This window comes from Lissotriton helveticus, chromosome 9, assembly GCF_964261635.1.
Source record: "Lissotriton helveticus chromosome 9, aLisHel1.1, whole genome shotgun sequence".
Taxonomy (NCBI): domain Eukaryota; kingdom Metazoa; phylum Chordata; class Amphibia; order Caudata; family Salamandridae; genus Lissotriton; species Lissotriton helveticus.
The window spans coordinates 682,333,530-682,394,477 of record NC_136070.1 but is presented as its reverse complement, the minus strand read 5'-3'; the positions used below and the strand labels follow the sequence as shown (position 1 = coordinate 682,394,477).

Below are 60,948 nucleotides of genomic sequence, written 5' to 3'. Positions count from 1 at the left end.
TTTTGTGATGCCAGGGTTAAGGAAAGCTAGTGCCGGGTAGCCCGGTGCCCCACACTAGTGGTTCTACCATGGAGAAATCATACCTCCCACACCAGTTACTGGTGTGGAGGTATGATTCCAAGGTGTTTTTTACCCCAAAAACCACATGGACCTGTGAAGCCACAAGGTTATACCGCACTTAAGAGTATATGGTCTAGGCTGCATCACTAGCAACCCCGGAAGATAGATTCCGAAGGCTGCAGAGGGGCTCTGCTCATGCATGGGCACCCTCTCACACCAATCCCAGCACCCTGCCTTCAGGATTGATAAGGCCTGCCATAGGGGTGACTGATAGGTACATATGTGTAGTGATAAGATAGATACAGGAAACCTATATATGAGTAAGGGGTGCCTATACCACCTTACACAGGCTGGTGTAGCAGGCCATTATGTCATTTTGGAAGGCTTCCCAGGGGTGGTATAATACATGCTGCAGCCCCTGGGAGGCCTCTGGGGTACCTATGCCCTGGGTACATAGTATACCATATACTAGGGATTTATGAGGGTACCCTAGAATCCAATCTGGAATGTATCTAAAGTACATGGAATCAATTCATAAGAGAAAGCAGACAGGCTGGGGACCTGGTTAGCAGGTTCCCAGCCAAACTAGGTCAAAAACCATCAAAACACAAGGAAAAAAGTGGGGGCAACCATGTAGTCAGATTCCACCTTCCTACAAGGAACACAATAATAGCACAGTGGAGTGTGATGACCTCGTCAAAATACAGTTAATGTGACTGTCTGGGAATTAAAAAGAAACCAAGTAGTAGTGGGCTGACCAAGGGATGAATAGAGAAAGCTATTATATGGCCATCACAAGGTTGAACTGGAACAGTGACAGAGTGGTAATTCAGACGAAGATAGGGAGCACTGCTCATGTGCCAAGCCGACTGCATAATATGAACATACTGATACTTTAAAAAGCAGTGGGTAGAGCAGGAAGAGAAATATTGTGACAATCCATGGAAAAAAAGAACTTTGTGCTACTCTGACTATTCTGGGGACAAAAATAGGGGAAACATCCTTAACCACGATGTTTAAACAACTACTTACCGGAACAACGAAGAGTGAACAACGAAGAAGGCTGAACCACGAAGGTAACATCCACGAACGACGGAACATCGAAGGATGGAACCACAACTTTTAGAACACCGGAGCATGCTAGGAAAACAATTGAAAGGGTAGAAGGGGGGTGTCGGGGGACTCCCCCCACAAAAAAAAAAATATATATATAGTAAAAAATATACGTGGAAGATTAAAATCGTAATAGATTAAAATCAAATACAGCAAAGGTTGTTGAAGAAATTAGTTTACAAAAAAATTACCGGTTTATGTCAGGAGATGGCAGTGTTGCTTTCATTTTAAAAATTGTAAAAGCATAAGATTCACGAACAGAATATGGAATTAAAACTAAAAATGTCGTTGTTTAGGGAGAAGTGGTTTAAAATGTAGTGGTTAAGAAAAAGTTGTGGTTTAGCCTTCGTTGTAAAAGAAGTCGTGGTTTAGGCAGTAGTTGTTAAGTCATACAATCCAAAAATAGACATAGTTCCCGATTACCAATTTGCGGCTACATTTTTAGCCCTGTGCAACAGCAGTCAAATATATGAGTAATGGATTAATCACAGCAGAGCCTGTAATTTACCTGAGTAAAACATGGGGATACACTCTGATACATACAAGGACTAGGTGCAGTAAGTACGTAATTTTAAATTTTCTGAGTGTCAACTTGGGCCAAAGAGGTTATTAATGCTGCTGATAGATATTACATCCTAAGAAAATGTTGTGTACCCAGTACGGCGTCTCCCCCTCTGTGCCCAATCATAATCAAGGTCATAGAAAGGATCATAATCCAGAGAAACAATAGAAATATGGTGAAAATATTGCAACCATGTAGCAGAACAGCACTATGAAGGGGTGAATTAAATATCTGCATATATTCACTCTGAATGACTGGTTATGGAAGAAAACAATGAGTCAAGAGTCATGTGCGACATTCATTAGCAAATAATCCTTACTGAAACAAGGATGCATTTCCACTGTGCCAAGTCAAAGGTTCTTTCCGTTGAAGCTGAAATAGCAGTTGGAAAAAAAGATATATAGGTAAGTAAAGGTAAACGTCAAGACGCATTTTAAAGGCCATGGGCTTACATACCAAGCACTGGCAGAAGTAGAATCACACAATTCAAAGTGTGAAAAATGTGTCTGTTGGTTCAGCCTCACCTAGTAATTGATTGCAAGGCCCTCACTTATTCATGTGCACTTGATGTTACTCTTAACTCCTTAAATCAGTGTATTACAGAGCTTCTGCCCTTAAACATTTCGGCTGTCAGGTGCAACCGTGATCACAAAGGGGATCACCATCATAGTTCAGAGTTAAAAAGTGAATACTTGCTCTAAAATTACATACACATAGACAAATACTCTTTTGCTATATCCAAGACCAAAATGATTTTAACACTTCATAATTCAACTTCATAATTCACTTAAATGAAATTATAATAAGTAATATCTACCTAAAACACATTAAAAACACTTCGGCATGATAACTGGTATACACAGGCTGAAATATGTCTTGTGTTTCAGAAAACAAGGGTGTGCAACCTAACAGTAATACATATCAATTCATTACTACCAACGTAATATAACCAACTCTTCTTAATGTCCCTCACTTTGAAATTTTCACATAGTAGAATTCAGTTATGCAACATTTAAAACATTTCTTTTAACTGCAAATAATGGTTGAACCAGTGTCCTAACATTTTCCTACATATTACTTGCGGTGAAATACCCTGTTCAGCCTTACTCTTCATGCAAACAATGTTATGTCTAAGTAGACTAATCTACCCTCCCATGTACCCTGACTAATACCTGCTTCTAATATAAAAGTAGAGACAACGTTTGGTGTTAATAAATGTGTTTTGTATTGAAGCCACCTGTGGTCTTTTTTCAAGCTCAATAATTTCAAAGAAGTGGTGATATTACATTGTTAAAATAAGTCACAAATGAAATATAAGACCTGTTGCGTATCTGAGAAGTGTAATAATCATGATGGCCTTGGATATATTGAAGAATTATTTTTTCTATGTTCATGGAATCTTTGAGCAAATGTGCACTTTAAAACATGGATTCAAGATACCGCTTCATTATGTGATCAAGCTTGCGTCTGACAGCTGAAGCACTTCATTGCAGAAGCTTTGTCACTAACTGATTTTCAGCAAACGAATGCTGTCAACATGAGGAAGGAACACAGAACTTGCATGAAGCTTCTGTCTATGCGGTTTGGAGTATGGCAGCAGCTGGCTACAAAAAATGACTGTGTGTATTTCTTCCTTTTTTTTTTGTTGCTTACTTATACAGACCTCCTCATTTACGGATCTATTGTGTCATATCAAACACATTCTCTTCTGTGCTCCACAGCATTCACAATGGGCCAATCAGCCCTAGGCTAACTTCACTGAGTGATGACATTCTACTTTTACACAAAGAGTATATTCACACCCAAAGTATTTTTCTTTAGTTCCTGGGACTACTATGGGAATGTGGACTTTTCAAGACCAAAACAATATTTTATGCTTTAGACAATATGTTTTTTATCTTGGTTAGTACAAAAACCGTTAAAAAATACAAGCGTGACAAAGCCTAAAAGCTAGCAGCAAACACCAGAATTATTAGCTTTGTCAATGCTTGTTTAAATGCCATTAGTGCTTGTTTAATTTGTGTGCTCACTGGCTCATGCGTTGGTGTCTTACCTTCTAAATATGCTATCAGGGGGGGAATCTTCATTTTTGCGAGTCCCACTAGAAATGGGTAGTTTGCAGGAATCAGGTGCTCGAGAAGAGCCAACACCGAGGTTCCCCTTTCGACATCCCAGTGGGGATTAGAGGAAATTACCTGAAAATCCACAAAAAAAGTATTCAAAACGTGATCATTTCATCAGGTCTTATTCTCTAGGCTTTAGAGTATCTGTAAATGCTATCTTGTTTTATATACAATTCACATTTTGGCTGTTTCGGTACAATGTAAGCAGTATGTTGTACTGATAAGCAATTGACTGGAAATAAAACCATCAAATTCATATGGATAAAAGCTGAGTTGAATTCAAGATCTTAATGGGCAAATTGTATAGAAATGCCAGCAAATAACTTGGGAAAAGGGATCTGGTGGAATATGGTGGGGGTGGTATGTGATACTCACTAGTAATCTGATGAACAGGCTGCGCATTGGAAGGCCTTTAGCTGTTTAGATACAAAAGAAAGAAGCTGTGTCATACTCCTGTCATATAATACTGAGTAACACTTGCTAAAGAAAGATATATGGCTGATACACACACTTATGACACATAGTTGTACCTACAAAGAAGAGGGTGGGGTGATGGGTGACATTTCATTGATGCTCTAGAGGTCATGAGGATACTTTGAGATCACTGCAGATACTGGCAAAGGTCCCCTACCACTAAGGTTGCTGCTAGAGTTGTAAGGTACCTCTGTGTCCTCTGTTACAATGCTCCCCCTCCCACCCCCAGCAGTTGCTGTCAAGGAATGACCTAAGCTGTCATGCACAGATCCCCCCTGCAGCTGTCATTGCGGGGCAAAAGTCTTCATTGGGATAAGAGAGGATGCCGCAGTAGCTGTGGACCTGCTTTGCATCCTGAATGGACCATGTCATTCTGTGACAGCGGATACCCGTAAGAAAATAGGACTCCAGAACATGTTCTTGCATATCCATTTTCTAATAATGTTAATGACCTGTGAGGCAGGCAATATAGGGGCACATATTGCCTGTTCTCTACTGCTTACGACCCCGTAACACAGGTGACAAAGAAATAGACTATGATATCATCTGTCCAGGTCACTTGCACTTTAGCAATACAGCCAATGGAAAACTGAGTGAGGAGAGCTAATTGGAACCCTGGAAATGCAGCATGCAATTACAGGTACTCACCCACAGATGCAAATCTTCCTCCTAACCTTGGAGTCAGTCTAAATAATTTTTTTCACTTACCCTCATTGAGCAGGCATCCTTGTGTACCAGGTCCATAAGTCAAGTGGGGGCCAATTACTTGTATTCTAGTCTGGATATGAGGTCCAAAATGTTGAACCAGAAATATTGCAGAGAAAAATATAATAACTAAAAGTAACTCCATGGAGGAATAAAATACACCCCTGTTGCTGTCAACAAAATTAAACGCGTATAAATAGGTAGCATACCCAGAAGGGTCTGATCAGCATACCAGACAGAAGTAATTCCAAAGAGAGCAAAAACACTCCAAGGTATGCAGAGGAGCATGACAGGGGTTGAGAGCATTAACCAGATGAAGAGATGAAACCAACAGGAAAGTAGCTTTATGGCTGGCTAACTGCAAAAAGTATGTAGAGAGCAGCAACATTGGCACAGATACGTATAACTCTAAAAGGAGAGCAAAAACTGTTATTTGAAAGAAGGACACCCACATGCTATAATAAATCAACCACAACTCCTGAGCTAATGGACTGATTTTTTACCTCATGCCATATCATGACTATGTAAGATGTGATCTGGGGAGCTGAGGAGGAAGCATTAACCACCTTCAATGATCAATCCCACAGTATCAATGAGTGGGATGCATAAGACTCACCACATTTCTGAAAGTTGATGCTTGCTCGTTTATCCACAACAAGTATCATCTGGCACAGAGCTGGCACAGATGAAATATAGTCCTCTTCCAGCATGTAGCTCACAATCTCTTTCCAAAATTCCTGTAAGAAAGACCGGCAAATGTGTTATTTGTATCATTAGCATTTAATAAGGCTTTATTTCCACAGATAAAAAGTCATTCCCGGTGGGAGGGTTTTTGGCACCTAAGGTCATGTGTCATTTTCTAGATCCACCTCTCCTGGAGATGGGGTTACATTTAATTCTTACCCTTCCTTATACCATTCCTTGCTGATGGTGTCCAAGGCAGATTCCTAGTATTACACTCATGTAGCACCAACCCTGTTTAATGCTACAATCTGTGGCTCTGCATCCAAGGAGAATGAAGACATTATTTGCAGAAAATGTGTGCAACATTTACTCTCCAAAAACCCTGCAAGTGAGCTGAACTTTGCAAATGATCTCATTATCTGCTGTTATCTTCATATAATTATCTTTATCAATGTGCCAGAGTATGCAAAGCCATTGTTGGGAATGCAAGACCCCGTTGATGTGAAATATTGGTGACTGATGGAGCAGATAGCAAATATTAGATGCAAATTGAGTAGCAATGTTTTGCAATATCACTCATGTACCATTCAGTCTCATTTCAAACTGGTTATTTAGAAGAATGCAAAACCTCCTGCCTCATTAAAATGAATGAGGTAGTATTTGATTAGCAATCTTCCCCGAATGCTGCAAACACTGGGAATGAGCATGGGACAGCAGACCTCCATCCCAGCAGCAGAGTAAACAGCCTTATCATCGCATCTCGAACCATGCCGTGCTTAAAAACGTGGTCCAAACCACGAATGCATCTTTACAACGCTTCCTTTTAAAAATGCAAGTCATTACAACAAGTGTTGGACTTTAAATCTAACACTTTCCCTACTTTTGCACAGACTGGAGTTGGAATAGTAAATTGTACTATTCCAAAGTCCAGCGCTTTCCCTAAGGCAAGTCATCGTAACAACTTGTGTGGCAAAGGAATGCATTTTAAACACGCATTTGTGGTTCAGACCACGTTGTTAAGGCAGGCGTGATGAATGCCTGCATGGTTCCCACATACAACCCTGTAGCAGAGGGAGCTTTACTAAAACATGCTTGTATGTGAGGTGGAGGATAATTAAGATCACCTGGGAAATCAGGACTCTCTGGATATTCTGCAATTTATATTTTCTACACTCCTAGTTAAATGTCCCACCTTGTTTCATATCCTTCTCACTTACCTCATCAGTATTTCTATGGCGTAATGCAATTTTATTGAGGAACTGAGAGATTTGAATGCAGATGGTCTCTTCCTCAACATCAGACTCATGATCCATGTGACTAGTACACTGTGAAAATATGGAAAGCAAAAGAAGTAAAGTAACATGTATTTTCACATGATTTTCACTATATTTTCTATCCTTACGGAGGGACAAGAGATGTGAGAGTCAAAACATTACAATTTACTAATCCAAGTTGCAAGCCAAAGAGAATCTCTTGGCTTAAATTCAAATGTGAAAACAAAAACAATCACCTCAAACATGTAAATAAAAATGTATAAATGAGGTTATGCTCTCATGCTCTGCTCTGTATTATTATTCAGTAATTTGGCAGGGAATGGTATAGCATTCATATACAGCAGATATATTGGTGGACTCACTTATAATATGTAAGTGTCTGATACATGGGACACTACACCTGAGACATTGCACCTCAGGCACCTCAAGGTAGTCTCTCATCCTTACCACAGAGATTGGGCTGCTAATGCACCCTCCCCCCACCGCTTGATGGGAAGTATGTGCTATATTATGGGACTTTTTACTCTTAATAAGGACAAAAGAATACCAGGAACTACATTTTTGGGAGACATTGTTGATATGAAACATTGATTTGAAGTATATTTGTGCTACTTTCTGCAGGATTTGGTAGTTTGCCCCGTCGGGCATTTGAACAGTAAAGAAGGGTATGTAACAGGATAATACACTGTCAGTGACATCATTTAACTGCAGTAGCGGAATGCCCTTGTGCCTTGCCCAATCACCCTAGAAGCTCTGGTAAAGTCTAATGGTCAGTTGCCTTTCATAGGCTGGATTGTGTGGTAGGCCTCTGCACTGCCTGTGAGCACTGCTGTGGATCCTCTGCCATTCCCACGGTGTCTGAGCATTTTTATTTCAGGTGCAAATGTAAGCAGATAGATGGAGCAAGGGAGACCTTTAAAGCGAGGGAGGGTGAAAGACATACTGGGGTGGTAGTGGGGAAACATTAGGCTCAAATGGAGAACATGGAATGTCAAGGCGGGCCTATGGGAACTAAATAGAGGGACACAAGGTCTATATTCCACCACCCGGGGCAAATATGGAACACTGCAGATCTATATTATATGACATAGGAGCTTCATCGGGGCACAAGGGGGCTAAAAGGTTCCCTTATTTATTTTTGACTGACTACGATTGCTGTTCCCTAACACATTCACTTAAACAAATATGTACATCTACCACTTACTTTCTCTTTGGTGAGGAGGTTGTACTTTTTGAGCACATATTCAATCACAGCTCTTCCGTTCATATCATAATAACCTTTGGATGTTAAACTGGATATTAAACCTAAAGTTGCAAGAATAACCTATAATAAAAAAAATGGTAAGCATGTTTAGTGAGAAACCCTTTTGGCATATAAATAGGATCAAATCCCACATTCTGGTGAGGGAGCAGCAAGGGAGTGTGAGGAAACCATGCAATCTCTCCTTCCCTTTTGTTCACAGAGGATAGAAAATATTGGAAAAGGGTTATTAAGACACTCTGAGAATGAAACTGGAGTCAATTTAATTTAACTGTTTTTACAGAGTGTCTGACCGAAGTGCAATTGAGGAAATATTCAAACATGCCAGGTAGACTATACCTTCAATAGGTGCCTGGGACTTGGTGAAATATTGCAAAATATGTCCAGGTAGGTTACAATCAACAAAGAACCTCTCAGTACCTGGTATTGATTACAAAAAATGAGACTGAAAAATAGGCTGTGGATTTCACTACTGTGGGAATTAAAACAACCAATAGTAGTCTGTGGGAAGAATGATGGCCTCTTTCTAACTCCACCCGCAGGATATAGCAAACCTACACCATCCCCACTCTGCCATCAGTTAACAAATGGGTTAAAGTACTGAAAGTCCATTATCCCACACCTTGATGTTTGGTTGGTCCATATCACTTTCAAGAAGTCATTTGGTCCCAAGACCGTAAATAGTCATGGTCTCCTATATCCACGTATCAGGGTTAAAATTCACGTCCCTAATATGGCTCTGTATGGTGCATATTTGCACAAGCTGGCCCCAATGGCTTCAACCACCAAAGAATACATCCATGTTTGATTTCTGTGATAGACTGTCAAGTATCTAAAGTCAACTGGATTTATATCATGAGGTTAAAAATGACAAACCCATTACACCCCCCAAAGAGAATACATTAGAGACCCAGTAATGGAAATACAGGTTTTGTTGATTATCAAAATAAAATTACTTTTGCGATTTTCTCTTATGCCTATGTCCTGTACTTTCTTACATGCTGACCATGGTGATGCTGTTATTGAAGTTACCTGCTTTCTCAATGTCACTGAAGTTGGGCACATTGTGGACATATATGGCGTCAAGAAAGTTACATATATTCCAATCTCTGCAGACAATACATCTTTTATATCACAATTTGACTTTTCACATGTGCACACTGAATATTATTCTGCACTATTGATCTACGTTTGGTGGGATTTTGCTGAGACAGAGCCCAAATAACATTCTTGGAAGAGACCTTTGACTCATCAACAAAATATCCTACTCCCCGGTTGTTAAAGGTTTGAGCAGATATTATTATTCTAAACTTCAAACCCCCTGATTTGATTATCAACACTCTCCTCTTCAGTGAAGGGTGTCACAGACCAACTCAATGTGAAATACAGACCAAACACGTGGACAGCACAAAAGACTTGTTTCTTAACACACATTTATTTAACAATTAGGGACCAGTGCGTAGGACAGGAAAACTGGGATATGTCCACTTGGACAGGGAAACAATGGAACACAGGATGCACTGAACAGACACACATAAATGGAGGTTCCATGACCCAACCACTCCAGGAAGAGTTGCCTTGGAGGAAATCAACAGACTGTGGTATGCATACCACTGCTATGGGTCCTTGTAAGTAGAGAATACTGCACTATCCAAAAAGTGCAAAACTTTAATTAGATTGAGGTGTTGGGTATGAAACTGCTTTAACACAGATTGGTTCACACATAATAGCTTGATGGTACCTTGCGATTGTCATCCTCAAGCACGTGACAGACAGCATCCAGATAAGAGGCACCTTCTGAATCTATGAAATAAAGCCATACACCAAATGTTCATAACACACAGATATTGTCTTTGTCTAGTAAGATCAAGATTAATAGATAAGTAGATGAAGTTTCCACTATCAACTGTGCTGACCACCCTGAGGGTCCTGTCTTTTACTATTGGTTTGCGAGTCTGTGACAGTGAGTCCCATGGGCCTATCAATGCTTTCCTGTTCCACTGTACATGTCTTTATCATCATGTCCATCTGAGCGTGTCTTTGTCTTCCTGCTCCACATTTTATGTCCCTTTTTATTCCTGTCCAGTATCTATGTCAGGATCTCTGTTCACAGTGTCCATGTCCCATTAATGGCTCACAATGGGAACAATTAACGGAAAAGACAGAGGTGGCATTGTTTGACCACTACTTTATTTTTTCACCACAATTCATGTTATTGAAGATGATGGAAGGGAGGCTTGATCTTAAATTACAGTGCTCTACCAGAAACTATTCGCAGTTAATATAGCTGAGGAATATGAAATTGAACTGATTTGCTCAGAGCTGCACCATATTGGTTAAGTAAGGGAGTACGTTGGGACTATAATTTAGGGCTCCAGATTCCATGACACAAATTTTAGTCCTTTAACTATTCTCCATGTCTACCTAAATCACACACTGCCACCTACTCACTGACAGTCTTACCAGTTTCAGCAAGAAGCTTGCAGAGCAGCTGTATTGTTACTGCACGAGACTCTGCACCCATCTGGATCAAGCTACTTTCAAAATATTGAAGGACCTCACTAGAGTGAGAATGGGCTGCAAGATTAAAGTGAAGAGAAAAATAGACATAATGAAAAAAAACACAACATAAAATCATGCAAGGAGAAACTCAATGCAGGGGAGCAGGTCATCAAGGCCAAATATACGGATAATCTTCAACTCATATCCAGGAGGTACGATATCAATGGTCTACAACATTTAATGATGATCTTAGGAGCACATAGTACTCATGTGATTACTATAGCTGTATATAGTAAAGTGGACTCCATTCTCCAGTAAAAGTCAACAAATGCACTGGGAAGGGAGATAAAAACTCAAGCAATATTAGGTTTTAGGAAGATCAAGTTATATGCAGGGCAGGGAACAGAAACTAATGTTTCTGAGAACCTGATCCCTAGTAAAGATCATAATATACTTGCAGTATCACAAATAAAAACATACATGCAATTTTTGACCAACTTACCCAGTGATAGGATAATGGCTGTGGACACCTTGAGTGGCTCTTCCCTTTCATCGGAAACTCCCCTTGAGGGTGTGCAGATCTGTCAATAACAAAGCAATAATAAACAATAATTGAAGCTAGGCTATCTGAAAGCCAATCCCGTACATCTAGACAGCAAATAACTTTCAGTCGTAGAATGACAGCATAAGAGTTTGTGAGGCCTTGTGGGGCCATGATCCATACAGCGCTACAGCAAATTCAATTGCGTGGAAAACAGCATTATCTGGGAGTCCAATATTGGTGGAATGAGTAATGAATTTCCTTCAATTGATGTTATTAATCAGATGTATATGATATATACTGTTTATTATTAAACCTAGAGATTTATGACATGTGATGTTTTTAAACCTCTTTGTATCAACCGTTTAAGCATTGGGTTTCCTGTTGTTGGGAATGTCACAGAGAGTCCAGTAAATGTTATATAGAAAAGTCTGGATGGACAATTGATCCTCCGAGATAAGCTTTGTTAGCGATTATGTCTCTGTTGTAAACCATTGTTATTTGGTAAGACGTTTCTCTTTCAGGTCGGTATCCTTCTCTGTTACCTATTGTGAGAGTCATAGTTGCAGAGAGGTGGGTTTATGGGTGGCTCCTGCCTAGTACCTCACTACGCTGACAGTTCTGACATGGTTTTTGCAATAATCTTCTTTCTTTGCATTCTTGATGACAATTGGTTCATATTGATGAGACTCTGTGTGTTGGTCTGGCATGAATCACACTGAAATTTGTCATGTGTCGGGAAAATGTTTAAAAATGATATAGTGGGAAGGAAAAGTACAAGGCCATTAGAACTTTCACCATCTCTGACTACAGGATGACCCAAAGCAATATAATATGGAAGCTCACATCTGGGTTGCACGCATGAGCAGATTTTCATGTTTCGTTTTGTTCATTTGCTACCATTTGGTGATCCTGGGTCTACATGCGGGGATCTAGTTCACAGTAGGGAATACCTGGGGGTGAATAAGTGAAGATCCCACACTACCAAGTAGCGGTCTGAATAAATACCTGCTCTGATTGCTTTCGAGAGGCATGACCCCTGGTTACATCGAAAAATGCAAATGGCATATGCTCTTTTTTCAGTTGCTGAGATTGCACAAGGCTTTTTATGGATTATAATTTAATATTTTTTCCCAAATGTTCTCCTTTAAAAACACTCTTGCTATAAATGGGAACAATGTGGTTCTTTTATTTGTTACAATATGTTACATAGGAAATGACTGTTGTTTCCCACTGCGATACTTTGTATATCCTCATGTATATACTTACCAGGTGATGCAGGGCTGCAAGAACATTTGGCACAGTTCCATTCAGGCCTCTGCAATTCTTAGTAACAGCTGCGTGCATGCATAACTCAAGGGTCTGTAAGGAGATAAGAAAACTGGGGTGAGGCCAAAGGGCAATTTTAGGAAATGGTGATGGTCAGTGGTGAGTTACAAACTTTAAAGTGTAAATTCTGTATGAATGCCAGAGTGAGTTTGTGTCTGAATGAGCTCTCATGTGTTCTAATTCTTAATAGACATTACCACGAGTACATGTTGACAGATGACCATTCATAGGTTTAATTATTTCTTCTCTGGTTTGTCTGTTTTCTTGACTTGCTGTGCTTCACATAGTAGTGTTCTCTGTTGGCATCAGATGTTGGATTGTGGTCTATCAAGGAACCACAACCAAACATATGCAGCATTTAACTGGGGCATGCCCTAACACATAGCTCAGAATCACTACTTGTCATTGTAGGCCCTGTATTCCTAGCCACTCTTGCTGATGGCCCTTGTCTCGGTTGTCCTAATTCTCTTGGTGGTTCGAATTCTCTTGGTTGTCTGCTGCTCCTGCTTCTTATGGTACTGTTGTCTAGATCCACTTAACCATCTTAGTCCCTTCCTCCCTGGTCTTGGTCTTCCTGTTCCTGGTCCTCATGCTGGTATTGCTCTTGATGGCACTAATCAGTTTTGTTGCTCTCCCTTTCCTTTTTTCAAATCCTCATTCTGCCTTTGCTACTCCTGTACCTAGTCCAAATGATGTTTCTTCTTGTGAATCTCTTGATGGTTGTGTCCTGATCCTCCTGGTCATGGTCCACCAATTCTCTTGGTGAACCTGGTAATCCTAGTGCTCCTGGTATTCTTAGTTGCCTTTGTCCCTCTACTCCTGGTCATTCTCCTCTTCCTGGTCTCCCACCTGTAGACTTTCATCTTCATGCTCCTGGTTTACCAAGTCTTCCTTTTTCTAGTTCTTCTAATCTTTGTGTTGATTTTCATGCTCTTCTTTTTTCTAGATCCCTTACTCCGGAACTTCCTCTTACTCTTCTTTCCCCTCTGCCACCTCGTAGTTTTCCTCAAACTCATCCTCCTGGTCTTCATCTACATATTCTTGGTCCTAGCCTCCTGGGTATTGTTCATTGTTCATAAGTGGCCCTCATCCTCCTGAGACCATCCGTCTGTTGGTAAACATTATCTTCACCATGGTGCTTCTTGCTGTGCCTGTCCTAGTTGTTCTTCCTTTTGGTCTGAGTTCTATTGGTCCTCATGATCTTCCTTGTCCTTATGTTTGTGGTCCTGCTAGTCCTGGTCATCCTCATCCTGGTACTCTGAATCTTCTGGTGCTATTCCTCCTAGCGGTCTTGGTGTTGGCCTTCAGGATGGTCATGGTGGGGACTGTTGTTCTGGACCTCCTGACCTCCTATTTCTCTTCTTGGTCCTCCTCCTCTTTCTGGTCTTCCTCCTCCTGGTTTTCTTCTTTTTTCTCCTACCTCTTGGAAGTCCTTTTCTTTGTCCTCCTGGTCTTGATCATTTTGGTTTTCTTAGTTCTGGGGCATGGTATTGGTCCCCTGTTGGTTCTAGTGTTCCAAATCCTTCTGGTGGCCTTGAAGTCCCAAAACTTCATGGGCATCTTTGTAAAGAAAATGTATGGAGTTTTATACAGCGTGAACTTGACCCGGTATCGGGTGTCAGAGCGCTTTACATAGCACCAGTTGCATTACATGAGGACACATTCCTTTTTTTAGGCATGGGAGATTAAGTTATTTGCCCAGAATCACAGGATGTTCAGCGTCATTGCCGAAACTCGAACCCGGTTCCCCAGATTCAAGGTTAACTGCCCTAGTCATTGGGCCAACTCCTCTCCCCACTTGACCCCCTACTAGTCATACTCATGGTCATCTTCCTTCTCCTCATCCTGTGTGCGGTATTTGTAGTGGTCTAGGTTCTCCTTGTGGGTATGGTCATCTTTTTCTTCTTCTGGTGGTCTTCGTCCTCCTGATAGTCTTCTTTTTCTACTTGGCCATCCTTCTCCCCTTTTTTCGCCTTCTGGTTCTGGTCCTTCTGGGCTTCCTCATTCTACTTCTCATCCTAGTTTTACTGAGCCTCCTCTTTTTCTTGGGCTCACTGATCCTCATGTCCTGGTGGTCCCAGTCATTCCTGGTCTTTGGCTGGGTGATCCTCCAGGTCTTTCTCATGGTCCTCCTGCTATAGCTTTCTCTTTATTTTCCTGGACATCCAGTCTCTTGTGTTCTTAATCCTGCTGGTGGACCTGGTCCTCCTCCTCCATTAATTCCTCCTCATCTCTGTGACCTCCTATTCATTCCCCTGGTTCTCCCTCTTCATCCCGGAGGACCTTTTAGGGATCTGCCTGCTTCTCCAAGTGCTCCATCTCCCCAATATATCCTCATACAAAGTCAACCAGATAAACCTCCAGCTAGAGGGCACACTGAGATGTAGCACGGGTAGATGGGCACTACTGAAAGGAAATCAGCTCCTTGTTTTCTGTTAGATAGTACAATACAGTATTAATTTGGGTGCTCTTCTAAGCCCTGGATCCCAGTGCCACTGCACCTGTTTCACTTTTAACATTTGTGGACCAACGTTCCTCAATGTCCCCCTTGCAGCCATGCAGACTGTGTACTAAGGGAGTACAGAGGTGCCTCATTGTGGGAGCATTTGCTTATGAGAATCTCAGGTAACTTGGAGGCATGAGCTTCAGGACAAAAGATGTGTGCCTAAAAACTGTTTTAGGAACACATTTAGATTCACCAATGCTAATGAGGAGAATTCTCACCTACAGGGAAGACTCAGAAGAATCATCGGAAAAATGGCTCAAATTAAGTGCATGGTCAGTATGTCTTACACAAAATTTTGTGATTTGTTTTTGGTTTTTAGCTGGCTTTCAAATGTTTATTCCAAGTGGAGTCTGTCAAAAGAAGGCCTGGTAAGGAAATTTGAACATTTTGTCCTTTGAACTGTAAGTGATCAGACCCTGCAGAAACTGGCCCACTTAGAGCCTCGGCACTAATCTTTTATTCTAAAGCCTCTCCAAACAATATTTCTGTGGAAATGAAAATTGGAAGATTCAAGAAGTAATGATCCCAATAGTGTTTTTACCAAGCTCTACGTCTCTCTTGCTTTTTTAGCAAATACAGTATGAACCCCAGTATATGTGGACTATTTCCTTTGCTAATGTTTTTTTTACATTTCACATAGCAACCAAAAGTAGTATTCAATAATGCCAACAAATTATTGATTACCAACATGATACAATTCTAGGGCCCCTCTTAAAATTCACTTGTTTTACCTGTATGTTTGGTCACCAGGAGTGTAATGCAAAGTCGTTGTGCTCTTTAGTGAAAGTCCTTTAAACATTTACTTGTGGTATCCAACTTGTATTTCAAAGGGTATAAGCAGCCCCTCAGACTAGAGAAGATACAATGTCCCTCTGTATGTTCTAAGCGGTCACTGAGGCTTCAGGATGCCTCATAGCTGCTCAGGACGTATCGCTGGGTTCTAGTGACTGAAGATTTGCTGTTCTGTTGTGATTAATGCACCAATATGGGACGTCAGTATGCTTGATTTCACTTAAATAACCAAATTTGACTTACCCAGTATCACAACAAGTGGAAAAATTGCAGCAAGGTTGATGTTCTTTTTTAATTCTAGCACAATTGTTTGGGTTCACATATTTCCTTTATTTATCCCGATTTCATATGTAACAAATAAAAATACAAGTTTTGCTTCTCAAGCTGTCTTCACAAATTGTGTACAAATCAGAATTTAGCTGGTTCAGTATTTAGAATGATTGCTTGAAAAACGATATTCACCGTAATCCCTTCATCTCTCCACTCAATACACCAGCTCAGAGCCGAAGAAATTATCAGAGGTGAGTGTGTCAAATAGTGGGGAATTACAGTCTGAATTGATGTGGTATTTCCATTTCTCATGGTTACCTTAGGGGCAAACTTGGAATCATGCATTTTTCCTGTAACTCAAAATTACTGATACTCAGAACATTGGTAGTGTCAGGTGTGGAATACCAATATGTTGGCCCAAAGTGCACATGATGGAGGCCTGAACCATTGCACAACTCCACCTGGGGTGTAAGTGACTCACCAATGGAATTCTTTAGTTCTGTATTTGGTCCTCATTTCTCAATAATGTATTATTTCATTGAAGCTAATTTCTAACTATGGGATAGGGTGTTCATTATGAGTGGATCACTTGGGAATGGTTGCAGTGGCAGGCATGGACAGCAAATCGAGGTCACACTCACCTTGAGCAAACGAAATGCCATATCAGCAGGCAGCTGGGGTTGGAGGCTTTCAACCTCTTTAACCAACCATGGAAGCTCTTTATCTAGTTGCTCCTCTGGCAGGACGGAGGCCAAATGTCCCAGAGTGGTGATAACCTGTCCCCAGACCTGTTGAGATAAATGTATTTATGTATTTATTTAGAAAGGTTTAGTATTTCGCTGGCTACATCCATGGGTATCAGAGCGCTTTACATAAGTATGAAGATAATACAGTCGGAAAGTATCTGAAGAAATACACATCATAAAGTAAAAAATACAGTAATAAAGTGCGGTGTTAAGTTAAAATCAGTATAGGGAACAAAGTAAACATAACATTTTGCGTTGGTAAATAAGCGACAGAGGGAACTGCTTGAAGGAAAAGATATAGTGCGTACAAACAATTATTTACAGCAACAAGAGGATTAACTACTTAGTTAGTGTATATAGGAAGCAGGTTTGATGTGCGCGGAGGGGTGAAGGAGTGGAAGGAAGGGGTCACGGAGATGGGGAGGGGGCGAAAGGGTAGGGGAGGGGGGAAGATAAGTCAGGGGGGAGGACGAGGGGTGGATAGTTGGAAGAGAGGGAGGAGTAGGTGAGAAGCAGGTAGAGTTTGAGGTCTTTTTTGAAGCTGAAGTAAGAGGGGTTCCTGCATAAATCAATAGGGAGGGTGTTCGATATGTTGGGAGCCTTACCTGAGAAGGAACGAGATTGAGAGGCTTTCTTTTTTTGAAGAGGGGGACGAGGAGGAGTGTGTTGGTGCTTCTCAACTGATGGGAGCAGCCTGCTATTTTGAGTTTGCTTGAGAGGTAGATCGGGGACTTAAGGTGAAGGGCTTTGAGTGTAATGCAGGCAGTTTTGTAGGCAGATCTGCCTTCGAGAGGATGCCATTTAAGGACTTTAAGGGAAGGAGAGATGTGGTTGAAACGTCTAGTGTCCGTTATAAGTCTGGCCACCAGGTTGATTATGGTTTTGAGGGGGGCAAGGTGGACTTTGGGGGTTCGGGAAAGGATATTGTTGCAGTAGTCAATTTTCGAGAGGACTAGGGATTGGAGTATGGATTTGAAATCTTCATCTGGGATGAATGGTTTAATTTTGTTTGAGCTGGCGGAGAGTGCAGTGTGCTCCTTTAGCCTAGTTTTTTTTATATGGGTATTGAGAGTAAGCTTATTGTCAAAGGTAATGCCCTGAGTTTTAACTGTTTTGGATAAGGAGAGTGGGCAGTTGAGGGCATTGAGATCGAAGATCCATGATTGGATAGGGAGTGAGTTGTTTTCAGGGGGGAAAAGAATAATTTCAGTTTTATTAGGGTTGAGTTTGAGATGATTGGAGTGGAACCAGGATTGGATCGAAATCAAGGTGTTATTTAGGTGCAGGACATCAGAATGGGATTTAATTTTACAGTATAGTTGAGTGTCATCGGCGAATAGGTGGTAGTTAATTCTGGCTTGTTTTAGTATGGCAGTGAGTGGTTCCATAAAGAGGTTGAAAAGTGCTGGAGAGAGAATAGAACCTTGGGGAACACCACGAGAGACTTGAGAAGGGTTTCAGAGACAATTTTTGATTATGACTTGTTGAGTTCTATGTTGAAAATAGGAAGTGAACCAGTTAAGGACAGGGCCATTAAGGCCAAACCGACATTTGAGTGTGTAAAATAGGGTTGTGTGGTTGACAGTGTCAAATGCAGCAGAGAGGTCGAGGAGAATGAGTAGGGAGGACACACCCGTATCCAGTGCGTGGTGGATATCACCAACGATTTTTAGCAATGCGGTTTCAGTGCTACAGCCTTTATGAAAGCCGGATTGTAGAGGGTCAAGAAGGTTGAAAGTGTCAATGTGTTTGTCCAGTTGGAGTAGGGCATATTTATCAAGGGCTTTGGAGAAGAGGGGGAGGTTGGAGATAGGGCCGAGGGTGTTAGGATCATCAGGATCAGCTTTAGGGTTTTTGAGAATGGGGTTGATTTGACCAAGTTGGGGGGAGACTATGGCACACCCTGAGGTAAGGGAGGAGTTGATGATATTGGTCTAGTATGGGACAATGACATGTTTAAGATCTTGGAGAAGGTCAGAAGGGAAAGGGTCTTTTGTGTGAGAAGACAGTTTTAGTTTAGACAAGATATTAGAGGCTTCAAGAGAGAGGGAAGAAATTATGCCACGAGGCTTTGTTTTTAAGTTGCTGGTGGGCGGGGTTGGTTTCATGTATTATTGCAGCAGGAAGGAGTGGGGATGAAACAGGGGGCAGTGTGGCTAAGGCGGCGAGTACAGGGGCGGCTTCCGGGGTACTCTGTCAGTTGGGAGGGGTCTGAATTTGTGCAAAGATTGATCAATCTTGCCAATTTTTTCAGAGAAGTAGTTGGCAATTTCTTCACATTTGGTAGTGGAGGCTGTAAGCTTAAGGGGGGTAGCGAAGGTGTGTTTTCTAACAATGTTGAACAGTTCTCTGGGTCTATATTTGGCACTTGAGAGTTGCGAACAGAAAAAAGATGCCTTTTCATTAAAGATGTGTTTCTTGTAGGAGGATTGGGCAGCTCTGAGGAGGGCAAGATGGGAGGGAGAAGGGTCTAGTTTCCAGGTTCTGTCAGTCATTCTGAGAGCACGTCTTTCTATGTTGACGTCTGAGTTAAACCAAGATTTAGAGGGGATTTTTTTAGTTTTAAGTTTAGATGGAGCTATTTGGTCTAGAACCTCAGAGACCGATTTATTGAAATGCTCGGTGAGCTCATTGGTGATAAGAAAAAGAGGGGTGAGGCGAAGTTGAGCTTGGAGTTTAGACTCTAATACTCCTGGTGGGATGAGATCAAAGTTTCAAATTAATTTCACAGTTATGGTGTTTTTCGGTGGGGGGAGCGGGGCCGCGGGGAGATTGTGAAACGAATGAAGTGGTGGTCTGACCAGTCAATAGGGATGATGTTGGAAAGGGAGGCCAGGTCATTGTTAGAGATGATGACATCAAGAATGGCACCTTTAGAGTGAGTTGGGGAGAGGCAGAGTTGTTTGAGGTTGTTAATCTCTAGGAGATCGGAAAGAAGTGCAACTGAGGGGTTATCTTGTTCGTTCCAGTGGAGATTGAGATCTCCAAGGAAGAGATTTTTGGAGTTAGAGAGAGAGGATTGAGTAAGAAGGTTGGATAATTTGTCTACAAAGTGAGGAGTGTCACCAAGAGGTTGGTAGATATTGTGTAGGTGAATCGGGGGAGCACCTTGGACTTTGAGTTCAGCACCTAGATATTCGAAAGTTGAGTAGTCAGTATTCTTGGCAAGAGAGAGTTGGAGTTGGTTTTTAAAGATTATAGCTATTCCCCTTCCTTTCCCCACTGGTCTGTCCTTTCTGATGATAGAGTAGCCAGGGGGGCAGAGTAGGTCAAGGATGGGTGATGAGTGATCATTCAGCCATGTTTCAGTGAGGAAGGCGATATCAATAGCTTCACTCAAGATATTTTCAGAGATTTCGGATGCATGGCAACCGGCCGAGCGGCAGTTGACAAGCATACAGGTTAGGGGATAAGGGTTAGTTTTGAGGGGGTGGGAGTAGAAGATGGTATGTTGCCGGGTAGTCTGGGGGAGCTAGGAGAGAGGGGGATTTCTCTAGCCCCCAGTATAACTAGAATGAGAGAGTGAGGGGGCAGAGATCTTTAGGTGGTGTTGAAGGAAGGTGAGAGATTTCAGCTGTATGGCAAATGGTCGAGTGGCCATTAGCAGGCATACAGGTGAGGGTGTTAGGGTAAGTTTTGGGGGGAGAGCGGGAGTGGATGGTGGTACGTTGAGGGGGGAGTCTGGGGGAGCAGGGAGAGGGGGGATTACACTAGTCCCCAGGATACCTGGGATGAAAGAGTGAGGGGGTAGAGATCCTTAGGCGGTGTTGAAGGAAGGTAAGATTTGCAAAGGGCAGAGAGGTCGGAGTTCGAGAGACCGTTCAATGTGCGATGAGGCCTATGAGTACGGCAGCGGAGGGGAGTAGTTCTCCAGTGTTTGGGAATAGTGACCTTTTGAAAGCCAGAGTAGGGAGAAGTAGAAGTAAAGTAGGGGGCTCTGGGGTTGAGGGATATAAGTTGTTTATAATCCTCTTCAAGCAGAGAGAGTTTGGTCACTAAGGTAGTAATATTTCGGTCAATTTTGATGAGTGTTTGGGTAAGGAGGGTGAGCGGGGGAACAGAAGGGGCAGGGGTGGGGAAGGGTGTATTTTCAGTATTGGTTGGTAGGAGGGAGTTAATGTTCTGGGAGGGAAGGGTGTCGGGAGTAGGTGAGGGACGAAAAATCATGTTGAGGGATGGAGAGGGGTGTGGAGGAGGGCGGGGCACTGAGAGAGGAAGGAGAAAGTTTTGAGTAAGAGGTTGAGATGAGTGTGGGGAGAAATAACATCAATGTTGGGAGAAGGAGTGTGGTTAAGAAAAGGGAGGGTCGGAGAAGGGTGTGTAATAGAGTGAGGGGCAATGAGGGGTATTTTAGTAGTATAGCTGGGGCAGGAGGTGGGGTTGGGAGTTGGAGAGGTGAGAATGGGAGTTGGTGGGAGTGTTAATAGAGGGCGTGGGATTTGGTTTGTTCGTGTGCAGGAGATTTGGGGAGATGCAGAGTGAGTTTGGGATGTCAAGGGGGGATTCAGCAGAGAGCGATTGATTAGAAGTAGAGGCTTGAGAAGGGGAAGAGAATGAGAGGATAGGACGAGAGGGGTGTGAGGAGGGGTACCATCAGAGTTTGGGGGAGAAGTGTGTTAAGAGGATGAAGAGTAGGGGAAAATGGGCAAATAGAGGAAAGAGCAATATGGAGGACACAGGTGGTTTGGGTGTTAGAAATGGGGTTATGAGTTTGGGGGCATTGGTTATTAGCATAAGTGAGGGTAGAATTATTGGCAAGCGTTACACCTAAATTACACCTGGTTTTCAGTACCCCACACTAGACATTAACTACTAAAAAACATGAGCCACATGTGGAAGTAGGTGGTTCCCTGTAGAGGCAGCTGCACCGGACACCTGTTCTCCAGGAAGTGGTGTTGCCATACAAAGGCAGAGGCTTGTTTTTACTGGCAGTATAAAAAACTAGACAAGACTGATTCTGGAAAACAGAAATCTTATCCATGATGTGTTTCCACAAATACTTCAAATATATTATAATCCCAAGTTGATTAATGAATTTAATATCGGAGTAATTACCTCCAATTCCATTTTTAAAATTGCATAGACCCTTGGGTTCACCGCCATACCCTTCCTATTCCGTATTCCTCACAACCCTCTCTTGCGTTATTTGGATGAGAGTTCTACATCCACTCTCTCTGTTTACTCCCCCCTCCACTTTTGTATTGTATATGTTTTCCCTGCCACCCACCACGTCTCTCACCTGTTTTCAACAATTCCTACTCCCCTACTTAAGTCATCTCTTCCCTGAAGCCCCTCACTACCGCTCCTGCCATTAATCCTCAATACCATTTTGAATCTGTACCATCATTTTATCCCAATACCCATTGTTCTCCTTGCCTCCACTACCTGTTAAGATTGTGGTAGACGTAAAACAGAGACTCCTGCAACTCCGATTTTATTAAATTACCCTAGAATCTCACTCTGTCCCTTTCTTTTTCAAAAATACTTATTACACTTACTGTTCCTTAGTACTTTAGTATTATAACATGGTTTAGCTTTAATTTTGTTTCATATAGCTGCCTGATATGCATTGGATACTTGGTATGGTACAATACAGGTTTTTACACATTTTAGTAATCTACAAGAATAGAGATTGCAAGTCTGGATCAAGAGAAGGAATTACATTTTGTTTGTGTTTCATCAAATGAAGTGCATATGCAAAGGCAGAGGGAGTCTTGTGTATGAATCAGTCTTCTCACAAAACGGTACAGCTCTAATAAATCATCCTCTGCGCTCTGTTATTTACCCACTTTTCCAACTCACCTCCTGCAGACTGGGGATGGTTTCAAGGAGAAAGACCTTGCAGGCTGAGTAGGCTTCAAAGAAAAGTGTGACTAGGGGAGCATCTACAGAGGCAGCAAACTGGCCTGCTAACATCTCAATGACTGCAGAAACATTAAAGAAAATCACAGTTAAAGATCAAAGGCTTAAGTGTTGTATTTTTCTGCACATTCACCACCTTGCCTGGTAGGACATACTGAACAAAAAACAGTGCAATGTGTTTGCTGACAGCAAATTATTTTTTGCATGAATTAGACTCAATAGGTTTTCTCTGACTCTCATGGGTCATGTAATGGTATCCATTTCAATCCTACATCCTATAGTACTTTTGTAGCATTCTAGATTCTAGACATTAGATGGAAATAATTCCACATTACTGCAACTCACTGTATTGAACTCAAAAGAATGAAAGGACAAATATGTATCACCAGGGTGCTTTCTACTTAACATTTTATGTGGTTAACAAAAAAGTGTTGGTTCGGGTATCACCAGAGTAAAAAAAGTGGTGTAATGATTTTGCACTTGCTCCTCAGGAAGGAAGAAACTGAACCAATTTAATCTCATGCATCTGAAAAAACACTAATTCACTCAATTTTCTGTTTGAAACATAACAAAAAGTGTGGACTCAAATTTCCCCTTTTCCTGTCCTGTTATTGTAAATGTTTAGTTGGGAGCAAAACTTGCTTCCTGCATTCTCTAATTTGTAAGTGGTAAAAAGGGTTAAAATATATTAACTCCATGATTTGCATCATTCAAAACTTTTACTTAATATGGTGCTTAGTTTGCAATTGTGTGAGCTGTAGGTTGCAGCGAGATGCCTGTGCCAATGAAATGAACAATTACCTCTTGAAAATGATGCAGTTTGCAATGGAGCAATTTGTCCACCAAACTCTAAATCAGGCCCTTATATTTTTGTTACTAAAAATAATAGGTTTTTCCTGGAGGTGTGCTCTTCAGACATGAGATGTGTTCCCCTTCTGACATGGCAAACTTGACACAGCAGCTCAGCATGCAAGTTCAATTGGCAGATGTACTAGAAAGTCGTGGAGTTACACTTTATGCAGACCAATGTTGCAGTTGAATTCTGATTTGGGCCACAAATGTGACTTCAATGCAGATAAGTTATCAGTTGTTGAAAACTATGGGATGAATATGGACTATTATTCTCTGCACCAATCAGACATAAGAAATTGCATCTCTTTGCATGAAGGGTGCTCTCTGCAAATGTTACAAAAGGGAACTCAATAAAGGTGTCCTTTCCCCACACTCCCCCAACCATCATACAGAACCCCACCCTTCCACCAGCACAGGTACACACCAAGGCTAAACCAATATTTCTGGTTGACTGTAGAAGCAGTCTTCATTACAGGATAGAAGGTTCTGAGAACCAGACCCAGGTGTGATTCAATTTCTGGTCCTGCAAGAGAAAATAAAAAAAAACATTATTAATGAAAAGAAAGACGAATACCAACTTCAAATGATGAGTGTGCTACAAAGCTCATGTGTTTGTTATGATACATATTGAAAAATAACTTGATGCATGGCTTTCTAAATTTTGCACTCAGCAGCAAATGAAACTTCAAACCTCCGAGGTAAAGGGGAACCAAATTTCACCAGATTTGATATAGGAAAATTGGCGCCTTTCTTTTTTGACAAAATGACTGCAACTCCTTTTTAACATGGCTCCCACAAGTAAGACCTAACTACAATTTTTACATCTTGGTGCAGTTGATGAATTTCTGCATCTACAGCAAAGTTTATACTAACTTTACAGGAGAAAGCAAGTAGGGCGTTTAGCCAAAACATGCTCCAGGCAAAGCAACTTTTTACAGCTCATAGAAGGCAATCAGCCTCCATCAGTAAGCAGAAAAGAAAGTTTCACATTGTCTTTACCCTGGATTCCCTGGATTCACTTGCACCTTTTTATAATGGTGATGAAGGAGAGCGGAATTATTGCAGGGTTGCTGCATTTTTACAGAAATCCAAAATCCTTGTACGAAGAAAGGCTTCATAGTTAAATAGTTAGTTGGTGTAGAGCTGTTTAGTTTTTAACTGTTTTTTAGCAAGAGACATAATGAAACAACACCTGTAAGGAACATCTGGTGCTGGTATATGGTGCTAAAATGTGAAACTGCAAAGTGAAAGGACTACGAACGACAACAAATCTAAAACAATATGTATCATTTTAACATAATAGCAGCAATACATGTTTGTCCTACAAGAATTGCTGTCTGTGGACCCATATTTAAGATGCAACCATTCACTTCAAAGGCCTATTGCTGGAGCTCCATATTTGAAGCCTCCTGGTAGAATTAGCACTGAGATGTTTGTTTCTTTAATGAGCACTGTCTATAAAGTAATCATCTTAGAGTTGATTTGATTAGCCATTATGACATGGGGTCGCAACATATAGTGTTGCTGTTATATTTCTTTCCTGTTCATTGTCAATTTCCTCACAAATTAAGTGTTTCAACTATGTGGGTTGAAAAGACAAAGTCATGGGCTTCTATTCTCAAAGCTACTATTTGTTTGAAACATATGTAGAAAATAACTTAAATATACCCTGCGTGGCTTCTTCCCACTTTCAATTTGCATAGAAATGCAATGCTAGTGATTGACCCACTTTCAAACACCACTGTAAAATGTATTAATCCACCATGGGCTAATACAAAATGTGAAACAATTTGGGACTAGAAAGAAGAAGCCAACATCTGTCAGGGCATGCTTCAAAGCCAACTATCTGTGTATTTGAGTGGTGTGATGACATGAGCCAAAGTCAGATAATACTATCTGCATCCAGACCTAAAAGCAATGTAGAATCTGTTAGATTGCCACAGATCACAGTGTTCCACAACAACATAGCATTTTTGAAATTACCGTATTGAATTGTCATTTGATGGATGGCCCAAAACACAATCTCTTCTTGAATAGATGGCACCATAAATAGATTCACAATCCTAGAAGATATTGACATTGGTATCCCCTTGGTAAGAGCAATTTGGCACATTAAAGCCATCCTTTCCAGTTCAGCAGAATTCTCCTAAATATGTAGAAATATAAAACATTGGTCATTTAAATGATTTATGACAAACAAGACGAGATAAACAAATCCAAAACAAGAATTAAGTACAAAGTATCAGGTATGCAGACACTATTGTGAAACAGGAGATGCCTAAACACATCATTAAGGGCCTGATTATGAGTTTGGCGGATGGGATACTCCGTCATAAATGTGATGGATATACCGTCCACCATATTACAAGTTCCATAGGATATAATGGAATTGTAATATGGAAGACAAGATGTCCCTCACGTTTGTAACAGAATATCGCTGACTACCAAACACTTAGGGCTCGATTCACAGAACTAACTTAAGACAAAATCCTAAACTTACTACCATTTTGGTCCTCACAGAAGGCACTTACTCATTTTGGTTCGCCAGGATGTCAGTGGACGTTACTTGAGTTGTTACATTTATTTTGGTACCTAGAGTTTCCTTCTAGGTACAAAATGGTTGGTTGATGGCCATCCTCGGTTTGACAGCCGTTTACCAAATTTTGTGAGACATATGATTTGGAGGGTGGTGAGAATGACTGTGGTGGTGCAACGGTTGTTAGTCAGTATGTGGGGTATAGGTAATATTGTGAGTTTGAAATGTTGGTGGCATTGGTTGATAAGGAGAAAATAGTGTAAGATTTATAGGATATCTGGTGTAGGTGTTAGTGTAAGGCATAAAAGGAGAAGAATTGTAGGTGATGGAATGTAGGCTACTTAAAAGTTTACAAAGGCATGTTTCTTATTAGTGGATTAAAAACAGGGGTCTCCAACGGGTTAGTCGCAAGTTACTAGTAGCTCGAAGGCTGCTACTGAGTAGCTCACATATGATAATTGCCTGTCAACAAGCTTGAGGATATGCAGGTGCCATACAGATGACAAAACTATTTAAAACACTGTACCCGTATCTATGATTTACTCAAAAGCTGAGAGGGCTGGATGATGCAGAATACCCTTTTCTGAAAAATAATTTCTTCTTTTTCTACTTTCTTTCTAGCCTTTCTTTCCTTTTCATTCTTTTTTCCTTGCTTTCATGTCTCTTGTTCCTGTCTTAATGTATTTTATTCCCTCTTTCTTGCTTCTCTTAATTTCTCCTTCTTTCTCACTTTCTTACTATTTGTTTACATTATTTCTTCCTTTCCCTCTTTTGTTGTGCATTCTTTTTCAGTTCTCTTTCTTTTTGGCAAAAGTTTCAGATTGCCATATTTCTTTCTTTTTTTATATTTCTACCTCTAGTTTCTCCTTTTCTTCCATTTCCCCATTCTTTGTTTCATTCATATTTGTTCTTTCTTCTCCTATTTCAATCTCTTAATAGTTTCCCTATTTTTCTCTGCTTATTTCTTTTCCAGGCTAATTCTTTCTTCTTCATTTTTCTTTCTCTCCTTGTTTCTCTTAGTAATTATTTTCTTTATTCTTTCATTCTTCCTTTTTTCTCCCATGTCTGTTTTTCTCTGTTTATTTTTCTATCTTCCACTCTTACTTGCTTTCGCTCTTTCTTTTCATTTGTCCTAACTCTGTCTTTTTCAATGTCTTTCTTTCTCCTCTTTTTTCTCTTATTGTTTCTTTTTCTCCCTCCTTTCGTTCAATCTTATCTTTTTTCTCTGCCTTCATCTTTCCTCGTCTGTTATTCTTTTTCTGTCTTTTTCCTTTCGTTGTATTTACTTATTGTTCTTTTTTCTTTCCTATCTTCTTTTCTTTTATTCGTCAACTACTGGCCTTTTCTTCATCTACTACTGACCTTATCTCTTTCTTTCTGTTTTCTTCTAATTTCTTTCTCTATTTTTTTTTTTTAATTCCTTTCCATAGTTTTCTTGTTGTCTTTTTTCTCTTTCCTTCTTGGTTTTTGCTTTCTCTATTGTGCTCTTCATTCTTTCTACTTCTGCTTCCTCCTTTGCCATACCTTCTTTCTTCCCTTCTTTTCAATCATTTCTTTCAAGGTTGGTTTCTTTATCTTTCATTTATTTTCTTCCTTAATTTCCTGTCTTGTGCTCTTTACTCTGATTATCTTCTCCTCATTAGTTTTCTCCTTAATTTTGTTCCTTTTTCATTTCTTATATTTCGCTGCCTCTTTCTTCTTTCTTTCTTTCTTTCTTTCTTTCTTTCTTTCTTTCTTTCTTTCTTTCTTTCTTTCATTCTTTCTTTCTTTCTTTCTTCTTTCCTTTCTTTTCCCCTCATTCTATCATTCTTTCCTTTTGTTTTTCTTTCTTTTCTCTTCCCTGTAATGTTATGGTATGTTAATGAATTTGTACAGCACTTTGCTGCCCCGGGCATCCCAGCGTTAGTTCCAGGTCATATCGTGGTAGGAGAGAAGGGGTTGAGAAATAGGCCAGAAATTCCCAAGTCTTCACTGCCTTCATGAAAGCCCAATGATTCTGGATACTCCTGATGGTCGCCGGGAGCATGTTTGAGAAGGCCGGTGCCTTATCTCGGAACGAGCGCCCTCCTGCTCTTGCTCTTCTGACTCGGGGGGAACAGATGCCAAGTTTAGCTCTGCAGAACACAGCTCACAACTTGGGGCTTACGGAAATAATACATTGATAGGATAGGGGAAGTAAGGATTCTGTGTGCAAAGCACAGTGTCTTGAAGTGGATTCTCTTATCCACTGGGAGCCAGTGCAATATGGGAATAAATGTAGCAACTGAGCAGAATCTAGGGAGTGCGAATAGAGTTCGCACTACGGCATTTTGAGCCCTCTGAAGTTGTTTGATACCTGTTTTATTAGAGCCCAGATAGAGAGAGTTGCATTAGTCCAGTCTAGAGAGTAAAGTAGACTAGATAATGATCTGGCATGTCTGTGAGTCAAAGAACCCAGGCAAAGGCTTAAGTCCTCTTAAAAGTCCAAAGCAGACAGCTGCCACTGATTTCATCTTTGCTTCGAAGGACAATGCACCATCTACCCAGACACTCAGATTGTTTTACAGCCTCCTTGGGTAAGGGGGGACCCTAGCGAGGTGCGCCACCAATGATCGCCCCCATATGTGGGTATCTCTTCCTAAAAGAAGAATCTCTGATTCGTTAGCATTCAGCTGCAGAGAGTTGGCTGACATCCAATCCGCAACGACCAGCATATCATCATGGAATTTGATCAGACTCTAATTAGAGTTGTTGGAGAAGGAGATCACGAGCTGAGTAACATCAGCATAGGATACTAATGAGAGCCCCTTGTATTTTGCTACCACCACATGAGGCTGTTTATAAATGTTAAATAGCCTGGGGCTCAGAGCTGTCCCGGGGGGATACTCCATGACATACAGTGTGCACCTGAAAGCAATAAGGGGAAGAAACAACCTGAAATGCTCTCTCTGAATGAAATGACGTAAGCAAGGTTAGGGTCGTACCTCCAAAACCTATCTCTTGTAAGCACCGCAAAAGGATCTCAAGTAATACTGTGTCAAACGTGGCACTTAGATCAAGAAGGAACAGAGTAGAAGTGTTGCCTTCATCTAGGGAGTCCCGCAGATTTTCAGTACCCCCCAACAGGGCATATTCGGTATTGTGATGGGATCTAAAACCATTGGGAGTCCAAGATTTTGATGGACCACAAATTTGGTTAAAATAGAATTGATGTAAAATTCAATAGTTTTAGCCAGGAAGGGAAGAAGGGACATGGGATGAATGTTTTCTGGTTTAGATACATCCAGAGTAGTTCTTCTCTTTTTTCCCTCTCCATTTCACACTTTTGCTGTTTCAAGAGCAAAGGGACACAACTTACCCACAGGGACCCCAAATATAAACCTTTGTGATACATCTCCTATTCTATTAACACTTTAGGGTCCCTGTATCTGGAATGAGTTACTCTAGGGTATCTAGGTGCAGTGTTTACGTTATTTGGCCTCTGTGTGCCTTTATCACTCCTATATTAGACAGAAGCTCAGAAAAGGGTGAAGTCACCTGAATTAACGAGTGTTGATGGCAGTGTAGACTGCATGTGGTGGTGAAGGAACTATATGCTAGCTAGTCGTACCTGATGTAGTTTGTGTTGCAGGTGTGTAGAACAGCAAACATTGGGATGTAGGTTTCATGTATGTTGTAGGTATTGAAGGTGCGGTATGTAAGTGCAGTGTTGGTGCAGGTTAGAGTTTACCTGGTGGTGCCAAATGTCCCTAAAATGTATCAGAGTGGCATGCTTACACTAATTTGCATTGCATCATGGTGGTCAGTACACTCATTTTATAGAGGCAGACCATTCTCCATGGTTCCTTCCTAGAGACACTCTTTAATATCAATAAAATAATTCATCCTTTTGAACTCTAAAATGCCACTACACCAAACTAAATGGCCCGGAATGATTAAACAAATACAGCAAAAAAAAACAAGATGATGGACAGGGTCAAGACTGATTTGCATATGGCCATGTCTGAACTGGGGTGGCTTGGTGAGCAAAATAACGATGGATTAAACCCAGATCTGTGACTGGGGGTGAATGTTTTGCCATTGTGCAACATTCCGTCCATCATCTTGTGTGTTTTGCTGTTCACCCTATGTGAGAAGGGTATGCCCAGACGTGGGTCCCGTGCTCACTAAGCCACTGGAGTCAAGCTATCCTAGCTGAAGACCGCTGATAGCCTGAAACCAGTCCTAGGATGCTTGATTCCGGTCCAGGGAAGACATGGCTTGACAGTTCGGGCTGGACTGTTCCCATGAGGCACAGGGTCAAGACTGATTTGCATATGGCCATGTCTGAACTGGGGTGGCTTGGTGAGCAAAATAACGATGGATTAAACTCAGATCTGTGACTGGGGTGAATGTTTTGCCATTGTGCAACATTCCGTCCATCATCTTGTGTGTTTTGCTGTTCACCCTATGTGGGAAGGGTATGCCCAGACGTGGGTCCCGTGCTCACTAAGCCACTGGAGTCAAGCTATACAGGCTGAAGACGTCTGATAGCCAGAAACCGGTCCTGGGATGCTTGATTCCGGTCCAGGGAAGACATGGCTTGGCAGTTCGGGCTAGACTGTTCCCATGAGGCACAGGGTTCAAGACTGATTTGCATATGGCCATGTCTGACCTGGGGTGGCTTGGTGAGCAAAATAACGATCGATTAAACCCAGATCTGTGACTGGGGGTGAATGTTTTGCCATTGTGCAACATTCCATCCACCTTCTTGTTTGTTTTACTAGAATATCTTTGTCAGTATATTGTCTGGCATACATATTCTGTACTAAATATTGTTGATAGAAGTTATCACCACATTTCGGTCAGGATATTGATGTCAAATGATATTCTATATGTAATATTCCAATATATAATCCTATTAATTATTACATTCCCACCCACTGTAAAACTCAGTTGGTTCTCTCTTTTCAAGAGCTGTTTCTTGCAGCTCCCACGATATTACCAATCCTGTGGTACATCCTACAAAATCCCTTCTATTGCCACTGGGTAATTAATTAAACTTTTTCATGTCAGGAATATCTTGCTATTTGTTAGTGCCCCATTGGATCTCCCATGCATTTCTTCAGCTGGGCTCTCTACTCACATCCATTGTGGCATCAAGATAATCATCCTGTGTAAAATATTTCAGAATCTCTGGGAGAGCCATCTGTATAATCCTGTTAACAATACAATGGCACATCTGCTGGTTTCCATACTGACTACAGATAACAACAGAACTATTTGGGATACTAAAGGTCTGACTGGATGATCAGTAGTAATTCTGCTTTGCCACACCAGTAAAGATGCAGTGTCTTGCAGCTCCTGCCCTGAAGCTCCTGAGGTTTACCAAGATTGAGTGAATAATTACCATCTGTCGGTGACAACCTGTTGCTTACCGAGTACTTCAGGATGCTGTCCAGAGTGTCAGAAGTCACCAACATGTTGCTCTCTGTCAAATCCCTTTGAGTGATGGTAGTGTACATACAATGTACAATAGCTAGTTCCTGCAGGGGTGTTAACTGGGTAAAAAGCACATTTTATGCATCTGAACAACAGGGTCAATCAGGAACTTATTCACAAACTGTAACATACTATAAAATGCTTTCCACAAAACCTATATCTGAAGACTTCTGCCTCCAACTCTTTTACCTATTCTACAAGGAGATCTATGCCCTTCATGTATACCTACCATTTTTTTCTATCTGTAGGAAGGATAGGGGTGATTGGCTGGGAAATGGGGAACATTTATTATAAAATGGGAGCGATTTTTGAAAAGGTAAGTGGGTAAAGGAAGGATTAAAGAGGTGTTTAGGGAGGGACAAACACCTACCCACAAAAAGGTAAGCTTGTTGATATTCACAAACTGTACTTACTTTATTACTTAAGCCATAAAGGTCATAAAACAGATACAAATGTTTTTCAGCCCAGATCTGGAATAAGTGCAGAATCACACATGGCAAACCACTGAAATTGCAACACCATTCCATAACAAATAATGGAGATAAGGACGTAAAATAAAACCCAATAGAAATAAATGTTAGAAATACATGAACTTATTTTGAATTTAAAAAAAGATATATCTATATATCTTTCTATATATAGATCAAGGCTTCACAAGCCGAACGCATAGACGTTTTGTCTGCCACTTGCTACGTTTCATTACATTTCATTTTGTTTCATGGAGTGCCTTCCTGGGTGATTCTTTCTGAGCAGCCCTCTTTCCCCCTTTGCTATTTTCAAATCCCCCTACTGGGATGTATGATGGTGTTCACATATAAAAATACACTCTTTTAAGATGTTCCTTTCACTGTAATGCAAGGCCTGAAACAGGCAATGCCGAAATGCGTCTACTTGTTAATTTAAGAACAAACTGTGATCCCTTGAGTGCTCTGTGTTGTCCCATTGAACATAAGTTGTAGTAAACCATGTCAGAAGATTTTAAGCAATAACACTGACTCAGGCTAATCTTTGGAGAATGGTTGTACATGTATATATGCTTGGAAATGGTGAAGTGACAAAAGCAGTAAAGTTTATACAAAGTCTAAGATTAAATGTACATATGTGTGTTGTGTGTGTGTTTCCTTTTGCACTGGTAATCATTGACCTTTTTCTGGTGCTTCATTTTTCTCAACTATCCATACCCAGAGGATGAACAAGCCATGAATGCTTGCTCTCTCAGAAATCTCTCCTTTATATGACACTCAACATTAACGGGTCGCAGGATGCTTGTTTCGGGTGCAGGGAAGACCTGGCTTGGCAGTTTGGGCTGGACTGTTACTATGAGGCACAGGGTCAAGACTAGTTTGCATATGGCTGGGTTTGAACTGGGTTTGCAAAGTGAGCTAAAGAACTATGATGGATTCAACCCAAATCTGTGACTGGGCTGAGTGACTGAGGGTTTCAGCGCTCTGTTCGTCATCTCCTTGTGTTTGCAGAAATGTGACATAACGCTGCAATATCGCACAATAACTTATTAATACTGCACATCATAGCAACACACTGCACTATGACCCAATACAACCTAACCTATTACAGCTGTACTTCACACCACACAGTCCTTCACAGTTCAGTTAAGCCTAGAATGTCACTCTACAGCACTACACAATATAACACAATGTTAGACAACCATATATGTAGCTAAAGCTCACTGCCTCTCATTACCTTGATTGTCATGTAAAGCAATGGAGACTCACAGATACCTTTTTTCGATGTTCCAGGATTTTACAACACGATAAAATGGTCTCATCTGGTTTGACAGAAGCAGACGTATCCAAAAAGCCCTTAAGGCTTTCTATGTCCAAGCGCCGGACCGATTCCATCAGTCGAACTGTAATGACAACCCCAAGAAACAGACACATGTACGAATAATGTCTAGGCAGATGTTGCTCTTTAGTCATTTAGAAAAATGTATCACAAGACATTTGTAACTCGCAGCGCAATCTGCATGAATTTTTAAAGGTAGGATAGATGTCCTAGATTCATTTGTGCTTGTGCAATTTATGTTGTATGTTATTTTTTTACGGCTTGATTACATATGGAATGTAAGTGTTATGCTCACTATATATATGTGCTTATGAACTACTGGTAAAACTAGTATTGGCATAGGTAATAGACCTCAACCCCTAAATTGGGTTGCCACCTTTCCTTCCAAGAGAAAAATGCAGTAATATGTTGATGTTTTAAGAGTCTGCAGAGGCCCAAAATAGGACTTTAAACACAATTGTATGTATTAATTAGCAAAATGACTCTTCTGTCTTTGTTTACTTTAATCATTTGTCATGGATCATTAACTCACGCATAGAACACATTTAAATTGGTTTTCTATTTATATTTGCTCTTTGAAGTATACACAGGTAAGGCCTAAAAATTCGTGCATTAGGTGATTTAGCCTATTTTTGTTCCGACTAAAACATTAAAATGACAGTGGTGCTGATAGGAAAGAAGTTAGGTGGCAACCCTACCCCTGAAGCATATTTGTTTTGCCAACTTTTTTTTAGATGACTTCTGTGGATGTACATTCAATGTAATAGAAAGGGACCCCTGAGTCTGGATAATGTTCCTAGGACAGGGTAACAGTAAATTCAATAATAACAGTTCCTAGACAACAAAATACCTATTAAAGATAAGGTTTCACACAAACAGTTAATAAACAAAGCCTCAGTATACTAACACAGCAAAAACATTTTTAAGAAAATATATATATTTTTTATTTTGTTTCAGTGCATAAAAATCCATTATTAAAACTAAAGCAACATCAGCATACAATCATACCAAATAATACATATATCAATAATACATTAAAAAACTTGTGTTTCTAAAGATAAAAAATGACAAGGGTTTTTCAAGAATTAAAGTAGATACAATGACACTCTCTACGCGCGTTTCGGCGTAACAACGCCTTCTTCAGGAGAAACTCTTGAGATTCTAAATATAAACAAAAATATAGTTCCCCAAAAAGCACTCGCGCTTCAGAAGGGCTCACAGCGCTCCGCTCTACCATCCGGTCTGTTTGCCTTGCAGATGCACGCATATGAGGCTTCCATTCACATTTCTCCACATCCGACGCGTTTCAAGGCAGGTACGCCCCTTAATCATGGACTAGCTGTGCCAGGGGCAATGAAAGACTCACTTATTTTCATTCTGCATTTTATTGAATGAATCCGCCCTTCAGTGGGCGTGGCATGCTTACACCAAGCAGAATGCTGGTAGTTAGAGTCCATAGTAAGTGAGTACATTATTTTCCTTCAGTAGGTTCATCTTCCCTTGTACTTATAATGCTTTTGTTTAACCCTTAAGTAGGGAGGAATGTCTCATCCACGTGCTTGTTTCCCCCTGAGCAGTGCGCTACTCACAAAGCGATTAGTTCCACTCTGCAGCCTTCCTCAGTCGTGGGAAGGAGCTCCATTCTTACTCGTGACGGGTGTCATTAAAGGAGTGAGAAGGCTGCAGAGTGGAACTAATCGCTTTGTGAGTAGCGCGCTGCTCAGGGGGAAACAAGCACGTGGATGAGACATTCCTCCCTACTTAAGGGTTAAACAAAAGCATTATAAGTACAAGGGAAGATGAACCTACTGAAGGAAAATAATGTACTCACTTACTATGGACTCTAACTACCAGCATTCTGCTTGGTGTAAGCATGCCACGCCCACTGAAGGGCGGATTCATTCAATAAAATGCAGAATGAAAATAAGTGAGTCTTTCATTGCCCCTTGCACAGCTAGTCCATGATTAAGGGGCGTACCTGCCTCGAAACGCGTCGGACGTGGAGAAATGTGAATGGAAGCCTCATATGCGTGCATCTGCAAGGCAAATGTAAATGTAAATGTATTGGACTTGTAAAGCGCACGGCTGCCCGTAAGCGTCCCGGCGCTTGCTTAGGGAACCCGTCCTGGTATTCCCCTGTGAGAAACCCCAGCAGGGTGTCCACAAGGTGAAAGCCAGGCATCCCGCCGCGAGGGGCTGTAGTGGAGATTAAGCAAGCTATTGCCCAGAGTCGCAGAGTGTGACCCCGTGAGTTGAGTAGGCACCAGAGCGAGAATTGTCGAGTCCGTGGAATTTTTGAGCCCGAGACCCGCCGAGGCGGGGAATCGAACCCTGGTCCACGGTCGATCTCAGCTTCCGGGTCTGCCGCCTCTAACCACTGAGCCACGCTTCTCCACTGACCGCAAACAGACCGGATGGTAGAGCGGAGCGCTGTGAGCCCTTCTGAAGCGCGAGTGCTTTTTGGTAAACTATAAACAAAAATATATACACATGAACATACATAATTGTATAACACAATGCAGTATACTGAGGTTATTAGGATAAACTTGGTGCAAGATAGTGCGGTGATGGACTAAAATGTGACTATAAATTAACATTGCAACATGTAGTGTTAACAACACAATGGAATAAGCGACATTAAAGTTATACATGTGCAATAGAAGTTGAATTTAGAAGGAGGAAAGAATTACCACTGACAAGGTTGGAGTATAGGTAGTGTTCAGAAAGAAAAAAGATATGTGAAATAGTTGCTCGTGCACAAAAAGGGCAAAGAAGCGAGGTGCACCCCAGATACCCAAAAACAGGAAGGCATGGAGCTTTACCTAACAATGATCGCAGTCTATGTGCTAGAAAGTGCTGGGCAGCGTGCTCTGACTGATATAGGCCGCTATTAAAACAGAGAAAGAGTGAAATGATTCAGTGAGGTGTACTACCGCAGTACCAACTGTGAAGAATACAAAAGATCATGCAAAGGTACCTAATAATGGCAATGAAGGTGCGAAGTCAAAGATAGACGTCGACGCACCAGATGGATCTCAATAAAGCAACCTGGAACCTCTATAAAATTATATGAATTGGTCACTCCAATTGCCCAAAAAAAGGATATCAAAGTGGGGGAAGGGACAGGCAGAGTCATATAAATACCTGTTCTGTTCTGCGGTACTCCAACAAGTGATTCAGTATAATAGATTTCAAGTAAAAAGACTAGATAGCCGGATGATCGGGCACAAAGGAGCTGCAGTGAATAAGTAAAGTCACATAAGCACTTGCATTTAGATGTCTAAAGTAGACTGCCATCCTATATGTACTATGCTGTGATTTCCTGTATGACGACAGACCAAATGAAAGTTCTGAGTCCTGGATAACTCGTCAGTAGATTTGTTAAATATGAACGGACATCAAAGGCACCTACTTGTGATAATCTGCAATAAAGGATAATGCGTTGTCACTAAATTGCCAACTAATATCAAAATTATAATGTACAGGGTGAGTAGGGACTATCTTTGTTCGCCCCATGTGAAAAATAACTTGAATGAGGGTGGGCCGACTCTAATCTAAAGAAGATGAATGCGGGTCTCGATTCCCCCAAATACATGTATCTTAGGTCGAAAGTTCCGTGGTGGTGTCAGTTATGTAAAACCACAGAACTATGTCAAAACAACCTACAGAGAGTCCCCTTAAAATGTCAGAGAGGACCCAGTGGAAGAAACAGTAGATCACATAGCAGGAATATTAAAGAAGACCTCGCGAAATTGGACCTGCCTGAAGTCAGCTGCCGAAATTATTGGCAGAGTATCGCACAAAAGGGGCTAGGCCGGAAATATTAACTTAAAATTGCCAAAAACATGATAATTGAAGGGGTCTTAATTCAATGTCCAAAAATTACCCAATGCAGTCAGACTTCAAACAACAATCACGTAGTACTTTCTTAGAGCCTCGTGTATGTGGACCAGCCTGGAATCGGCTGCCAGGATAAATGGTTCACGGTTCTTAGTAGCACGGTATTTAAAGCCACAAATCTTGTTTGGCATCTGAGAAGAAAGCGCACAAATAATAGACGCAACGTGAAAACACGTGATTAAGGATACGAGCGTAGGATGACTGGTACGCTAACCTACTGAAAGACTGGCGCCAATCAAATAAAATAATAAAAAGAAAAGAAAGACTTTAAAAAGATACAAACATAAAATAACTGGTGCGCTGGCCTAGCGCCTAGCAATGTAATAATAAAAATAAGAAAAGGTATTTTACCGCATGCGCGCTAGCGGTTTTCCCGCTGCGCGCTGCGTTTTAAAAAAAGCTGCGTTACATGACAAGCTCAGCTCGTCATGAGCGAACGAGCGTCGTTACTCATGACGAGCTCAGCTCGTCATGAATGCGGAAGGGGTTAAACAATAGAATTTAAACAAACAGAAGCGCATAATGATGAAAATAGGCAATAGGGGAATTATTCATAACGAATATTTCAAGTATCGGCTGAGATAAAAAATGTATTGAAATTAATATATAAAGGGAAAAATACTGAATAAAAAGATTAAAACAGATACTAAAATTAATAATACGAAAAGAAAAGAGGATGCCAATATTAATGTGATTGCTCGGAAAAGTCAGAACAGAGTACTATTATGTCATTATGTGACTAAGGGCTCAATAATTGGAAAATTCCCCAAAAGATTCTGCTATGTCGAAATATTTAGTGGCTCAAATGTCAGGTATTATACTTAATTTCATTTTCCCAAGAAGATGTTGTTATTTAATCCTTTGATGTTTACTGCCAAAAAAAAGATCCAAAAGACCTCCTGTTTTTTACGGTAGTCTTCTGTTTTGGTACTGCTATTATTCCAAACCAATGTATGTCGTTTGGGTAATGTTGGCAGTCTAGATAGTGTTTTACTAGGGGAGCATTGATTTTCAAAGTATGTATCCCTGATCGATGTTCAGTTAACCTGGTGCAAAAAGATCTCGCTGTCTACCCACATAACCTAATCCGCAGGGACAAACCAAAAGATAAATAACGTTCTTGGTTTTACAATTTGAGAACCTGCGGGACGGATGGTATATCCTTGATAGAGGATGTACACACATTCACAGTTGTCAGCTTTGAATGGATTTTCTTATGCTTTAAGAAAATCCATTCAAAGATGATCCCTGCACATGAACATACATCCATGTCAGCCATCTTAGAATGGATTTTCTTAAAGCTGATAAAAATGCATTGGGAAATGTCTGTCATGTATACTAGTGCACAGGGAAGCACCGACAGACATCTTGGAATGTTTAAAAAACATTTTATGATTACTGCCTCCCAGTACAACAGTTTGCTGAGCTAAAGTGAGCGAAGTCTCTGGAGGGTCAAGGAAATGTTGAGTGGGCAGTCTTAACAAAGAGAGGGTGGTGGAAGAAGATCTGGCAGCAGGAGAAAAGAAGAGAAAATAATACTTCATATGCACTGCAGTGCAATATCTGATGCCTGTAGTAGAAGGAGTCATGCCATACAATCAAAACTGAGTTAGTAATAAAGGCTCAAATGAGCGACAAGCACAAGAATAGGGCGGAAAGCCATCAAAACAGTAGCAGAGAAGTGAGAGAGACAAGAAAACCATCCAATCATGAGCAAAGAACTGACAAAAAACACAAAGACTACTTTTTGTTTTGTATTGCTCAATAGGTCTCAACAATAGACATCTAAAACTAAAGAGGCCTAAAAATAACCCCAAAACGAGAGAGTCAGACAGACTCCTTTTTCTAGATTATTGGGGCAGGTGGAACAACTGGTTGAATTTTTGAGTGATGTACCAGTCAGTGGCTGGCATATGGCATGTTATCATATAGATTCTTGGAGAATACATCACAAAGATATTTAGGTAATCAAAAGCTATCATCGCCATCCCCTATTACAATTGGTGTACCACAAGGATTAACTCTTTCCCCAAGTCTTTTTAACCTCTACATGGAACCGCTGGCTGAGATTCTATGACAGCCAACATCTTGTTTCATATATATGCTGACGGCACACAGATCTACATTAAAGACTCATCACTGGAGGAGATCAAGTCAATGAATGAAGCGCTAATGTTGACCATTCAATTGCTAACAAGTAATTAATGTAAACAAAATGAGCAAATAACTGAATTCTAATGAATCCCCCCCGCAAAATCTCTTCTGAAATAAAGGAATGGACCGCACTGATCACCGTGCTTAACTGTACCCAGACCTTAGAGGACTCAGCCAACTAGGAATCATGTTGGACAAGAACCTTAACATGCAAAGCCACATCAACTGGGTGGCTAAAAACGCCTGGTACCACCTGAGTTGTCTTAGAAAACTGAAACCATTCCTATAAACGTCAGACCTCAAAATAGCGGTTCAGGCGTTGGTCATCACGAGTATCGAATACAGTTATTCAACTTTATCTGGCCTGCCCAAGACCTCAACAGCGTCGCTAAAAGCTTGTCTCAACACAGCCACAAGACTCATAAATGGATCTAGAAATTTTGATCACATCTCCCCACACTTAAAAGCTCTGAACTGGGTACCATACGATGCCAGAGTACACCTCAAACTGGCCTGTATCACACATAAGGTGCTACACTAAAAAACACCGGCATACCATGCCCAGAAAGTGATGATATTCGGAAGAGGCAGGTAATCCAGAGGCGCAAAAGATCTTGTGCTGGAACCTCCGTGCTTCCAGTAGAAGAAAACATACAACAGAGCTTTCTCAGGCACCGCACCCAGAATCTGGAACTCCCTCCTGCTAAACATTAGAAGAATACCATTCTATTAAAAATTCAAGAAGGAAGCTAAGATCTTCCTAATGGGGAAATTCCTGCCATAGCTCTATACAAAGAATCAACTAATTCATCTGTCGATTGAATCACCTTCCGTTCCCTACAGATTTATAAATCAGAGCTTCTTTTGATGGTAAAAGATCATTTGTAATTTGATGTATTCGTTGAGTCTCTGATATTATTGTAAGTCCTGAGAACTGCACCGTCCACTGGTTTTATAGTTTTATGTTATCTGTATGCGTAAGTGTATGTTGCTTGCTATTGGTCTCATTCAGGACCGTTATATCTCTGTTAATCGCTCAGACACACTAAAGGGTCACGTTTGTGCTATATAAAACACAAAACAAATAAATAAATAAATATAGGTGCCATGGAGCCTTTAGTCTTGCATGTGGTGTTTGGCAATTGAACCTTTCTTCAATCTGTTTGGAATGTTGTGCACAGTGCTCATTTTGTCTTGGTAACTTAACATGAAGTGTAAAGGGTACATTTAGAGTAGGATTGCAAGATGAAAGTGGTGTGATAATTCATCCTGAAGAAAAGTTGAGTTACATTTTCAGAACTTAAGATAAGCAGTGTAAGATGTAGTAGATGCTGTAAATAGGAACAGTTAGATTAAGCAGCATTAGATAATGTGCAGGTAGGTGTGGCTCCCTGAGGAACATGCATACCCAGATTTCCAAATGACCAATATTTCATTAAGAAGGAAGCAACAAGTAGGTCAGGCGGGGGGACAGTAGTTCCTATCTGAAAACTGAACATTAGGCCACGGAAAAAAATGTAGCCGCTTAACATAACAGAGGACCGGCACCAAAATAATGAAGAAATGCATAAAAAATGAAACATAAGTGTGGGAAGGGTAGAGAATGTTATAGCAAAATAATGGTGGAATGATTTGTTCACTTCAATATATATTTTGATGAAAAACTTGTAAATACTCCAATGATTGACTTAAAAGCATCTCATCATAAATTTCATATATCAACCTTTTCTAAACTCAAAACCTAAATATTGGGGTACAAAGCTAAATAATTGATATTTTGCATTGCAACTGTAGGTTGTCTCATATTTAAGTAAATGCATCAGCTACTGCTGAATGTCTCTGCATTTTTATCTATATTTCAGGCATTTGCATAGTGCACATTTTGCCTTTGGCTGGTCTTATGGGGCTTTCCACAGTTTGATGGCTTTCTACATGGTGCTGGTGGTAATAAAGCAGACCTGTGTCATTTACCAAAAAATAAGATATGTTATTGCATTTGTGTGCTGGTCATGCTTTTGGTTAGCTGGATAGTTAAGGCTGTAAGTCTTCCCCAACTGTTCATACATTATCTGCATTGCTAAACATACATGTGCATGAGTTTGAATCCTGTGTATGCCTTGTGTGTGTAGTATTTTTTAACATTGGTTCTTTTGGCTACTGCAATAGCCTACTATATAGTGTATCTGAATCTGTGTTCAATGTATGCTAACCGCTTCGAAGCGGCGGTCATTCCGCCGCCATGCGGAAAAAATATGACGCCCACCGCGACATCATATGGCCAGGGGCCATCCGACACACCGAAAAGGTTAAGAGTATTAATGTTTTTTGTTGAATGGCTATTGTGATAGCCATCTATACTGCATACATGTACTACTTTGCAAGTTGAATATGTTTGTAGTATTCTATTTATTATGTTCTGGAACTTGGTGTGTTTCTTAATCGGTAGTGCTGCTGTGAGTCACATGCTAGCCAGCTAAATTACATATCTTGTATGAGTTGGGTTTGTGAAATATGTTCTTATGTGCTGTGTTGGAATTGTGTAAGGTGTTTCCTAAGTGCAGTTGTGACCTTCATGATAGCTGATCATAGATTCATCTTGAGTGTGTGTTGCATTTATGTGATATGTTCTGTCTAGAGTATTTGATTTTAATTTGGAGCATTCTTTGGGAGAAATACAGATGGCAAATGCTCAACTTTGGATAATTCCTTTATCTTACTTTTGTTTACAGCTGATTGGCTGAGGAAGCCTACGAAGAGAATTGCAATGAGATTTGCTCCTCCATGGTGTTGGCATCTAAAAACCCATAAATGTGATAATGTATTCCTTTACATTTTCAGTCGTGGCTTTCTAACCAAACAACACATTATTCATGTATTTGTTTAATTGGTTGACAACTACAACAAAACTTCCATAAATATGCAGATGTACTGAAAGTACCCATAAGGGTATATTGCTAGAGCTGTTTGTTGGAACGGAAAAGTCCTCTGCATGGTAAAGGACCTGTACCCCTGCCCTGAGTGCCCAACTGTACTGTTGCCTGAATCTCTAATGCTGGTTGTTATCAGCAATTGCATATCATGCGTTTGCTCCATGACATAGACCTGACTCACACATTGCGTACTTGTTGGGCTGGGAGGGGCGCCCAAAGCACTACCGTCATTGTGCTTTTGTGTGGTTCCTATAAACCTATATAGGGTCTGCACGTTTAGACAACATAGAATGTGGGATTGGGGTCCAGACTGATTCCAGACACCCCCACCGGGTATGTTACCCTGTATACCAGATTGCTCACAGTGCCACTGTAAACTCCTCTTACCAAGGAGAGAATAGTTATTGGCAACTATCGAACATGACAACTCTGTCCCATTGGGGATCATGGCGCAGTCACTCGTGCTCACTTTGTCTCAGAGAGATACACAGAATAAACGGTGGGAACGTTTTCAATAAGCATTTATTGAACCAGCGTCATTCTAGTGTAAAATAGGTATGCTAAAACAACCATTTGACAGAAACAGATATACATGATTATAGGCTCCAACAGAGTAAAAGGATGGTAGATTTCTACTATAGTGCTAAACAATGAATACAGGCTGGTATAAAAATACATCACAGTAATAATGTGTACTCCTACGATGCAACCGTAACTAGATGTACCTAGCATGCATGCAGGTGTAAAGCCAAGAATCCTGCTTGGATAAAAACAACCATATTACATGAAGTGGGAGGCTGTGGGACCGCTTCTTGGTCTCGAGATGGACACCCCACGAGAGATGTTAGACCGCTGTGAGCTGGAGTGTCTGCGTGCTAGAATCTCAGCATCTTTTGTCAGTGTGTCAGCATGGAAGTCCTTTTTATCCTTTCCCTTCCTCTGCAAAGGTATGGTGTTTATATACCCAATGTGTTACCCTCAGGGGATCCACCTTGCTGTGTCATGTCAGACTTAGAATGAAGGAAGGGATGGCCCTTTTAAATAGTTATTATGCAGGAGATGGTAGTCCTGCTGAGTGTCCAAGAATCCTTATGCATAATAAATGAGGGCAGGTTTCAGGTAAAACCCCACAACCTGTTAGCAGCACCATAACTAGGTAAAAGGTCAGTCGCAAGAACTGTTATGTAGTGTAATGGCATGGAAATATAGGTGAGGGGTTATGTTGCTATCTGAGTCTATATTGAGTGTCTATAGGGAACATAAAAGTGCTGGAAGGCCACTGCCTCCACCAGACATTAAGCGGCACGAGTACTGTGGTGGCAGCATACTGTGTAGTGATTATATGAGTGTACAGGTCCTTTTTACCCTGTGTCACTGGAGTTTGGCCTAAAGGCTCACTCACCATTTTAAAAGTTTCACTGCTGTGTGCCTAGCTCACCCTTGGCCTTCATGCCTAAAGTGCTGCACAGAAGTGGTGACTATGCACTGGTTGTATGTGTGCCTGGGAATAGTAGAGCAGTGCTGCGCAGTACATGCATGGTGAGTGCAGTACTGGCTGTATGTATGCCTGTGAGGAATACAGGATATAAGAGATGTAGTGTTGTTCAGTTTGAGCACAGTGGAAGCATGTACTGGATATATAGATGCTTGCGAAAATTACAATACATGAAAGGTTAAGTGTTGTGCAATACATGCCTGATGAATATGTGTACTGGAAGTGTGTGTGTTTTCAAGTAGCGCATCATGGCACAACACAGAAACGCTACAGTAATGAACAGTGAGTAGAGTGAATGAGTGTACTGAATGCATGTGTGCCTGTGAGGGCACTATGCATGAAAGTAACAGTACTGCATAGAGTGTGTACTGTGTCCATACACTGAGTGAAAATGTGCCCGCAATATTACATTATATAGAGGACCCTGGGTTCCATTTTGGGAAGCTCTGGCCTGCCTAATGAAGACATTAGGAGTTGGGGATTCCCCTCAGAGAGCTTTGTGTATGGCTGCATTCCTATTAGCTTGGTGGGACACACTGGAGAAGGGAGAGAAAGAGACCCCCAGTACACTTTAATGGGTGCACTTTCATTCAGTAATAGATCACAAAGGAAAGGGCCGGGACACATCTCAGGAAGGCGATGGGGCTATGGGAATGTCTCAGAAAGACTAGAGCTGGGAGCCTGGGATTAACCTTTTGATGCACATGTTGATGTGGTTGGCATCGAGGTGTGAACTCTAGTCACTCCTATGGCCTCTGTTGTGTGACTATCAGCTTCAGAGTCTCTCCTGCTATAATAGACAGTTTTGCAGGAGAAAACAGAGAGAGGAAAGAGTGCACTGCTAAAAGAAGCAGAACTCCAACATATAACTTAAAAGACTCAGGGGCAGATTTATGTTAACTGGCGCATCCCCAGGGATGCGCCAGTTAATGTGCGCCACAGTGCGCCACTGCTCCGCCACCCATGGTGCGCCGCATTTACAATGCGGCGCACCATGGTGCAAGGCAGTGAAGATGCGTGACGCATCTCTCGGCGCACCGGCGGCGCATTTCAGGAGTCATGTCGCAAGTGCGACATGACTCCTGCAATGCACAGGGGCCACCTATTCAATGTATGGTGCGTCACCCTTACGCCTGCTTCAAGCAGGCGTAAGGAATTGACGTAGAAAGTGACTGAGTGAAATCTCATAGATTTCACTCAGCCACTTTTAGGAGGCGTTCCTGCGCAGGAACGCCCCCCCTGCGCAGGAACGCCTCCTTATGGCGCAGGGGTTTCCAACGTGACGCATCTCCTAGATGCGTCACGTTGTAAATAGGGCGCATTGTTTGCGCCGCCGTTGCATCACATTACGTGACGCAATTGCGGCGCAAGGAGGCGCAAGAGCCTCATAAATCTGCCCCTCAGACCCTAAATGACATTTGGCGTCTGGAAAAAGAGTATAAAGAGTATAAGAAAGGTTGGTTGAGACCCCAAATGGCTGTGTGAGGAAGGGAAGCTCTGCAAGACTTCTGGCTGTGACCTGGACTGGGGGCCCAGGTCTGCTAGTTTTGCTGCTGTGTAAGAGGAGGGCATCACCCATTAAAACCAAGGCCAGCTGATCTGGAGCCTGGAGCATCATCACCTGCCTGCTTGCCAAGATCAGTGTGCCCTGTGAGGAAGAGGAGCGCGTTGAAGGGAGCAAGGCCCAGAAGGGAGCTCTGACAAAAACTCCCAGTGTGAGATTTGAGGAGACTGATGTCTATACATACAGCACAGCTTAGGAATATATGAATTATAAAGTGAATTCAGTGAAAAAGAACAAATATTTTCCAAATGCTGTTGTTGTAAATATTTGTATAGAATTGTGTTGTGATTATCCTGAAACTGTATAGTGAATGTATGGATGAAGGAATGAATGTGATGAATGGAAGTTAGAATATGTGATTTCATTTTCTGTATTTTTGATATGTGTAAGCAATATATATGAAAAATGTGAATGTTGTTAAAAATTGAAAAATGTGTTTTGAGATTTGATAAATTTAAATAATTGATTTATTCTAGATGGAAAAAGAGGTCTATGGAACATATTGTTTAACTTAATACGTTTCCTCCCCGAAGAAATAAGGTCAAATAGGTGGCAGTATTGGTGATCATTTTGTTATTTAGTTTAGTGAGGCTTGTCCTTATTGCCATTGAGCCCAAGCCCTGTTTTGGTTTCAGTGTAACAAAGCTCTGCGGCCATCACCAAGATTTGGCAGCATGCATTCAAAGGCCACACTACCTGTGATCATTTTCAGTGTCATCTTAAGAATTTTGTGGGTCCTGGGCAAAACAAAATATGAAGGCCCCTGTACGGTACAAATTTGAATTGCATTACTTATTTCCTGGTAATTCAAGCCCACATGATGCCAAACAGTACTAAATTATATGTTAACAGCGTCACATAACTAGTTGAAACATGTCTTGACCAGGATGTCAAAAGTCTTTAATATGACACTGTGTAAAAATAGTCAGTTGTAGCAGTAGACAAGGAGTATAGATACAGAATTAGACTAGCCAGAGATCAAATAGAGAGAAAGTTCACTTTCCCATGGGGTCTCTTGCGAGGGAGGGGGGCCATTTTCCTATCCATCCTGTGGCCTCCAAGTCCACCAACCACATGCCATAGGGCTCTAATAATTTGTCAGTGCTGCATTGAGTTGTCTTTTGAGCATTCTGCTGGAGTGGTGCCAGGATTTAAAACCTAGAAGTACCTCCCACCTCAATGACTGAAGGCCCCATATCCCCAGGACTGAAATACTGAATGATTTTTTTTTTTAAAACAGACTTTAATTGGTTTTCTAAAAGCCCCATGGGCATTATGAAAAACCAAGTGGAAAGGGAGTATGCAGTATAATTGTAAACATTAGCAGTCGTATGGTTCTCCCAGGGTTGACTGCAATCCAAAGTTGAAATACTGAATGATTGAATCCGCCACTACATCCACCACACATATTGAATGACTGCCGCCTCCATACCCCCATGTACTTCAATATTGAGTGGTTGATTCCCCCTGCATTTCATGTACTATAATATTACACAATAGCTTCAAGGACAGCTTGTACTGTGCTGAAATTGTACTTGTTTCAGAACTGCATTCATTTGTTTACATGCAACTATAAACAATCAAAAATGGCACAGAAAAGGAGACCACCCAGAGTACATTTATGTTTAGTACCATGAGGTAATGAGGGGTTTTGGGTTTGACCACTTACCTCCCTCAGGCACTGCATATGGTCTACAGCAGCGGATTACTGACCCTAGGCGGGCTCGTATTTGCAACTACAGGAGAAGCAGAAAAAATCATGAGCTCATTCTCTCTAAATCTAGATTTCGCCATTAAGTCATGTTGTTATACGGTGTTACGCCCTGTGCAGCCACCTTCTTGTTTAAATGTAGTAGCTAACTACTCAAAGGAACACCTACATATTCAACTGCCATGGTCTCCATGTTACTGGCCTTACCACATTCTTTGAGCCTCCTTGGTGTGCTGCCCTATATTTCACCTATGCCTTGAAGGGGAAGTAAATTGTTTAGTTCTGTTTAATCGTTCACTTCACATTGAAGGCCTGTAGTGGGGTGAGAACTAAACATGATGTTTGTGCAACTTTGGTAAAAAGATCAATCTCCCACACTTTTTTGGAGACACTGAATCAATTGTGAACATCCCAATCGACAAACTCTTTTCATCAAGGGGTTAACTTTAAAGTGAGCACTATAATTTACTCACTACTTATTCTCCCAATCCTTTAAAATCATGCTGTGAGTTGGGAAGGAACCATATGTCTAGCTCCAATCATTTCTCAGTTACCAAACAAAAACAAATTTCAAAGGTTACTCCAAAATCTGTTACTGATCCCTGTGTTTTTAGTGACACTATATGGTTTACCTATCCTATTTTAAAAACACGTACATGTCTCATGCTTTTCCCTTGCTCACTTGCAGCTTCCTTTAGCTCTTTCTGCTATATTTGCTGCTATTGTCTTGGTCCCTTAAGCTATAAACTTTCACACTAAATAAGAGTACGCTTTTGTATTTCAGAAACTCAATCCCTGATAATGACGACTAAGCATGATACCTTATTTACACTTACAGGCATGAAACAAAAACTCACATTGATGGACATCTTGAATTAAGTAAAATCCAAATGTCAGCTGTGGTTGTTGGTGCTCGCCCAACTGGACGGTAGGCAAACAGCTAGGAATTTAAAAAAAAGTTAGTGTGTGAAATAAAAGAACTTCAGTTGCCACACATTCCATGAGTTGTGAAATTCTGAGATCAATGACATATCCTCCCAATTAGGAAACAGTATAAGATAAGGGGCATATTTACAAAACAATACTGGAGCGTGGTGTTACACCAAATGTGCTATGACAAATACACGGGCCCCTGAAACAAGGATAAACCCTAACAGGGAAATAAACTTTTTTAGAAAAAAGCAATAGCACCGGGCTCAGTGCTGTTTATACAAAGAATCTGCGCGCTAACTGTAGATACTTTCCAACATAATAAACTCTGTATCAATCTAGTTGAGAAAATATTTTTAGTTTTAATAATCTTTGTTTTTTGTTTAGTATCAAAAACATACACTATATCTACATTCACTTTTCTATTATGCACATGAATATATACACATTGTTGCATATATTACTTCAATAAGTTCAAACACAAATTTGATTTGGATATCACAATTAGGATTATATGACAGACTTTTTGGATTTTATCTCATTTTATACAGTAAATTTGAACATATTGTGAACATAGAAACAAAAAAAGACAAAAAGTCACTCGTAGTGATTTGCAGAATACCACCAACACGTTTCGGCAAATGCCTTCTTCAGGATTTTTCTTTTTCCAGTGAATACTACAAAGCAAGAAAAATAAATGATCTAGAGTCAACGCGCAATGATTACATATATATATCAAAATGTCAACATTATGTACAAACAGTGGTATTTCTGGGTCTATGGCTTGAAACAATGGGCTTGAACACCGCTGCTGTCATTTATTATAAGTGGACTGATCAAACAGACACTCTCTCCTCCTCTAGTGTGTTCTTGTGCTGTACACTATATTACAAAAAATCTCATAAAAATTGTGACATTTCTTAAAATTTATACATAGGGAACGGTTTGTGTGAACCATAATAGAGATATCTGTGGTTAAAGATTTTCTATTAACATGGTGTCAACCGCCCATGTTGAGAAATCTCGCCAGGAGGAGGTCTAGCACACGAACATTTAATGTGAGTGAACCGCTTAAGAGTAAAAACTCTGCTCCACATCACTTTGCAAGTTTGTTTGGGTAACACTCTGTACTCCACTGGCGGAGGGGAATCTTTCACCCATCCCTATCACAGATCCATACTCCTGCTCACACACTCACTCACACACCCACAAACTCACTTACACACCCACCTAACCACTCACAGACCTACTCCAAAACCCAAAAAACACTCCCACACCAACTCACAAAACCACTCATATACCCACTCAAAGGCCCATACAGCCACTCACATACCCACTTACACACGCACACAACCACTCACACACCTACTCACACACCCATACAGCCACTAGCACATCCCCTCACAAACCCACAAAACCACTGACACACCCACACAGCCACACACACGTACTCATTCACCCAGATAGCCACTTCCATACCCACTCAAAGATCCACACATCCAGTCACACATGAACTCTAACACCTACTTGCACACCCAAACAACCACTCACAACCAGGTTAGAGGGACGTTATGTTTGGGAAATAAAATGTAAAAGATCTTTAAAAATCTCTGTAAAATCTGTACTGGTTTTGTACAAGTGCAATCTGAGCCTAACTAAAACAACACTGTAACCGTGTCTATCTATCTATTAATCTATATATATATATATATATATATATATATATATATATATATATATCCATCTATCTATCTATATATATATATCTATCTATCTATCTATATATTCACTGAAAAAACCATAGGTTATAGACCATATATAGTTAGGAATTAGCATTTAAAAAACCTTATTTTACTCACACAAAACCATTGAAATTCCATATATAGTTAGTTGCACTAACTATATATCGCGCACCCGTAATCCACTGCTGATGATGTCACATATTACATCATTCATGACATGGTCAGTGACATCACTGATGACATCACTGATGACATCTCAAATGACATCACTGATGACATCACTGATGACATCTCAAATGACATCACTGATGACAACATCCAGTGATTATGTGTTTCTGTAAAGTTTAAATATGTTTTACATATTGAAGAATGAGTGGATGTATAAGTGTCTGAATGAAGGTTTTAGTAGGTGCGTGATTGACTGTATGAGTGAGTGATTAAATGCGTCTTACTAAATGCACGGGTTAGTGACTAAACTGTCTGAAAGTGTGCATCAGCATGTCTGTTGTTGTGCAAGCTGCTGCATGTGTTGATCAGTAGCTATATAAGTAGCTATATGGGTTATTGATTGGTTGCACAAGTATTTGTATGGGAGACTGAGTGTGTGTATGACTGGCTGGGAGGTGTGTGACTGTGCAGATCAATGTGTACTTGTATCAGTGATTCTATAAGAGAGTAAGTATGTGTTAGTATATGTTTTAAAATGTAAGGTACTCTATGTTTAACTGTGTAGATTAGAAAATGGAACTGTGATTGATTCTTTACAGGACTGACTAGGTGTGTGAGTAACTCCATGGATGAGTGGCAGAGTGTGAGTGTCTGTATAGGTGTATGAGTGCATATGATAGTGTTGTAAAGATGAGTGATTGTATGTATGAATGATTGTATGGGTGAATGAGTGAATGTGTGTGTAGACGTAGGAATCAGTGAGTGCGTATGTAGTAACTAGTATTGGTGTGTCAATGGTTTCAAAAATTATACTCTGTATTTAACACTGGGTGTAACAGAGGTTATATTAAAGTGTGAGGAGATGCATTGTATTGTCACATTAATGATATCATCATTGATGTGACCATTGATGTCAAATGAGATATCATCAGTGATGTCATTTGAGATGTCATCAGTGATGTCATCAGTGATGTCACTGACCATGTCATGAATGATGTAATATGTGACATCATCAGCAGTGGATTACGGGTGCGCGATATATAGTTAGTGCAACTAACTATATATGGAATTTCAATGGTTTTGTGTGAGTAAAATAAGGTTTTTTAAATGCTAATTCCTAACTATATATGGTCTATAACCTATGGTTTTTTCAGTGAATTTTCAAGGTTTTGTAAATGCTAATTCCTAACTATATATGGTCTATAACCTATGGTTTTTTCAGTGAATTTCATTGGTTTTTTAACAGCTAATATCTGTAGCTGTAAAATTTATTCTTCTTTAAATCCAAAAATATATTTTATATGTTTATGAATAATTATTTTTTTAAATATTTTTTTTTCTTCGTTCCCGCTTCGCGAATCGGGAACCTTACAGTAAAAAAATGTTCAGAAAAATAAAAAAAAAAGTTCTTTTCAGAACTACCTCCCCGTTATTAAAAAATTGGTACAATATTTGGAACTGTGCCAACCTCTATTTCTCTTAGTTCGCTTCCTAGTTCGCTCGCTGGTACGCGAACTGGAAGCGAACCAAAAACAGTAAGTATAAGAGAAGGAAACACACACTTATGTTAAAAGAAAGACAGCTATAGGGGAGTAAACTAGAGATACTATTACCCATAATCCACTACTGATGATGTCACATATTACATCATTCATGACATGCTCAGTGACATCATCAGCAGAGGATTGCGGGTTTTTTGGCAACATGCCTTATCGACGGTTTAATAACGCTGCCTTTTGCTTTATATAAGTTTTCAAATTGTATGAAATATATACCAATAGGTCTTTATGAACCTTTAGGTAGTGCTTTTGTTCATGAGGTCTGGTCGCTTCCATACACATACAGATGTTTCAAAGATGATCAAGAAGTTTATCTGAATGGAGAGGAATGCACTGAGACGCCAGATCATTCACTAATGTGTAGGCACATACAGTTACACGATTCATGCAACAAACACAGACCAAATATGGCTTGCGTGATGCAAGGCACGCCAGTTCCTGCTATCATCCCCACGTTCAAGTTGTTGGAAAATGGTAGTTATTTGATGCTCAATAATGAAGATTGTTCTGAGTTAATTAAAAGTATTCCTTTTATCGTAACAGTAAGTGAACGGGTTATTTGCTGCAGAAATGTTCTATTTCCTCCCACACATGAACATAGGGAGTTTTCAATCTGGCCACAAATACCAACCTTGGGACACGTTTCAACGGCATGACAAGAATAAGAGCTCTTTTGTCTCAGAGAGAGGTGGCCTTGAGTTCGGCCCGTGAAACTTTCGTACTTCACATAGCGAACACCCGTACACAGGTTTGCCTTTCAATTTCAGCAACATATTTCCGACTATCTTTAACGCATCCTCCACAAAATCCCTGGCACACTTTTTTAAAGTTGTTACCAGTGGTCTCGTGACTTCATTTGAGAAAATCTTTGGAGTCATCCCTGCTCCTTTTCATTCCATTTTCTCCACTCTGGTTCGTGGATTGCATTTTTACTTGCATTACCAGCGGACGCTCTTGTGCTTTTTTACATTTTTAAATATGGATGTCCCTCCTATGCAACCTCCGACCCTGCAGCTGCTGACACTATTCCGCAATCGCATGCTAGAATATTATGGCACAATGCCGTTGGCGATATTAAGCACGGCATATGGATTATCTTTTCGGTTCTCCTACTTCACCTGTGTCCAGCCTGTATTTCACTGCCTGACCTGTGATTTCGATTGGGCCATTGATTTGTGTCTCTGCGGACCGGTTTCTCCTGACGTCGACTTTAATCAGCTGATGACTCCTATCATTACTCACGAGTTGATTTGTCCTGGCGAAAGGATTATGGCTGTGGCATTGATGCATGGACTACTTGGTCCCTGGAATTTACTGGCGGCAGCACAGTCTTTCTTGGAACACAGCTTTCTTGAAAACCCACCGAGCTGTCCTCTGATGGTGATAGAGGATCCGGTGCTGGGAGAGCACGTATGTTCTTTTCCGCTTTTAAATTGGATGGCTGAACTGTTTTCGGATGAAGACGGTGACTTCCTGTTGGAGGCTGTTGCAGCTTATTTTGCATACACAGTTATGTCATAGACCTTTTTCATGTTTCATATGCTGAGTACTAGCATTTCATTGACAATTCATTGACTTAATTGTCAAGTTTTTATTATTTACCTTGCCTATTGGCTTAAGACTCGATAAAGTACTTGGCTGTTTTATTTTTCTTTAGCATTGAATTTTCCTAGTTTTTAATGCTTTACCTTGCGGACCGTCCACATATAAACTTGCAATCTGCTCTCATGAGATGGCACTTCTATTATCTTATTCAGTTCGTTTCCGGATCATGGGGAGGTGTCATCTAGGTCCTGGATATCTTTACACCGTGTTAAGTTAGCATGGGCTCATTACCGGTTTAAACGCCATTTTTCCTTTTTTGCAACTTCTGCACACGACATTTAGTTGTTGCTTTAGCTTTCCACCTAGTAGTTCATCGTGGTTTACATGAGAATAATATGTTATTGGTCTACTATCTGCTTTACTTGTTAAACTATATCTGTACAGCGAGTGCTAAAGTTTCAAGAACAACACGGTACAGAATTGTTATGAGGTCTGATCTCCACGACTTCATACTCATAACATAAGTGCAACTTCTGCCAATTCTGGGCATGAGGCGGGTTTTATATTGCTTTGCCGAACACACATACACAACAGTTGATGCGGTTCACATGAAGAGAGAGCTGGTGTATGCTGATGTGATTCCTTCAAATCTAAGACACTAAAGTATGGGCACGCCCTAAACCAACACAAAGAGACCTTCTTAGCAAATAATATAATATGTGTATTAGGGAGGGTGAGATATAAGCAGCCGCGGGCCGTGGAGGGAGTTACGGTGAGGCAGGGAGGCGGGGAGGGGGAGAAGCAGGGTGGAGCCCTCTCTACCTTGCCCCTCCCCCTCCCCGCCTCCCTGCCCCACCGTAACTCCCTCCACGGCCCGCGGCTGCTTATAAGTGTTGCTAACTCTTATTCATTTACAGCATGTTAACATACTGTCACCATTCGCTTTTTATGTACTAGTAACTATGCTGGTAATTTTGCTACTGATAATATGTGTACTTGTATTCTCCACCCTGCTTCTCCCCCTCCCCGCCTCCCTGCCTCACCGTAACTCCCTCCACGGCCCGCGGCTGCTTATAAGTGTTGCTAACTCTTATTCATTTACAGCATGTTAACATACTATCACCATTCACTTTTTATGTACTAGTAACTATGCTGGTAATTTTGCTACTGATAATATGTGTACTTTTATTATCTAAGGTACTACGCCTGAGAAGACGGCATTAGTAAATAAACATTTCAAATACACATGTATTCTTCTTAACTCCATGTTCTGGTTTCTAAGAAATATATAACGACCGACTGTTCATGAGTTCCACGTATCCTGAGGTACTATAAGTTCATATTCTGGATTGTCTAAACATTGAGAGTTTGTTATATCCAATGTGACACTGTACCTAGCTTGCTAAATAGTTTTTGATTACTAACGTGAGTTTTGGGACACCCTAATTCGCCGAGGTTCCAATCCTCTGTCCACAGTTCTGTGTGAGAACAGAAACCCTGCGACAGGGGCACCCCCGACCCTTGCTGGAGCTTCATCACACTTGCGATACAACTCCAGCAATGCGCCACCTTTACGGCACAGATACATCACGCATCTGTGCTGTTTTTGCCCCGTGATGCGCCGCATTGTAAATGCAGCACACCATAGGTGACGGAACAGCGGCACAGAATGACTAACACATCCCTGGTGATGCGCCAGTCATCATAAATCTATCCCTATGCTTCTTATCTTGTTAGAGATGAACCGCCATATGTATCATCAAAGTTATTTGCATTTCCTAAATAGCGAACTTTAAGGAATAAATAGCGATTCTTTACCATTCCTAGTTTGCGATGAGCTATTTGCTAATTAGCCGAATGTAGCCCAATGAAGCCCAATGTAGCCCAATGTAGCCCAAAGATGGCCGCCAGACACACAAAAAAACAAATGTAGCCCAAATATCAGCCAGATGTAGCCCAACTATAGCCCAGTGACAGAATGACCAATCAGCTTCGCAAACCTCCGTTACGCGAAGCGGAGCGCTGTTACAGATATATATCTTTTTTTGAACGTTAATTTCTCAAAATCCACTGGAGCACATATATTGAGACCTAGCAAAGGCACATCGGGCTACCAGTCCCTAATATTTTGCCAAGTTTCGTGCAAATCCATTCAGCCGTTCAATTATTATTTTTATTATTTTTTTTTGCCCCGCGGGGCCCTTTTAAAACCTCCACATCAAACCTAGGGGGTCAGCGAGGATCTACTATGGCCCCTTCTAGTTATTTCCCCCTTTGTTTTGACCTCCTCTTGTCTCTCGATCCTACTGAGAGACAAGATGGCGGCCGCTACGGACTGTTTGGAATGTTGACAGACGCCGGAGAACCAATCAGCTTCGCTTCACAAAGCTCCGTTGCGCGAAAAGTCCGCGAACCTGAGCGCTAACCGGTCCGCTGTTACAGATATATATCTTTTTTTAAACGTTAATTTCTCAAAATCCACTGGAGCACATATATTGAGACCTACAAAAGGCACATCGGGCTACCAGTCCCTACAATTTTGCCAAGTTTCGTGCAAATCCATTCAGCCGTTCGGGCTAAAAGTGAGGCCAACCGCCCTATGGAAAACTCAATGTTAAAAACACGTTTTGGGACCCCCCTTTTTTCTCGACCCCCCCTGGACGAAACCCCCCCCAATTTTCAGGGGCTGCTCAGAAACAAAATGTGCCATTTTCCTGAAAATTTCAGCCAATTCCGTCCACAAACGCCAAAGTTATTAGACATAGAATTTTCAAAAAACCCATAGAGAAAAAATCCTAACTATATATACCTACTGGCGACCGCCAGTAGGTAATATATATATATTTATATATATATATATATATATATATATATATATATATATATATATATATATATATATATCGCCACACGCTCCCAAACGGTAATGTCCAGAAAGAACGGCCAGCACACCGGTATCGTGATATAGTCTATATTAATTTCCAAACCCCCCAGCACCCCCGACAGACGCGTTTCGCTCAAGGCTTCGTCAGTTGAAAAAAAATAAAATATATATATATATATATATATATATATATATATATTCAGTTTCTCCTTTCCACCGACCGTCGCTCCTCTTTGCCTCGAGTGCCTCCTTACCGCACAGTGGGGCTCATAAATATTCCAAAACACACAGTCCTCGCTCCCGGGACCGTTCCGCAATTAAGGGCACTCACAGCACTTTCACGTAGTTTTCATTGCCATAATTTATTACAGCGCTGCACAATCTTATCAACGCTGTAATAAATTATGGCAATGAAAACTACGTGAAAGTGCTGTGAGTGCCTTTAATTGCGGAACGGTCGCGGGAGCGAGGACTGTGTATTTTGGAATATATATATAGGAGCAAGGCGGTTGTTCCGCCGAAACGCGTAAGCAGTTGTCGTTGAGGTGAATACATTCCTCTTTGTTGAATCCCACAGAGTCAGCGCCTTTTTCGTTACAGTAACGAAGGTTTGGATATCATATATATATATATATATATATCACTCCGTTTTTTGCGTGTATACACAAAAAGTCCTGCGCACTCCCTGCTCCGTTTTTTCCAAAAACGACAATACTCCAAAGATACTCGCTGTTATTTTAATGTCATAACAGTGCTTCCAGCAACACTCCTCTAGGCGTTTCGCGGCACACGCCGCTTTCTCAAAGTGTTGATTAGTTTTAAATAAAGTGAAATTACAAAAAAGTGTGTGTGTAAGACAGGATGTGCTGTCAAGCATGTCTACTTCCTGTGAATACCGCTAAGCCTTATGGTATGTGTAGTACATATAACTCCAAAAATATTATTATTTTTAATTTTAATTTTGGTGATATTTTTGTGATGGATCGCGCAGGTCGCTAATGTGTCATTATTATGCCTTTGTCCCTCCAGCTGTGTTTTTTGGACCAGTCGTTCATGTATCATTGTAGTGCGATTAATTCTATCCTTCCAGTGGGTCTGGTGATATATTAATATGTATTCTGACATCATCACTCCGTGTTTTAAGATGTAGTGATGTAAACTCTACTATCATTCTTGCTTTCCCCCTCTAGTGGGTTTTGTGATCCTGGCATGTGTAGTCGCTGCGCAATTCCCTAATTCATATGTGCTATCCTCAACCAATTCGTTGTAGCGATGTAATCTCTCATTCTTATTTTACCCCTCTGGTGGGCTTTGGTATTCCTGACCTATGTAGTCGCTGCACAATTCTCTAAATCATATGTACTGTCCTTAACCAATTGTTTGTAGCAGTATGTGGTGTGTTTAAAATTGTAAAAGTATGTGTTGTAACGTCATACATCCTCCAGTATGCGCCAGGGGGCTGCGTTGCAGAGAGGTGTAAAAAGGGGCATGGCCTCTTTACACGTCTCTGCAAGGCAGCCCACTGCTGCGTTTGCAGAGGGGGGACTAATTCCCCTTGAATACTGGGGATCCCTGGTGCCAACTAGCCCACCAGGAACCTCCAGTATGGGAAACAAACTTTACATCGCAACTTTTACAACGCACTACCATTACAACAAAACTTTTACAACGCAAGATCCATTACATCGCATGCCATTACAACGCAACCATTACAATGCATGACACTTCAACGCATACCATTACAACGGATTTCATTACAACGCAGTCATTACAAAGCATAACATTACAAACGCATACCATTACAACGCATAGTACCCTTACACTATCCAAAACTTACCCTACTGTTGCACCCCCTGGAGTTAGAATAGTAATTTTTACCCCTACACTATCCAACACTTACCCTACTGTTGCACCCCCTGGAGTTAGAATAGTAATTTTTACCCCTACACTACATAACATAACATAACATAACACTATCCAACACTGTTGCACCCCCTGGAGTTAGAATAGTAATTTTTACCCCTACACTACATAACATAACATAACATAACATAACACTATCCAACACTTACCCTACTGTTGCACCCCCCGGTGTTAGAATAGTCAGTTATACCCCTATACTATCCAATACTTACCATACATGCAATGTAATGGTATGCGTTGTAATGGTATGTGTTGTAAAGGTAGTATGACTGATAATGGAATGCGTTGTAAAGGTAGTTTTTAGACAATCCATTGTAATGGCATGCGTTGTAATTGAATGCGTTGTAAAGGATGTTTCGTTGTAAAAAATGCGTTGTTAAGGCATGCGTTGTAAAAGTATGGGTTGTAACGTCATACATCCTCCAGTATGTGCCAGGGGGCTGCGTTTCAGAGAGGTGTAAAAAGGGGCGTGGCCTCTTTACACGTCTCTGAAAGGCAGCCCCCTGGCACGTTATAAGAGGGGGAACTAATTCCCCTTGAATACTGGGGGTCCCTGGGGGCCAACTAGCCCAGCAGGAACCTCCAGTATGCACAAAGGGGCTGCATTACGGAGAGGTGTAAAAAGGGGTGTGGCCTCTTTACACGTCTCTGCAAGGCAGCCCCCTGGCGCATACTGGAGGTTCCTGGTGGGCTACTTGGCACCCAGGGACCCCCAGTATTTAAGGGGAATTATTTCCCCCTCTGCAAACGCACCAGGCGGGGCGTTTGCAGAGTGGTGCCTTAATTTTTTTGGGGGGATTGGCAGGATACGCGTACCATACCCGTATCCCGTGATTTAAAAAAAAAGAAACTGTTTTGGGGCCTTGGGGGTCCTTCTGGACCCCCTAAGCAGGCCTAGGGGGTCAGGGTGTTTCTACCCTGCCTCCTTTTCATGTTTTTTGCGTTTCTTTTTCTGTTTTCTTGTGCCTCGGTTCTACCGAGGCACAAGATGGCTGCCAACACTTCCTGGTTTGGAGTGTTGACAGACAGTTTTTAGCCAATTAGCATGCAGCTCGTGCTCGTAATGGTACGCGTACTGTCCTCGGACGGTACGCGTATGGTACTTCATCTATAGATATATCTATGGTTTTACTTTTGATTTTCTAAGGAACTACTGAATGGATTTACACCAAAAAGCGTAATCTGCGAACCAAACTCTACCTTTTTGCCATATTTGGTGTAATTCCGTTCAGCAGTTCGGGCTGTAGCCTCACTTAAAGAACCCTATTGAAAATGGCATTGGGAAAACACGTTTTGGGACCCCCTTTTTTCTTCGTCCCCGCTTCTCGAATCATCCCGAAACTTTCAGGGAAGGAGCGGAGCGCCCCATCGTCTTTGAGAATTTTGTGAAGATTCGTCAACCGGCGCCAAAGTTATTCCAAATAGAATGTTGCGAATTTCCTATGGAAACAATGTCCTAACTATAACTACCTACTGATGACCGCCAGTAGATAATATATATACACACACATATATATATATATATATATATGTATATATATATATTTATATGTATGAAATTTACACTCCTCTGCTAACAAGGATTGACAACGCCGAGTTTTGACAAATATAAGCTTTATTTGTCGGCTGATTGGACGCGTTTCACCTGTACTAGCCTGTCGTCAATCCTTGTTTGCAGAGGAGTGTACATTTCATAAATACGGACCGAGCTTGGGTGTTCTGGCGTGACGACGCGCCCTCTGGTCAGGAGTTTGAGGTGGCTGCTACACAAGCAATGCGAAGAAATATATATATGTATACATATACATTAATCTCTTTACTGCTTGGCCTTTTCCTCCCCTATGCTAAGCCTTTTTTGGGCTACTTGGGGTAGTTTGCGATTAGGTCCCTGTAACCTTTTGACCACATAAGGTACACAAGCCAAATTTGCGTCCTTTTCTTCCAACAACATGTCAATTCTAAAGGTACCCGGGGTTTGTGGATTCCTTAGGAGGAGACCCAGAAATGAGCCAAATACAGCTAAATTTGTTATTTGGGGGGAAAAAATGGGAAAAAAGGGCTACAGACGAAAGCGTCTGTTTGTTCCCCCTGCAAATTGTATTAAAAAAGGGGGCATGGTGCTGAAATCACCATCTTCCCAGCTTTCAGGCACAAGCAGACTTTTGTCAGAAAGCCAACATTTTTTACACAGTTTTGGCATTTCTCTGGGACATGGACTATTTTTGCTATTTTTGTGCTTTCACCTCCTTCCAATAATGGTAGAAATGGGTATTAAAGCAATAATGGATCCTGGAAAGCTATACATTTTAGAAAAGTAGACAACAATCTGAATTCAGCAAGGGATCATGTGTGTAGATTCTTTGAGGTTTCTTTCCAGAAAATAACAGTTGAATGTAGGAAAAATTGGAAATTAGTTGAAAAAAACAGCCATTTGTGTCAACATTTTCACCTGTAACTTCTTCTAATTAAGACAGCTGTTTGAAAACAATATACTTTTACATCCGCTGGGCCTTTCTTGTTGTGGGGATATATGGGACTTTTAGGTTCACCAAGAACCCAACGAACGCAGAGCCAATAACTGAGCAGCGTCTTGCAGTAGTTTTTTATTATGTACCGTGTATATTGCAATTCATTTGGGAAAATATATACATTGAAAAAAATCAGTATGAGAAACACCTAGGAATTTCTGAAATTGGAACAAAATATAGAGTTTAGAAACAGTAGATATTTGCACATTTTCGAAATTGAGAGTACCTATACTAGCATGAGAATTATAGCTCATTTTTCAAAATGACTTATTTTTTACACATTGTCTTTCAAATTTCAAGGCAGAAATGCATCGAAAGTCAATAGGTAATAACAGTTGCTCAACAAATCTGTGTTACCCTAGGTCTCCTGAGAAAAATGATACCTCACTTTTGTGGGTAGGCCTAGTGCCCACGACACGAAACAGCTCAAAACGCAACGTGGATACACTTTATTTTTACG

At 40.9% G+C, this 60,948-nt stretch overlaps 1 protein-coding gene across 1 annotated transcript; it reads right to left on the bottom strand.

Annotated features, from left to right (window-relative positions):
* Positions 1 to 3,678: 3,678 nt before the first annotated feature.
* Positions 3,679 to 33,511, bottom strand: LOC144783244 (maestro heat-like repeat-containing protein family member 1). The gene is made up of 15 exons (XM_078662325.1): positions 33,392 to 33,511; positions 31,589 to 31,711; positions 25,640 to 25,802; positions 24,081 to 24,179; positions 22,745 to 22,866; positions 16,838 to 16,984; positions 12,569 to 12,661; positions 11,261 to 11,339; positions 10,720 to 10,833; positions 9,998 to 10,059; positions 8,200 to 8,319; positions 6,939 to 7,046; positions 5,654 to 5,774; positions 4,234 to 4,274; positions 3,679 to 3,930 (listed from the first exon to the last, which is right to left on the bottom strand). Exons 1-15 carry the CDS (start codon positions 33,509 to 33,511, stop codon positions 3,679 to 3,681), a joined length of 1,764 nt encoding a protein of 587 aa, XP_078518451.1.
* Between the last annotated feature and the right edge of the window lie 27,437 nt (positions 33,512 to 60,948).

Excerpts from the sequence above, each read along its gene's own strand:
- LOC144783244 (XM_078662325.1), bottom strand. The coding sequence starts at position 33,511 with ATGGAATCGGTCCGGCGCTTGGACATAGAAAGCCTTAAGGGCTTTTTG. Across the intron at positions 12,662-16,837 it reads TGGCATTTCGTTTGCTCAAG|ACCCTTGAGTTATGCATGCA; the intron begins GTGAGTGTGACC and ends ATCTCCTTACAG. Across the intron at positions 5,775-6,938 it reads GCCATAGAAATACTGATGAG|GAATTTTGGAAAGAGATTGT; the intron begins GTAAGTGAGAAG and ends TCTTTCTTACAG.